At 40.2% G+C, this 71,879-nt stretch overlaps 2 protein-coding genes across 4 annotated transcripts; one reads left to right on the top strand and one right to left on the bottom strand.

The window, feature by feature from the left end:
- The first annotated feature begins 33,923 nt into the window (after positions 1–33,923).
- On the top strand, positions 33,924–36,480 carry SLC25A4 (solute carrier family 25 member 4). Its single transcript, XM_027735454.2, has 4 exons — positions 33,924–34,120; positions 34,372–34,858; positions 35,155–35,295; positions 35,642–36,480. The coding sequence occupies exons 1-4, from the start codon at positions 34,010–34,012 to the stop codon at positions 35,797–35,799; spliced, it is 897 nt and encodes a 298-aa protein (XP_027591255.1). The 5' UTR covers positions 33,924–34,009; the 3' UTR covers positions 35,800–36,480.
- A 2,212-nt stretch (positions 36,481–38,692) lies between these two features.
- On the bottom strand, positions 38,693–69,789 carry CFAP97 (cilia and flagella associated protein 97). 3 transcript variants are annotated; one of them, XM_027735449.2, is made up of 6 exons: positions 69,690–69,789; positions 58,914–59,795; positions 58,754–58,825; positions 49,708–49,970; positions 41,223–41,373; positions 38,693–40,569 (listed from the first exon to the last, which is right to left on the bottom strand). In XM_027735449.2, exons 2-6 carry the CDS (start codon positions 59,773–59,775, stop codon positions 40,442–40,444), a joined length of 1,476 nt encoding a protein of 491 aa, XP_027591250.1. In that variant the 5' UTR covers positions 59,776–59,795; positions 69,690–69,789; the 3' UTR covers positions 38,693–40,441. The 3 variants fall into 3 exon arrangements, with proteins under 3 accessions (XP_027591250.1, XP_027591251.1, XP_027591249.1); XM_027735450.2 differs by lacking the exon at positions 69,690–69,789 and adding an exon at positions 69,453–69,573; XM_027735448.2 differs by lacking the exon at positions 69,690–69,789 and adding an exon at positions 69,149–69,249.
- Positions 69,790–71,879: the final 2,090 nt, after the last annotated feature.

Here is a 71,879-nt window from a genome sequence, read left to right as displayed (position 1 = left end):
AGCACACATATGATGCCAGCCACAGAGCCAAAGTCCACGGACATTGTCTGCAGCATTTAGCTACAGCTTATCCCCACCTTTGCAACCTTATCTGCGTATTCCATCACATTCCTCCACCTTCACTCGCTGTCCTCTTTAAAAAAACACAGCCTATGAAAACAAGGTTTATTATTCCCTATCACTGGTCATCAGTCTGTGCTTCACTCGCTTCCTCTACCAAGTTATGTCCTCTACTGAAAAAACACTCGCAGAGTCTGCTTGAGGAAGCTGAGGCAAATGGGGAAGTGCACAACCAAAGACAACCAGTCCTTCCTTTCTGTACACCTGTGGTCTTCAGAGGAGGGTCAGCAGGGAAGAAAAAGGGAGAATTTGATACCAAACTCAGCTCTAGTAGTATTGCTTGCAAATGGAGATAGAACAACATCCGAATCCATTGCAAGGCAGAATAGCAGCCTGTATTGAGGGTGGAAAGAGATGCACTTAAGGCAGAGAAAAAAACAGTGAGAGAATAGAAACAGAAACAGAGAAAAGAGTGGAAAGGTGGCATGGATTTCAGAGAGGGAGCAGAGACAGTCTTCAGGGGAGATGTCAAGAGGCATGAGACTCCTGAGAGAAAGGATGTGAGAGACACCATCATACAAACTAACATCTGATGGTGGAGAAAGAAGAGTGGAGTGGAAAAAGGTGGATCATGTACCATTTACTAGAAGAGAGCTTGCAGACAGGCATATGAGAAAGAGGGGAAAAAGACCATTAACAGATAAGAAAGAGTATAGGCATAGAAAAGGAGGGAATAAACGTGGGTAAAAGTAAGCAGCAGAAAAGCTAACACAGGAAAAGGACAGATAATCATCAGATGGACATGATGAGCTAGAGACAAGAAAGAACACAAAAAGAAAAACAGAAGACACTGGCACACATTGATTAATCTTATTATTTATGATCTTGCATCCTGTGGTCCTTCACAGATAGAGCACCTCAGATCTCTACTCTTACTCTTCACTCTACAGTTCAGTAGTACAGTTACTTAATTGGAGAGCACTAAGACTGCAATATCTGATATCCACTAGGATGTGCACGGCTTTCTGTAGTGTGTAGGGAATTGGCCATCAGACCCCATGCTATATTTAGAACCACCCCTAGGGGACATCTCCATCTGCTGCCAAATTATAGTCCAGGCTAGCAGAAGCTGGTTGGCAGCACTTCTCACACTAAAGAAAAGCTCTCTACCATTTAGGGATGGGCCTGGATAAGGCACGTCTGAGCTACTAGGTGGTGAGTGAGCTGCTGTTCAAACTGATGGCAATAAAGACCTGCAGATGTACATGGTTCATCCTCAAATGTCTCAGCTCTCAGGTTCTAACAAAATCTCTTCTTGGACAGTAACACAGCATTGCTCTGACCTAGTCTTTCTATCTACCTCTCTGTTCTTCTCATCACCTGTCATTTTTCTCTCCTATTCCTTCTAGTTAATCTCTCTCTCTCTCTCCTGTGAATAGGAGAGCTTCCTTGCTGTCTGGCTTTCTGCCAGACCTTTTCTGCTCTATCAAAGCTTCACAAGATTTAAATAACATCTGAAAAAAGTAGTTATTTAAATATTCCTTTTCCTTCTCCAGCTTTTATTTCCAATTTAACATTGTGACTACAGTATTTATTTTCCAAACCTGTTGGCAGCCAATTAGGGTGAAAAAAGGAGCCCTAAGTCTAGAAAATTAAGAAACAAACTGAAGCTGTATTGAGGCTAGCTGACCTACAGATCCAGCAAGGAGTGCAGGACAGCATAGCAACCCCCTGGGTACTGTGGCAGGGGGGCTGTTTCTGACAGCCAGTCAGGAATGAAAAATCTGTGTGTGAGAGAATGACTGGCAATCAGAAAATCAGAACACTCACCTCCCGCATACAGTTTGGACCTGGGGAGACAACAGGGAAAAGAAAGTTATTTTTAAAGGACGGGAGACTGAAGGGCACATAGTGGTTTAGAAGGATGGGACTACGTTTTAACTTGTAGCTGACCTCTTTTCTTAGCTTCTTATCAGAAGCAGCACTGAAAGGTGACATTCAACCTTCATCCTCCTGCCTGTTGTCACAAACTGTCTCCGAAATAAAGCACAAGCTATAGCTATCAGTGTAACACTATAAATGATACAGCAAACTATATAGTTCTGTATATATACGTGTAGCTAACACATATTTGCTCTGCAGTGCACACTATTATACCTTTGTAGGTTTGAACCAGGCCTAGCTCCCCGATGTCTATAGGTGACACTATAACTTTCCAGTCAGCACCATCAAAAACATACAGCTTGTAAAAAGGCTGTCTGCAAGGCAAAATAACTGTTCTGAAGAGTCATACGGCTGCCTGCTTTTCACCCAAGTGACTTGGTGTCAGTGATCCCTAATGAAGCTGTCAGCTGGGAGAACAGCTCACACAATATTTTAGCACTCTAATTTCTGTTTCTTATAGAATAATAATAATAAATGCATTTTCCAGGCAAATTACTTAGGATTTTCAAAAGCATTTCTTATGTAGCTGCTCAATCTGAAAAGATGAAGTTTGGAAGAGGGTTTAACCACAGTTTTTCACTGACATCAGGGCATATATTGAACACTCCTAAAACCCTACCTCACATAATTTATTCCTGCATGTACTGTACAAGGAAAGAACACAGCATAATATTCCCTCAGATACTGAAGAAGTCAGTTTCAGTTGTGCAATGCACAAGGCAAGAGTGACAACAAAGTTCCACTGTAGGAGGCAAGGGATCAAAAGCACCATTATTAAAAATAAATCAAGAAAACTGAACTATGAATATACTGTGAGGGGAAAGAGGTTGGTGGCAGAAACACTGTAAACAGTGCCTTAATTCTGCCATAACATCTCCTTTCTATGTAGTGTATGCAAACATCCTGCTACCACAATAGTCAGCAATTTGTAGATTGTGCAATAGGAGCCAAGCTACTGCTTTCTGGGTAGCTTCCTCCTCTTGGAGTCTATGTAAATGCTCATACCAAACATGGCAAATTAAAGTCTAAAGTGTCCATGATTAATATCAGATGCACATATATTACAGCATGAGGGTAACCATGACATGGTCTATGGACATGTCTCATTAGGTCAGCTGATACAGCCAGGGACAACAGGACAGCTTTAAGCACATAAGCCTGTTCTAATGTTTCAAAAGTAATGTACAAAAACTACCTTTCCTTAGAAACCTTGCCTCACTTATGGCTAATATCCTTATGATAGATTCTTAACTTTTTTCTTTATTAATCCACTTACCATCCATACTAGTATGAAATGTCACAATAGAAAAATAAGTTAGATTTTACCGTTCATGCTGCACTAAACCTCTGTATGATTTATCTATGACGGTGGGCAAAAGTTTCCATGTTAACCCTTACTGATTATATTCCCTCAGGCTCACAAATGATCTTCTGCTTCCAGTCAATGCAAGTCTTTAAGTATCATGGTTTAAGCCCAGACAGCAATTAAGTATCACGCAGCTACGTGCTCAGACACACACACACCTACAACAGTGGGAGGGGGAGGAGAATTAGAAAAAAAAGAAAACCCATGAGTTAAGAACCATTTAATAAATGAACAAAAATAATTAAACAAATCTAATAAAAATAACAGTAATAAAAAATACAATTGCAGTGAGAAGGGAGACAGCAAAAAGAGAGGGAGAGGAATAAACCCCAAGACAGACAAGCAATGCGCAATACAGTTGCTCACCACCTGCTGACCACTGCTCAGACTGACCCCGAGTAGCCATCGACAACTCCTGTCCAACTCCCCCCCAGTTCATACATTGAGCATTACATTCTGTGGTAGGGAATATCCCTTTGGCCAGTTCAGATCAGCTGTCCTGGCCAAGCTCCCTCACAGCTTCTTGTGCACTTCCTTGCTGGCAGAGCGTGGGACACTGAAAAGTCCTTGACTTGGGGTAAGCACTACTTAGCAACAACCAAACTTCAGTGTATTATCAACATTATTCTCATACTGAATCCAAAACATAACATTGTGCCAGCTACTAACAAATTAACTCTATTGCAGCCAAACCCAGGTCATAAGGTTATCCTCTGGTTAGTATCTACGAGACTGGGAATGAACACACAGCGCTGATCGTGGGGCTCATCGTGTACTTTTATGATCTATCTCAGTCCTATCTGGCTGGATAATGAGGGAGGGATGAGGGAATCAGATGACTATGGAAAAGGAGAAACCATCACAAATCATTGCAGAGCCATTTGGCACAGCTAGGTTCAGATCTTCTGGAACACTCCTTTCCAAACAAAGTAACACGTTATTTGAAGATAAAGAATACATTTAATTTATAGCAAAATGAATTCCCAGTTAAAATGTTAATTCAGTAAATGAAACCCCTTCATTGCTAATCTAATGAGAGATCTCAGATTTTCCTAAATGCTTCTTTTAACTTCCTATTCCATAGAAGTTATTTAAAGATGAACAGGTATGAAAAAAATGAAAGAAGCTTATTCCTTTCCTAAGAGAAAATGAGTGAGAAAGGTGTATCAAATTTAGAAACATTCTGAAATTATGTCTAAACTGAGACATCCAGGAGCAGCTCCAGACTTCTGGCCTTGCTGTGTATTGAGGTTACATCATACATCCATAGATCATATCAATGTATCTCCTTCCTGCACTAGGAGGAAGATCAGAAAGGAACCACAACATATTCCAGACTCATCCCTGATACAGAGCAGATTGCAGCTGTGAGTCTAGGGCAAACTGAAACTCATGCAAACTGCGTGACTTAGATGTAGTCTTAACTTATCCCAGGGGAAGTTTCTCTATTCCTCCCTGGCAAACTAGATGCCCAAAGTCTAGAAGGAGCCCTCTCTCCACATGTAGGCAGGCACAGTCAGAAGGATAGCTCTCTGCAGGAGTGTGTGGAGGCTGCCTCTGGTCAGGTCCTCTAAGCCCATAAAGCAACAAGCTGCATCAAGTAGGAAGAAAGCATTTGCACCATCTCAGAGTGTCATGAGTATAAATCAACTCAGCTACTGCAGACACATTGCACCCCTCCTACCTTCCAGAAGGCCCCCCTCCACCCTGAAACGGATAGAAGCCCATGGAAGTCCCATGACAGAACAGAAGAAAACAGAAAGATGGAAGGAACAACAGAGAGAAAACACTGCATCCTGAATATAACCCCCTCCCCACTCCACACCACTCCACTGGCTTCCTCACTAAAGGAACTGTGTGTAACTGGGAGTGGTAACAAGGAGAGGAGTCTGGAGTGAAGGAGTGAAGAAAGGTGGAGGAGAAATGTCTTTTCCCTATCTACCTTAATGTTTGCCTTTTTTCTTCCTAAATTAGTAATTTTAAATATATATATATATATATGAAAAGGCAATAAATTACATTAATTTCCCCCAAGCCAAAAGCCAAGTTTCTTTCACCCACAGTGGAAACTGGTAAGTGATCTCCCTGTCTTTAATTCAACCCATGGACTTTCTCTTTCCTATTCCTCCTACTTTCTCCTGGCATCCCACTGAGTGAATGGCTGAGTGAGGGTTTTGCTGCTGGCTGAGGCCAACTCACTACATACAGCAGAGAATCTAGGACAATGCCTGCAAGAAAGATTTGGTTTTATAGGAGGAAAGACACAGGGGAGTGGGTGATGAAAGTCAAAATTATATCTCAGTCCTACATTGCGTTCCCAGTTACACTCTAGTTTTGCACTAGAGCGAACAAAATTACCCCATGTTAATATACAAGTAATCTGAGAGAAGCATCTGGCCTCTGGTTCTCACAATAAAGCAAATAAAGAACTATTACTTAAGCTATGCTATGGGGCCTATGCACTCCCTCCCACTCAACTTGAGAAAGAATAGCCCCAACTAAGCATATGTAATTATTTGTTTGGATCACATTCAAGTACAGAATTATGGCACTGAAGATATAAAGATTTCTGTATGAACATTAATTACTTCTAAACAACAGGTGTAAGCATGATAATAAACTTTGAAATTGCAAGATTTAGTAAATTCTGAAGTTTGACTTCAGTTAAAAAAAGACTGCAGAGAAAGCATTTCATCACTGAATGATCAGGTTCTGTTCTTCCTACTGTGACAAAAGCCAGGCTGTAACTTTAGTTCCTAAAACCCCTATTCTCTTATTCTGAGTTTCTAATCTAACAGATTAATGTCTTTCTCCTGCAATTATGACACAGCACAGCTGAGTGCACAGCAAGAGGAGAGAGGTAAGGTCCAGTGTTGTGCATCTCTGCATATTTTATTTGTTATGCTTTTGGTTTCTCAATGGTTGGTCTCAAAGCTTTGCTAGGTGGTCTTTATCCTCTGTCTCCTCTATACACCCTTGCCACAGGACAACCAGAGAACACTTCTGGAGCTAAGACATGCCACAGAAATTCATGCAAGCTGTAACACAGTCAGAAGGCTATAAAAGAAAGAACTAGAGTGGAGACCTTGGCAGTAAAAGTATGCAAGGAACAGGAGCCCACCCAAATGCATTCAAGGGTTATTTAAGACATAAGGGTTTGGAGATTGCCTTGGAGATACCATTCCGGAAGGTCACACGTATCTCATGAATCCTGTGTCCAACAGCCTTGTGTACAAATGTGTAGACAAATGAATTCAGCCCCAAAGCTTCCTGAAGCAGGAAGACAAGGGCAGATGAAAAGAAAGAGTGGAAGAGCAATAAATGGAATGGGAAGGAAGAAGCAAGTGCTTCTGCAGGTTTGCAGTACTTGGTTTGCTACCCGAAGTGCAGGAAGGTACCCCATGTGGTTTCCATACAGAGCTCAGACTTCTACCTACCCCTTTTGTGAATATGCAAACTAGATATACCCCTACCTGCTCAATAACTCAAAATAGCTGTTTGAGCAGTCTAATTTATGTGTACAGACAAGTGTGTGGGGAAAATGCTGAAATTTACTTCTCTGGATATCATGGGTGGAATGGCTTTCTCCAGTCCCAGGTTCCATGAGTCTTTCATTCACCTCAGCAATGACACTGGCTTCTGCCCTGCTACTGGCATGACAGTTTTGGGGATCAAGTCCTAATTTTTTGAAAATAATAGAATATCCCTACCTAGTCCTAATTTTTTGAAAATAAAAGAACATCTCTATCTGTCCCAGTGCTTCTTTCTTTTAATCAAACTAATTTACAGCTAGGCTTTGGAGGCTATGTAGAGCTTCTATTAACCAGTATCACCATCTCAAAAGTACTTCAGACTACATATAGGGCCTATAAATGCTTCAAGTTCTCAGAAAGATACTAAGTACATTTACTACCATTTTCTGGAAATAACTAGCTTTTATTTAAAGGTCTGACATATTTCTCAGCCTGCAGAAAGCATGAAGGTTTGTTATATATCTTTGAAGTAAACAGCATATAAAGAGCAACCAAATTACAAACAGCATACACCCACAACATCTTTCTCTGTGAAAGAAATAAGTCATAAAGGAGCACAGTTAAGAAATGAGAATTAGTCTGGAAATGTTATATATGCCTTTTAGATTAAAAATAATTCTACTCACAAATGAGAAATAAAATGCATACGCTGCATACCAGAAATCAAACCTGGACATGAACTGGGGGTATCTGACATTTCCATCTTCATCAAGGGGGATTCTGTCAAGTAGCAGCTCAAACTCTTCATCAGTAATCTCCACACCAAACCTGAAACAAACAGGAGTTAGCAGCACTCACTTGCGGAGTTCACATTTGGGTCAACAGTACCCACAATACCCTGAGCATATGGCTGCCATTAACTCTTTGTTACTGCTTCGGTCCTCAAGATCAAGAGCACCACGTGAATATCAGAGGTTAATCAGGGTTTTGATCGCTTCAGCTTTCTCAAAGAAAGAAATTCTACCCAAGAATCCCGGCATTGGTGGGGCACAGAAATAGAAATACCAGGATATTGAACCGTGTGCAATTGTCCTCTATAAAAAGTTATTCATTACACTAAAACACTGGTATTGCTTTAACTAGTTAACTCTGAAAGCCTTTTCATTTGGACTGTTTAGCATGAAAGAAAACGTAGAGAAAAACTGTCTTTTTGGGAAAAACAGATTCTTAGTGCTTTTGGAAAGCATTTCATAATGGCTTTAGAGACATTTTGCATACAAATATTTAAAAGTGGCAGCGATTATTCATCAGCAAGAAAGTGTTTTCACCTCTGCAGAACAATCAAAACATAATCCTTGAAATATTGGCATAAACAGGAATGACTTAAGCAGTAATAAAGAACAAGGCGTTCATTCATCATTTTGCAAAGCTGATAAAACTCAGCTGACTTCTGGGGGGATATACTTTTTTTTGACAATGCAATTAAAGTGCATACAAAATAAAGTATTTATTTGTTGTTTTGGTTTCATCATCATGCTTTCCTATTTTACATAACGCAAGAAACCTTGCTGTTAGAGTGCCACTTGTCCTTAACTTATGTTGGGGATTTCTGACTCAGAGGTTTGGACCATGGTGAACGGCTCATTCTGTAGAATACTTTACTTTATTTCTGAGGAACTCTGCTGAGGAGGGCAGATACAGCTGCTTTTGCATTTGCCCTCAGCTGACAGCACCTTATTTTACCGGCTTTCAACTTCACTTATCTACAGTCACTTTTCATTTAGACACATGCATTTAGGGAAGCTTGAGTTCGGTCAATACACATAAACCCATACAGAAACAATTCAAACATGCAGCATTTTTTACCTATGAAGAACATAAACTCTAACTTGGCTGGGGAGTGTCAGTAAGAACAATTTTCCAGGAATCCATAACTATTCTGGGGTTCCACACTGTTGCACCGGTCATTTGAAGACTAGCTAGCTATTTGCATATGGGCAAAAATCTATTTGCTTACATGATCAGTTAAACAAAATCTCCTGATTGTTGCTTTCTCCTAATCCTTCCCTCCATCGCTTGCATCAAGGGCTGCTATTCCAGAAAGGAGTTTAAGCTATATATAAGGCATAAGCAGTGGGGAGTCTAGGTTGAAAACCAAAATGACAGGTAAACAGGCCAACTTCTAGCTCTTCAACTAAAACAGATAGATTGTTTAGTCATTATATTACTTCTCTGTGTGTAATCACAATCACAAAGAAGGCTAAACAGGTTCCATTTAAAGTAACCCATGACATCCAAGAAAGAAAAAGAACAGCACCAACTGCAATATTATGGCTTTGTATAGCAAGCATATGTATCTGAGGTAAAGAAAATGGCTTTTCATATTCATCATCACAGTCTTCAAATAGCCAGGGGAGCAACAAAGCCATAAACTGTTCAAAAAGCAAAATGAGCTTTGGAGCAGTGTTCTGGATCTAAAGACAGAGAATTGCTGTGATCTAAAAAGTAGGAATAAAGAGAGGAAAATAGGCTCTTGGGATTGGAAGTTATGTCTTCATGTTTATTATCTGTTTATTTAATGTTTATTATCTGTTTTTTCCTCTCTTAGAGTAAGACTAAATAATTACCAAAGGGAGGCCCTACTTCTCTGGCAACTTCATTTGCTTCAGTACAAGAATTTTTGTAAAGCCTAAAAGGAGACAGAAATTCACACACAGATGACTCCAGCACCTTCAGTTGCAAAGAAATCTTTCAATCACTAATTAGGCAGATTTCTCTGCAGGCTCTGACTTATATTATTTTTTCCTCTCCACAGAAAAAGATAGGCACTCCAATATAAATGTATAAAAAACCCATAGACATTATAATTTTTTGTGTTGACCAAGAATAAATTTTGATGCAAAACGAGTGAGAAAAATCTTCCCTTCTGGTAATCAAATGGATAAAAAAACCTCAACAAAAGGCCTTAATAGGCAAATGACTAAGGATTTTCTTGCTACTTAGCCCAATCTGACCAAGCCACTGCAGCAACAACGAGGGCTTCTGATCATACTTCTTTTGTAAGACGAATGTCTCAAACTGCTCTCCATGTCCAGCTACATTAAGAGACTACAAAATGAAAAAAGGGTTTGTCTAAGTTTAACGTTCAAGGAAGTTACTGCCAAGATGGACATATTTATATTCACATGGAAAAATTCTGCTGTATCATTTCCCATTCCCAGCATTAGCCTATAACTGTGATCTGGGATACCTGATGAGGACAGCTGATCTCTGACATATACTTGACCACGTACAAATATATTTTATGAGCTAAATAATGTCATTCTACAAGGAGGGTGGGTCAGAATCAAGTTCCCTTCAACACTTTGCTGTTCCCCAGCCTTCCAGCTGTTATGACCAAAGCATTGCCAGTGACACACAATGCATTCCTAAATGTGGCTGGGGAAAACCAGCATCCTGGAAGGAACTCAGTGATCTCTGGGTGCCACAATCCCTCATAAGAGATGTTAAAAGTCTTTTCAGTGTTGAAGGTCTCCAAGCTTCCCAAACGCATCCAGGGAGGCAAGAGCTGATCCTGAAGGGCTGGTCTGAAAGCACACCTGCATACATTTAGTCTGTAGGGTGGTCAATCCTGGAATAAGAGGGAAATCGATGGAAGGTCCTTGGGGGTTTCCTCTCCTCACTTTATATCATATCTGCGAGGTCAGAAAACACATAGGCTGGTCTAAAGGAGGCAAATTGGGGGAAGGGAGGAACAAGGCTGCACCAGCTTTGCATACTGACATTTTCTCCATTATTAAAATTCCAAAGACCTATTTTACGTTACTGATCTCAGGATTTATGGAAACATGCTGTGACTACATTACATCCATCGCGCTCACTGGTGTGGAAACAGAAAAAGCATTGAATGAAGAGAGTGTACGGCCTATACCATTTGTTATCCCAAACACTGATATTGTACCTTTCATTCTGAACTTCCCCCCAAGCTTTACAAACACTTCCACAACGTACAAAAGAAGTAAACAGGAGAATCAAGTGCTCCAGCACACAAATGCAGCCACCTGAAACTAAGCAATGATTTAATCAAACAGCAACAGCACACAACAGATGAATCACTGGGTTCTCCAGGGGACATTTTCAAAAGCAGGTGCAGTGGGCAGGGCTTGAGAAAAAGATATCTGTTAACTGGAGGGCTAAGCCTATTGAGGCAGAAGCTGATGCAAAATGCAAGGGACTGGTTAACAGCGAGGCTGAGAGAAAATGCTTTGGCAAGAAGCCCAGAACCCTGGCAAAGGGAACACCTCCAAAAAATCACATGTGGTTTATCGGACCAATACCTACACTTGCACATGCAAACCGAGAAATTGTTATTTCCATTTTATCCTATGTTTAATGTTTGCAATATCCCCAAATAGAATACGTTCTTACATCTCAGATCTTACATCAAAGAGACAGAGAGGAAGATAAGGTACATTGGGAAATTCAGCAACTCTTTCAGTCAGTTACTGAAGTGTCTTTTAATCACCTATAAAGACACCACTCCTGGGTACCAACTTAACAGTGTGTTTTTATAAGTGGAAAAGAGAAGATGCAAAAACGTATCCTCTGAAGAAAGCACAAGAAGCACAGAAAGCAGAGGCAAAGAACTTAACATGTCAAGACGAGCATGCTACAGGAGCAGACATGGCAAGGCAAATAAGACAGCAGACCATGTCAGAGGGATAAGCAAGTCTAAAATTCTGATGGGCATTTGAAGTAAGAATGAGACGTTTATAGTGATGCGATTGTAAGAAGTAGTAAGTGGGAGGAATTTTCAAACAGGGCATGATATAGCCAGAAAGATAAGCTAAGGGGATTATTCCAGCAGTGTGACCTCAGATCTGTCCCAGGAACAAGGTCAAGGCAGAGATACTTGTAGTTGTTGAGAAGCAGCAGGCAGTTGTGGAGTGTACAATCATACAGTTCCTATGTGCAAATGTGTGTAGAAATCATGGTTTCTGCTGGCAGGCAGAGCATGAATTAACTACATGCTGCATTTGCTTACGAAAAACATGGCCTCTCCTCAGCACCTCTTGTGCATTTTATAAGAGATCACCAGGTATCTTGCCTGTGAAAGCAACTCTAACGAATCAATGTCACAAAGGAATCAGAAGCAATCTCTCTCATTTTGTATTTTTTAAGGAATCAGCAACAACAAGCTTGGCAAGTATTTAAATATTTGTAAAAAGAGAATTTAAAAATGGACTTCAAGGAACGTGAAATTATATTTTATTGGCATAAATCACCAGTTCTGATTCCCTCCAGAACACCTTCCTTTTTCCACCTCTCATGATACAAATACTAAAGGTATCTGCATGTCCTTATCTATGCTGTTGGTGTCTATCTGGCTCTTTGATCCTCTCATCACTGTCAAGGAAAACCCCACATGTATCTCACCAGTCTTCGCATGGCAGGCAACTTTCTTGAAGGAGAGACCTAATATATAAAAATGAGGCTTAGAAAGCTGAACCACTGCAATCTCTGTGTAAAACACTACCTGGGAAAACTAACCTGCAAGATTTAGAGGCAGGGAAAGGAAAATTAACCAGCTTGTCTCCTACTCATTCTTTCCTTATATGCTGCTGCCCCTCTGGTTTGTAATGCTGTAAATAACCTATGTACTGCAATTCAACTCCAAGTCATCATTAATTCATAATATTGCCATAACATCTTTCTTACAGAACATTTTTCCAATTAATCCCCAACATCTCACATTAACCAAGCCCCCCCATTCTTGGCATTTCAATTTACAAACCAGAATGCTGTTTCAGAGCATGCTTAATTCAAAAGCCAGATCCTTTAGTTACTTAGGCAAGCAGTAGCACAACACAAATATTTTCCCATTTCATCACAATTTCTCCATCAAAGCATCAGCCAGGATGATATATACTTCAGCAGTAAACTAGGGCTTAACCTAGTGCTCCAGGGCTCCTACAGGTCTCCTACAGCCACAAATTCTTCCAGCTCTTAATTTTATCCTGCCATTCAGACCTTGCTGGTAGGCAAAAAACCCACCAGGTTTATTGGATCACACCTATTGTGCTATTCAGAGCACAACCTCCTCCCAATGGGAGGCCCTCCAAAATTTGGCCCAAAAGTCTCTCGTAATTTAAATACAATGAAGTAAGAAAAATTCATTCCATGGGACCAGTATGAAGAGGAAAGGCAGCACCTTTTTGTTTCTCTATAAAGAGAAAGAGGTCCAACATTTAGGTAAGCAAACAACAGCACCAGGGTGGTCAGGGGAGGGAATGGAGTTTGCAAGGGGGTTTGCACAGATCACCGTGTTTTAGGCTCTGGATCACTTGCAAGCCAAGATCCCTACAGTCTCACAACTCTCCTACCCACCCTCTCTGTAACACCTTGAGGAAAAGGCTCTGACTGTTAATGTAAAAAACCAAGAAGCAAAGAGCAAATACTCCTCTGTTATTATTCCCCATATATATTGTGAGAAGGTGTAAGCAAGTCCCTACCATGTAAAAAATGTCTGTTATTAAGAGCTAGCAATGTTGTATGTGGTTTAAATACAGTATTTTGTTGAATTGTCCAGTTCACTGTGTGTCTTTCCCTCAAGTATCCTATTCTATTCCTTATACGCATAAACCATGTTGTTCAGCATGTCTAGATAGTTGTACAACTTTCTGTCATCCTCTAGCACCTTTGCGCTTCACAAAACTGATGGATTTTACAGTTACTGGCCTCTGCCTGCCACAGAAAGGAGAAGGGATGCATTGTCCATAGTCAAATAACAGTAGGAAATAAAACCAGGTCTCCTGAACTCTCATGCCATGCCTCTTAAACCACCCCTTAATCCAATACCTTTCTACCCTTTCCAAAGGAACCTCCCAGATTCCAGTTCTGTGCATCTTCCCCTCAGGCAAAGCTATTTCACTGATACCATGTTTTTTGTAGCACTGTAAAACTCACGTTTAGTGGAGGCTTAAGCAACGTAGTGGTTAAAATGCTGCAAGCTGCCACCACCTGTCTGTACTAAATGTGCCACAGCAGCAGTCTCCCTTGCCACTGAGTAAGTAGCAGAAACAACAGGAACTGGTAGAAAGTTAAAATGGAAAAAGTAATTGTGCTTGACTACTAAATAGCTTTCCATAGTAAAACAGACCTACAGCAGTACTGTAAGGATCAGCTGCAGCAAGAATGTCTCTTCAATTATGGGAAGTACAAGACCTTCATTCCGTGTCTTTACCACTGCTTCAACAGCAGGTAACAAGTAAAAAACCATCTTGAGAGGCCTCGTGGGGATTCTGCCAGAATATCTTATTGAGCATTATCGGAGTTATCTTCCTCTGGATGCTAAGCTCAGAGAGGATGTCATAAGCAGGCACCCCATGCAGGACTATTGCTACATCCTCCACAAACACCTTCAGGGCTTCCTTACCCTATGCCCAGGTCTAGCTTTCATGACACTGGGGCCTGAGAACACCTGTTATCCAAGAGTTTCCCAGCAGCTTTCCATCACCTCTGTGAGATATATGAAGGAGGATGATGTAAACCCCAGCTCTTCTTCTGAACTGTTGACATTACATGCAGTGGAGGGTGTGAACTGCTTTGGCTGATCCTAGGAACAACATCAACCTGTAAAGCATGGGTGTAAAATCCGGGCTGGGTAAAAGGCTATCAAACAAAATAATGGATTATTTCTCACTGAAAAGGACTTCTTTCAGAAGCAGCTTCCTGATCCAAAACCTGCAGTGTTTGGTACCTGGAGAGTACTAAAGTTGCCATTTCCCAACCCTGAAAAGATGTTGGAAATGTCACAGCAGATTTCTGAAGTTAGATGTAGACATGGCAAAAGGAAGACATTCAGAGAGTGCAGGTGGCAAAAGAGAGTCTTTATTATGAAATAAAACAAATAAAGAGTGATATTTAAAAGAAGAGCTTTTCATCCACACAGGATGTTTTCTCTGAAAAAGAACTTTAGAACTGTCCCAACTGACTTGGAGGCGTTTTTGCTACAGCGAGTCAGAAATATTACAGTATATGTAATAAAGCAGTTGTTACTCCATTCATTTTGTCTGAGGCTGTCTGGGCAATTCCACAAGGCGCCTCTCAGCAAGAAGCAGTGTACCAGCTGCAGCTTTGCCAGCACTGCCTGCTCGCTTCACAGCTGGGATCTGCACACTGCAGCTGCTCCCTCATGCCCACAAGGATGCTAAAAATATAGCATCTCCCACTGAAGCACAAGAGATACCTCATGCCAGATACCTTGGAAAAACACACATTCATGTGATTGGAAGCCCACCAGTTAGATCACCCTGCTCTAAAATCTGCCCTTGCACGCAGATGAGTTGGACAGATAAAAAGGCTGAGTGCACACCAAGTAGTGCATGAGTAGTGTCTGTGCGATGCAGGCAGACACTCGTGTAACACTCTAAGAAAGCTGATACCTTTTTCCTGTGAAAGCAGATGTAGATCGTTCCCAAAGTGAGTGTGGCCAAAATTTGGCAAAAACATTCCTATATTTCACTATAGCCAAAGGATCCAAGTCATAATCCAACAGGCTTAAGTAGTGTCATTTGTAACAAAGCTTAGCCAGTGGCAAATACTATGAGGAGCTTCTGAAAATAGGATTAAAAAATTGCAAAAGATGTCTCACCATACACCATCTGAAAATGTCTTTTGCACAAGTTAATGTCGAACAACATCCTCTCTGAAACAGCTTTTCACAAAGTATGTGGTTCACTGAACTTACACTTTTCATTTTGTCAACCACATTCCTTTTATAAATGAGCAAATTTAAAATATTTTTCAGTCAATTTTTTTGAACGAAGTATAAAAAATTATTCCAGAAAAAGAGAAATTAATCAATTTCAAACACCACAACATATAAACTTGAAAATGCTGTGATTTTTGTTAGCTTGTTGTGTTTTGAGCAATTGCATTAAGACGATCACATACCCTGATAAAGTCAATGTTAACTTATACTTATCAAATGAGTCAACTAATTTAAGAAATAGCTTTCTATCAACTAAAAAAATAAAAGTTAAAAATTCTGAGAATTTCACAGCAAGTTTTCTAGATGAGTTTGTAAAGAAGTGTAGTGTTACAAAAACCCTGACAAAGCACGCAATTTGGTACATCTTTTACCCTTATCCCTCATTAGCTCACAGACTCAGTGACATGGACCTGATCTTAGTGTGGTCATTTCCATTTGCCAATGCTTAATGCTTCATTTGAGAATAGAGGGATGTTACACCCACCTTCCCCAGATGCAGACTTATATTTGGGATAGCAAGTGTGCAAAAATTCCTCCTCTTAATATTATGAATACTATAATAACTGCAGTCTAAACATAAGCATCCTTATGGTTTCTTAGCACCATTACACAAGTTTCATTCAGTTGAATTTATTAGGATTACACCAAGATCAAATTGGTATGAAAGAGTGAAATTAGAGCTCTTAACTCTTCTAAATGCTAACTGGATCTTTTAACTGCAACAAACTGTCAGTCTAAACTATTTAAAGCCAGATTCCAAGGTCACAACTTGGGCCTGTCACCACTTTTCAATTCACTTCAAGGACTGAGTACTTCAGAACTTGGCACAACAAATGCAGCACGTGCACAAGACGCAGAGATTTCTCCAACATATTCACTAACTTATGGTTTAATTGTGGTTAAAAAACACAGCTTTTCTTTCTTATTATGTCAAGCTCTGCTGAATTCAATTAAAGTATCTATTGTACTGGAGAAAATTTAAAACTGCATGTCAGTGCTGTCAAAGGGTCATAATATAATTAGAGTTCTCTCCAGCACTGCACACGCTCCTCACTCCAGCAGATCTCTCAATAAGCTCAATGAGAAGTTTGCCAAACTGAGAGCAAATTAGTGTTGAACACAGGCTAGCGCTTTCTTTATCCAAAGGGCACCCTGCCATCTAGTGGCAAGGACATTCCAAAAATACCACTCTGCTTTTTCTACAGGAGAACTTCATGTGGAAACCCTCCCACATTGTCGTACGTTTCAGATTTAACAAAAATACCATGTAATAGCAATTATGTGGAAGGAAGCAAGTGGAGGTGGAGGAGATTAACTAGGAGTATACAACAAAGAAGAAGTACAACCACAGTATAACAACCCTCCAGCTATGTCACCAACAGACACGTATCTATTCCAGAAAGGTCACTTCTGTCTTTTTCCCCAGCCAGCCATTCCCAGCCCCCTGCCTATATAATAGCTTTGAGTCACTATTGAGGATGTGCTGAAAACTCAGTTTTTTAAGACTACGTGATTGCTAGTGCTGACATGAGAGGAAATGGGGAACACGTGATGGGAAGGGAGAAGAACTTGAGCTGCCACTGAGTCATGCCACTGAGCTGCCACTTATGCCATCTATGAAACTACCCTCAATTTCTGATCTATTATGAATTAGTGTAAAGAAGCTCTGTTGTACCAGGTCTGGTTGGAATTGAGTTAACTTCATGGAAGCCCATATGTTGCTGTGTTTTGGATTTGTGACTAAAATAGTGTTGTTGATAACACACCAGTCTTTTGGTTATTGCTGAACAGTGTTTGCACAGCATCAAGGCTTTCTCTTTTCCTCACACTGACCAGTGAGTAGGCTGGCGAGGGTGGGCACAAAATCATAGAATGGTTTGGATTGGAAGGGGCTCAAAGATCATTTAGTTCCAACCCCTCTGCCATGGGCAGGGACACCTTCTATTAGTCAAGGTGGCTTGAAGATGCATACAACTTGGCCTTGAACAATTCCAGGCATGGGCATCCACAACTTCTCTGGGCAACTTGTTCCAGTGACTCATCGCACTCACAGTAAAGAATTTCTTCCTAATATCTATTATGAACATACCCTCTTTCAGTTTAAAGCAATTACCCCTTGTCCTATCACGAAGGTGGGAGGGGACAGTGCCAAAACAGCTGAATCAAACTGGCCAAAGGGTTATTCCACACCATATAATATCATGCTCAGCAATAAAAATTGGGAGTGAGGTTGTCTTCCAAGGCAGTCATTGTAGCTGTTGCTCGGAGACAGGCTGGGTATTAGTCTGCTTGTGGGTGATTGCATCACTTTACACTTTTTCCTTCACTTATTAAGCATCCTTACTTCACCTCAAGTGTTTTCTAACTTTTGCTCTTTCTATTCTCTCCCCTGCCCTGCCTTGGGGTGACTGAGTGAGTGGCTGTGTGGGTACTTAGCCAACCCATCACATCCATCCAACTAGCTTATCATAGCAGATACCACAGTCAGGCATTTCAGAACAGACAGTCCAACACCACTCTTTTGCTCCATTGATAATGCAACAATGTACTGAAAAGGCATCTCCAGGACAAGGAGGTCTTTAAATATACCCAAAGGAAAAGTGAGGTAGAAAGAAGTGAAGAATTACAGCTACCAAGCTATATAACAAAGACAGCTCTTATTTCCTTGTTGAAAGGGGACTGTAGCAGGTGTAGCAGAGCCTCATGTCCCCAGCCTGGAATAAGCAATGCAAAAAAGGAATCTGTTTGCAGAGGTGAACACAGAAGAAAGCACTCTGTGAACACCAGTTTCTAAGCTATTTGCCAAGACACCTTCACATCCCCCATAATCGTGAAGAAACTTCAGTTATATCTGTGGGAGCAGGAAGTGGGATGTCTTCCAATCATTATCTATTACTTTCCAGCTCAGAGTGACTCCCCTCTATCCAGGACAACACTCAGAAATGCCCACTAGTGAAATGGGTGAAATGCCTGAAGAATCCCAGATACCTAGTGCAAGCCATCCACAGGCATACCATGGCCAGAAAAAAAACAGAAGCAGGGTGCAGCTGGGCTTCCAACTGAAAGGATTAAGAGCACTCTGATGTAAAGGTATCTGTTGCTGACAGCAATAAAAAAACCTCCATATCTGAAATAAATCTGGCACAGAAAAGTGCTGAAGAAGAAGAAAATTTGTGCTGAAATAATGTCAGTTGGTGACTAATAACCACCATGAAGCTGATGCTTCTGTGCATTCAGAGAGACTGCAATCAAAGCACTATCAGGAGCTGTCAAACACATTCCTGGAGTGTTGAGATCTCCCTCTTAGAGACAGGTGGCCGGAACTGCTCTCTGTAACTATTCAGAATAAAGTACAAATAAAACCTGGTAATGCAATATTCCCCTTAAAGATATAGGATATTTTAAGCTACAGCTATGACACACCCCTGGACAAAAGACAAGAATCTCTGTCCATGAACCTCTGAAACATAACTGACCTAAGAATAATGAAAAACTTTTCAGATTTTTAGTCTTCAGATCATCAGTATTTTGGGCACACTGAGGATGGCAGAGGATTGTCCAGTTGTGGCTTGAAAATGAAAAATCAACTGAAAAATCCATTATTTCCCTGCCTCCTAAATAATCCAGTTACTTCACATAGCTTCCCTTATACAGAAACACAAGTGGCCTGAATGTACTCAGCTGTAGGCACTGCAAAAAAAGGTCCTTAAGGAAACAATCCCAGAAAGTTAAAATTCTATCTCCCCACAGAGAGATGGTTCTGGATAAAGAAAATTATTCTTACCTGCATTCAATTGATTTCTGAAATTCTTGATTATTAATCACCTTTCCCTTAAGTTTGTCCACTTTTTCGCAAGAAAAAATGTAAAAAAGACAAAACAATAAGAAGAAAGCATGATTTCATACACATTGAAAACAAATGAGGCCTAGGTTAGTGAAAAGATTGAACTACTTTAACCGGAGATTCCATCACTTGGAGAAAGTGTCTAATTCCATTTCAAGTACACTGCCCACCCTATATGGTAAGTGAAAAATTGTCTCCCTTCCCCCTCCCAGCATACAGCTCCAGCCCACACTGTTCAGAAACGGCATAAGACTCCATGGAGTTTACAAAAATACTACCTTATATAAACAGCACATCAGAGATCTCAAACAACCAACTAAGCACAGTAATGAATCATTCAGAACAGTCTGCTGGCATGGTTCAAACTAAACATTTAATTCCAAACTGGTCCTCTGTGACCAGAACTCCTCCAGAATAAAGGCTACTGCACTGAGAAACACCTCCAGTCTCCAGTTAAGAAGCACTGACAAAAAAAATATAGCCTAAGATTCATACTCAATTTTTGCTAACACTGCCAAACCCCAACTGCAGGGTGGACACAGCATTCTGCAAAGATGAGAGCAGGTATCATTCTGGGGTCCAGGGGCCAGCACTTCTGGTGAATGAGGGGCAGTAGTGAATGGAATGTGCCAGACAGCCACCAGCTGACAGTCAGATGCAAAGTTTCTAAGCTACCTTAAACCATTTATCCATCAGCTTCAGGAGGAATGCAAAGGTGATAAAGACTGAGGATTTCTCCACTGATCACTGCTTGTGGTTTGTCTGCCTCTGTAAGGGGCTGAGAGCACACTGATGGAAGAGACACTGCACAGCTACTGAAAGTAACAATAAAAAAAGATCCATCCTAGTATCCAAATACCTAGGATCTTTAAAAGCCACCTAATGAAAGGAGAATGATTGTCTTTGCAAGTGTGTGCAAATGTTCCTTCCTGAAATGAACGTGGTGATGCTGCCACTTTCCACACAATGGAGCCCACAAATTCTCAGCAACTATTTCACACTGCAGGATTGGTGCAGGCAGGAAATGGGTGTGCAATTGACCTGTCCCAATGCAGACATTCACAGAGAATTTATCTACAGGTCAACTAGCTAACTGTAAAGGAAAGATACAGACATTTCTAATGCATGATTTCTTGACAAATCTCAGAAGGTGCCCATGTGGTAGCATCAAATTGTGGATCCCTCTCTTCTATCACAGGTGATTTTTCAGTCTTTCAAATTTCACAGACTTCTGTGACTTCTGCAGTTTACACTCACAAAGAGCTCACAAATTAACCAAAATAAATGTGACAAGGACAGATGCTTACGAGAACGTGGCCAAGTGTGAAATGAAACCAGACTGAACTAAGTTTGTCAGCTTTGCTTCAATTGAAGTCACACCAGATGCTGGACTGATTCTCCCTTCTCCCATTTCTCTGTGAAATCTATGAAAGAAAAGACACAATCAGATTTTACCCATTCCCACTTTTTTCAGCCCATATCCTCAAGTTCTGAGACTGAAGCAAAACTGATCTGCTTTTATTTTCCATTAGGATTGTTGTCTGCTGTAAATGCTGACGTGGTAGAATCAAATACTAGCCAACCAAACACCTGGGCTCTGTAGAGAGCAATATGATCACTTCTAGTCAACCAGGTCCTCTTGCCACCTTGGCTAAGTTGTGAATATTGCTTGTATAAATCAGCATCTCAGCCAAACAGTGGTATAGTCTCTCTCTTCTGCTATCAAGAGCCTGGGAAATCAAGCCAAATGATCCCAAAACTGAAGAGTAAACCAAGTGGAAAAGAAGGTACTTATATTGCTTCCCTGTTTTCCCCCAAACAGACACGGAGTTATGGCCTGATTATTGTTTACAACACAAGCAGAAAAGTCTTCACCTTTAAAGTTCAGTTTGAGGTTGCAGGCCTGAATGTTAGAAAAGGTTTTCTCTAAGAGAATTAAAAAGTATTCACTTCTGAAGGCAGGGGAAACTAATAAACAGCCTCACAGCTCCCCTGTTACAGCCACATTGATAGCTAACTCAAAACCCCACACAGTTGGGACAGGATGCTTGTGACAAAGAAATTGAAGGCAAGGATTTTAAAATCAGTATCAAAAAGTGAAACATGCTGTAGTGGGTTTCTGTGGCTGGGTTTTGGTAGCAGGGGGGGCTACAGGGGTGGTTTCTGTTAGAAGCTGCTAGAAGCTTCCCCTGTCCCATGGAGCCAATGCCAGCTGGCTCCAGGACAGGCTTCCTGCTGCTGGCCAAGGCCGAGCCAATCAGATGTAATAGTAACGCCTCTGTGATAACATATTTAAGAACAGAAGACTGTTGCGTAGAAAAAATTCCAGCCAGGGAAGAGCAGAGTGAGAACATGGGAATAACAACGTAGACACCGAGGTCAGTGCAGAAGGAGGGGCAGAAGGTGCTCCAGGCGCCAGAGCTGAGGCCTCTGCAGCCCGTGGTGCAGACCATGGGGGAGCAGGTGGATGCATGAAGGAGGCTGTGACTCTGTGGGAGGCCCAGGTTGGAGCAGGGTCCTGCTGGAGATCTGCGGCCCGTGGAGAGGGAAGCCCAGGCTGGGGCAGGTTTTTCCCAAGTAGGAATTGTGGCCCCTGTGGGGGACCCACATCACTACAGCTCATTCATGAAGAACTGCACCCCATGGAGGACTGACCCACGGGACAGCAGTTTGGGAAGAACTGCTGCCTGAGGGATGGACTCATGCCGGAGAGGTCCATCAAGGACTCTCTCCCATGGGAGGGACCCCACGGGAGCAGGGGAAGGACTCCTCTCCCTGAGCAGAGGCAGAAACAACTGACAGCAACCCCTATTCCCCATCCCCCTGCACTGCTGGGGGGGAGGAGGGAGAACATGGAAGGAAAGAGGAGTAAGGGGAAGGTGTTTTTAAGACTGTTTTATTTCTCACTCTTTGGCTCTTATCCTATTAGTAATAAATATAAGTACTATCCCCACTTTGAGTCTGTTTTGCCTGTGAAGGTAATCAATAAGCAACTTCTCCCAGCTCTTACCTCTACCCATGAATTCTTAGCTGTTTTTTTCTCTCTCCTCTGTGCAGTTGCAGAGGGAGAGTGAGAAAGCGGCTTTAGTGGGTACCTGGTATCTGGCCAGGGTCAACCCACTACACATGCATATCACATTAAAGATATAAACATTAAGATGAGAATCAAGCCTTAACATTAAAACCTGTTTTGCGAAGGGAAGCAGCGAGTTCCCTCAATCATATACCATCACCTACCATTCAGTAGGGCTATGAAATCAGCCCAGATACAGCTGTTATGTTCCAGAACAGAACCCTAAACACAGTTCTTACAGCTGCTGGGATATCCACAGATGTTCAAGTGTTCAGGGCTACACAAGTAGCTGCAAGTCTAGCAGGGCTAGGAAATACCACTCGATGGCACTTCCCTCTAGTTCTGATAGAAATATTAGATTATTTCCATTATGCTTCCACACTGGCTCACAAATTAGCTACGGGAAAAGAGGTCCTACACCCCTCCAGACATCATGTGCTTATACAAGATGGCTGTAGCTTTCTACACAACTTTGTATCAAATACTTTTAAGTAGGGAATTTAATAAGTCTACATAAGAAGAAGAAATATGAAAAAAGGTTTTAAAATCTGAATTACTGATGGAAATTCCTTCCTCTGCATCTCCTGTGCACACTGAAACACAAACAAGCATGTCAGAAAGCATGATTTCTGGGTCACAAGTTGCTTTGCAGAGCCACAAGAACTCTACCACTGCTAAAACCCAAGGAAACTATTAGCTATGTTCTGTTGCTACGAATGGAACCGCTCGTGAAGATGGGGGCACATTTCAGCTAGCTGAAGCACTGTATGAAATGAGAGTTTGACAGCACGTATTCACCTACTACTGCTTTCCTGGTTATACTTCGTTACCGTTTTCCTGGATTTTGTCACTGACTTTTACGTTTTTCCCGAATCCCAACAGCAGAGGGCAGCCCTACAGCCTGGTTCAGCCTGGCACCAGCCTTTGGAAAAAGACCCCATACGGACTCTTCTGCTGTTTATCAGAAAGGTTATTCCAGGATACTTCTCTTGCACAGGGCACAGGCCCAGCAGTTAGAGGCCTTGTCTACTTAGTAGGTATCTCTGGCTTCCTGAGTCACCCAAGCTATGAAAGGCCATGGATCCTGGCTCTGTCCCAGCCTGACCTATTCGGGGGAAAATTAATCCTGCTTCAGAAGGCCAATGCTAAAATAAACCCATGCTTGCTGGAGAGTGGAGAGGTGGCAGGGAAAAAGAGCCTATGTAAATGCATGCTTCTCATCCCTTGCTATAATCAATCTCCTCCCATCCACATCACTGCTGCTCAAGACTGAGAACAACCTCCCCTGCTGAGCAGTGCCCAGTAGGAGAAAGTGCACAGCTCCAGGGTAGTTTTCCCAAAAGCTATGTCAATGGGATCTCTTCTCTCAAACTGAGGATGTTTCAGAAGTGGAGGAAAAAGAGGAAGAGGAGTACTCTGCTTAAGGTGGCTTTTTAAAAATCTTATTCTGCAGAGGTGAGCTGCTGAACAGAAGACAAAAGTGTATAATAGTAAGCTGCTGCATACCAGCAACACTGCTGTCTCAATTTTTCATTCTTTTAGGTCTTCCTGTTGGTGGATTATTACCAGTGAACAAGAAAATCTGCAACTTAAAAAATGCCTTGCAAAAATGAAGCATGGCATTGATAGAAATGCATGGAAGACACAGAGACTATTTTAAATTACATAAAGATCTATCTGTTTTATTTGAACTGTTACTTCTGACCTGAACTAGTTCTACGCAGAAAAAAAAAGTATGTAGGTCCAGTTCTATGTAGAAAAAAAGGATGCCAGCCTACAACACTGTGACATCTGAAAGGGAAGGCAAATCATAAACAAGCAGCAGACTCACACAGCTTGTGGATGACCTATCACTATGATCCTGGAAGTAACTTAAGAGGTCCAGATAATTTATCCCTGGCTGATCATTTCAAGACTGTTTCATGTCTGGATGATTGTTCCTACGATCTCAGTTTTCCCCACTATATGTACTCAGAATATCCCCTCTCTTTTTCTCCCATTATAGCTGTCTGGAAAATAGAAAATAGCTCAATTTCTTCTATTACTATATCCTATTATAAAGGAGAAGAAATTAAATGGAGCAAAAGGACAATTCCTTTTACTGTGTTAACGTGCAAGACACTTTTACAGTATATATTAATTCATACCTACCTGTAACACAACTCTACATACATATATAGCAATTTCAAATAATACAGCAACTTTTAAGAATGTATATCAGTACAGTATCTTAATTTATTTCTTATGATTTATAGGAAAGTATTAAACTGAATTCCCATTGAAGCAGAAACCAGCAGTTATTCCCTAGGAATGAATGGAAGACAAATTGTGTTTTGTCATCAAGCTGAGGTAACATACCACATAATCTTATTATTTCCTGTCTTCTGCTTCTGTCCCCATAACTTGTCCCTTTTAATATCCTATATATCAGCTCAGCTGGGAAAATTCAAATCCAAAGGAATTTTTGGACCTGGGACTCAAACTGGGTCTTTTCTACACTGAGTTCTGAAGCATAAAATACTCCATCAAGGGACACAAGTTTTGATGCCATAAAAACCATAAACTCTCACATCTAAAAACTTTCTCACACAGTTTTCTCACTCTTCAGCAGTATGGTTATCATCTTCAACATTGGTATCCCAGTTGCTGAGATTTTGGCTGTTCTGCAGACCTTTTCTCCCTTCATGCATTTTAATAATGTGTGGTATGGAGCTGGTCTCAAATTGCCATTTTCTTGCAATATATAGAAAGATTAATACCTCAATTTATTATAAAAACATCTCTGGCATTATAGTTATTACATTTTGAATTGTGGCAACAATGTATTTGTGGCCTTTTCAATCAGCATATATGGTGATAAAAAATTGATGATTCAGTCACTGAGTAATATAATTTGTTCATTTCTCACTTTATTGAAAATAAGCTTGAATTTCTATTAGAATTGTAGTGGTAATAGCTGTTGGAAGTACGTGTAACCGTGACATCTACACTTAATGCATGAAATTGTTTCTGTATTGTAAAAACATGATTACCTTGTTTTGCTACTGCAGTGCGGGTTATCTGAGTACAAAGCTGTGATTCAGTTAAATATACTGTTGTCAGAAAGAATTTCAGTTTGTCCTACAATATATGAAAATAAAATTATTGTCAGCAAGAAAATTATGAACTATTTCACAGAAGAAAGACTAGTCTAAAGTAAAATTGCAGAATGAGAAACTCTACAGAATATCTGAAGGCAAGGAGAGGTAGCAATTTGAGCAGGAACAAACAATATCGACACTGTTATTAAAAAGAAAATTATATTATAACCAGATGTATTGTCAGAAATAGCAGATGGAAACCAAATAAATCACTGAAATAATTTAACTTAATTCAAATCTGTCTGCTTGAAACAACTGATTTTTAAAATATCTAGAGCAGTAAAACCACACAGAGAAGCAACTTAGCAACTAGAAACCAGAAGATTAACCTGAAAACATAAACATAACATAAAAAGATCAACTTAAATAATTTTTTTATACTCAAAAATTACTGCAACACAAAGAACAATAAAAAAATGAATTCAACAAAGACCAAGTACTTGCATTATCCCATTAAGATTGATATTAAAATAATATTTAGAAGGGTAAGCTTGAGCAAAGAACAAGTCCTTTCAACTCTAAGAAGAGGCAGGCAATTGAAAAATATGCAAGGGTCCCCAGAGCTATGGAAAGCTGAACACGACAGTCATTATACGATGATGCACGAATTGCACGAACGATGAAAAGAATGCTGCACTATGAAAAGAGGGCTACGTGACCTACTAGACATTCTTCCAACGCAAAAGGTTTTCTGAAGAAGGGCATGTTGCAAACATTGTCAGAAAAGTCTACATTAATACTTTCAGTTTTTAATAGCTTTGCTTTGCTAAACTTTCAAAACAAATCAGACCTATTTTCTTGGTCATGGAACTCAGGCAGGTGCATCTGAATTCTGCATTTACCAACCCGGCGTTTCTCCAGTTTGGAAATAAACAAACATTAACAGAACCCCATTAAGTAAGTAGGAGAACTCAGTGAAGAACTGAATTTCTTAATCAGGACGTAATACACATTCAGAATGCCACTGTGAAGAAGTGTTACTTCTAGCTGCAGGAGAAAATTTTATTGTATATTATGGAAAATACAGAGGGCTTCAGCCCATAACTGAGTTTTGCTCTGACCACACACCTGCCCAGACGTTGTTGATTCTGTTTGCAGCTGTCACACCTTCCAAGAAATCTGGTCAACACCATGACAAGCATATCTCTGGGAATAAACCAGAACATGCAGAAAAGCAAGGTACATGTTAAATATCTCTTAGCACAATCCCTTAGGAAGAATAAGACAAAAAATGATAGAAAATAGAATATTTTAAGATAGTAAATAGGAAAATGAAGCTTTGAGTATCGATGAAACATACCAGTTAGGACCATGGAAATATAAGCTTTTCTTGAGAGGCAAACCTTGACCTTCCCTTTGCCCTGAAGGTCATAGTTTTTGCATAGCTGTTAGAGAACACAACAATCTCCAGATCTCATTTTTTTCCATGCAAAATAAGTTTCAACTAGAATTATAAAACCCCCATATATATATCTATATACATATTTTTATATAAACATCAGAGATCCTCTCAGCATGTATTTTTTCCCTGGAAACACAAAACTTGAAAATCACTGAATCCAAGAAGGGATATATGCTCCACCACATAATGATGTGTGTTTGCCAATGACTAAAGAAATTATTTTCTGTAGAGATCTACACCAAAAGAAAAAGTACAATATTCCTTGCTAAGAAGGTTTTCAAGTTTTACTTTATGGTTTTTCTGAATAAGCTTTACTGGTATTACAGGAGTAAACATAATCTGGACTTTTCATATTATTGCAGTAATTTATGTTGCCATCTTACAATTTTGAGAAAGCCAATCAACCATTAGCCCAATGCTGACACCCTTACTTATTTTCTTTTCAGACCCTTTTCTATTGTCTTCAGCAGTCTTGCCCATGAATAAGGACTGAGTGAAGGCACAGTTCAGTGTGGATAAATTAATTTTGTAATAACAGTGAAGTAGAGTTGTGTAACATTACGCAGTTGTGCACTTATAGTTGTGTAGAACGGTACTTGGCAGCTGAATTCTACAACTTTATGCCAAATCTTTTCTGTTGGATTGAGATCATCACAAACAACCACACATCAAACCATACAGGAAACAACTTATAAAGCAATGAAAACTATAGTTCAGTTACACCTTTTTACAGCACTTATATAAAAAACCTGATTTCGGTATATGTATCTACCTTCCTATATGCATTTGAGCAGATTCCTACTTCATCCACTTCAGCTCTGAGAGGTGTTCCAGACTAGGACAACAAGCTGACCCTATTGCTGATAGAACTCCCTCTGCTTCTGGCTCGATTTCCAACTTTAGTTGGTTGTCCTGAGCCATAGAGGTGGAGAGGGAAAGGAATTTAAATTATATATACAAATGTCTTGTACAAGAGAGATGTGGCAAAACTTGGAAACCTGCATTCATGCCTTGCTCTGACACATGCTGACAGAATGACCTTGAGCGAGTCACTTTTATGCTTGATATCAAAAATATATTTACCAAAGAAGAGTTAGTAAATAGTAAATTAACTATTATGGAGTCTAACAGGTCATTAATTTGCTTATATCCATGGTCTGGAAACTGTCTACAATACCTCTGCTTTATGAGTTTACCAGAATCTGTAATGTATACTATTATGTTTGTGGCATGTATGCATTAATAATCAAACAATTAACAGATATTCTAGAGTAGTCTACATGTTTATGACAGCCTGTAGCATCCATTAATTATTTACTGTAATGCACAGCTGTGACATAAAAGTTGTTTTTTTATTCTCAAGGTATGTTGAGATCTATGAGGAAAAATCACTAAAGTTCTAAATCTTAGCAACACTATTATTCTGCCTAAAGCATACCGAGGATTTACTGTACAGTCCTAAAGAGAAGTTAAATTAATTTCAGAGTAACAACTGTGATTTCAGCTTTTCAAACTAGTGTAGCAGAAATTAGTACTTGACTTATTTGAGTCAAAGCAGTCTTGCCATACCTGATACTGCGACAGAATCGAACAAGAAACTGAGGTTCTGAAAACTGTGTGAAATAAATAAATCTCTGATGAGGAACCAAATCTTGCAGGATTGGTGTTTGATTTGTTTCCTCTCTCCCTGGCTCTCCACATCCCACTCTTTTCAGGGATCTTTGCCTTCTCCACCAGTACCTCAGAACAGCCACAAGTGAAGTCAATGAAGCATTGAAAATTGAAACAACATATTAACCTTAGGTTAGTTGCCTTCACCGGGGCAATTAATGTGGCGGAAGACATTCAGTCAACACATATACTTTCATTACTGGTTCAGTCAAGAGGGAATGCCAGAAGTATAACATGCCTGGCCACATACCTGCACAAGAGGAACCCAGTCACTGCAGACTAGAGAGACTGTCTGATTTGGTTAACCTTGTTTGTGGGCTACTCCTCCACATCTCTTATATGAACTTTTACTGCAACTTATTTCTGTACTTCTCTAGTTTTCCCTCCCCATCTAGCTTGGTTTCCTCTCTCTTTCTATTCCTTCAACTGCTGCTTCTTATCTCTTAAACAATCTACCTCAGGCAACAAACCCTACCTCTTACTCTGCCTCCTTTTTGCCCTTAATGACATTTGCCACACCTATATCTCTCTATCCCACTCTCAAGTCTTTACCATTGCTCAATCAGCCCTTCTTGCATTCCTACTCTGTCCTTCTGACCAGTCCACTCCCCTTTCTTCTCTTCACTTGCTGCAGCTGGAAGATACACTTTAAATGTTTCCCACAGGCCTATTAAATCTCAGTGTCAACACACCCTGGATGCCCTTGTCTGACTCTCCCTCTGCAGCTTCAGCCTCCTAGAGAGACCTTAGTTTCTCATCACATCCCACCCCTTACCCTCTCATGGAGGCTACTCTCACCATCCCTGTCACTTTTTCTCTGCTTTTGAGCCATATCTTATCACTATGAAGAACTGTCAACCAGCCAGTCCACTCCTCCTGATCAGCCCTCCTCTGTGATTTCAGCTGACTCTCTTCCTTTCATCACACTTTCTCACACTCATCCTCAGGAAGCTTCCAAGCTTCACGCTGATGTCCTTGCTGACCCTATAGCAGACAGCTGTATGCCTCCTTGCCCTGGTTCGTTCATTTCCCCTGCACCCCTTACTCAGTGTCCTACACCCTGGAAGAGCTATTCCTTTGATGGTGTCTGCAGCAACCATTGCTTTCCCCCGACCTCTGTTGTCCCACCCGTTCTCTCTGATCTTTTTTGTCTCTTGCCATGTCCTTCCTCATGTCCTCTCATTTGCTCTTTCCATTACTTTAATCTCATCATATTGATAAAATCCCATCTAATCTCAGCCCTCTTCCTCCTGCTTTACCTTTCTTCTCTAGCACAGATTGATTGTAGGTTCTCTGTTTCTTACTCTCCACTCCTATCTCATGAAGTCTGGTTGCCAAACACATACCTCACTCTGCCTTCAGCTTCAATTTCCTGGCTGACCTGTGATCAGGTTTACTTCATCCACAACCATTTGATTGTCTCCCCTTCCAGTTATGACATCCTTCTAATTTTTCCTCCTACCTTTCCAAGTTAAATGAAGACCTGGCTGCCTTTCACCATTTTTAATGCACTTTTCAAATGCTCTTTTCCTGAATATCTTCTGCACAAATCCTTGCCAAAGGAAATCTTAATATGCTCTCTTCCTACAAGTTTATTCCTTGTCACATGATGAGTGTTTTTTCCTTCCTACTTTTACATCCTATGCTTGTCCTGTTACAACATAACTTCTGATCTGTTTCATACTAATTTTCATTCACTGCCTCAGTTTTCTTCTGAAGTTTTGACCTTCCTCCAACTCCTTGTCCTCACATTACAGACATGCTCTAATAAACAAACACATCCTATGCTGAATCCCATTGCTATTTCCAGCACTATCACTTCCCTTCTCAATATGCTGCTTACACTTACTGTCTAGTTTTTGCCCTCTCCGGATCAATGTTGGCCCCTAAGACAGATAACACCAACACCCAACTAAAATTACCCACACTAATATCTGCCCAAAACAAAACTCAGAGCCCACATGATTTTATTCTTCTTGATTATCTTTGTCACCGGCAACCTTGTTATTTCTCTCAACTCTTATCCTCATTTAGTCCATTTGGGCTCTCTTACTCTCCTCCTCCTGACCATAAACCTAAATCAATCTTGCACAAGAAGTTACTATAATCCTACAAATCTTTCCTGAAAATACTCACATACTTTTTCTTGGCATCTTGTCAATATACCCATCACTGTCTATGCTGGGAGTCAGGATGGTGTGACTGATTCCTTGTACTCCCTGTTGTACCTGCTGTCAGGCTTTGACTGCTGACTTTTGAGGAAAAGCTTTTTTATTTTGTGTCTGGTCTAGCCTCAATGCTAGAGTTCCCACTGTCTTGAAAATGTAATTAAACAAGGGTATGCACTACTTTGGAAAAGTTGATCTCCTGTAGCTGCCTATTCAGACACCAAAGCACAATGCAGTCAGTCACTAATCTCTCTTGAAAATGTAGATCTAGGTTATTATTTTTAGCTCAGAATTTTTAACAACAAATTCCAGTGTCTTTATGCTATGCCAGCAGTGCAAAGCACCCACAAACTCAGCCTAGAAAGCCAGATAATTCATCCAAAGATGCAAAGATCTAAGGAAGATGAGGCTTAAAATCCAGCTTTCAATATTTCAAAAAGCTTGCACTTCAGAAAGCTTGCAGAACTTTTTCAACCATTTCTCTACAAAAGTATCAGTAACTATTCTGATTATTGAATAACAAACACCAACTAACTGTATGAAAAGCCAAAGGTCCTTTAGCTTTTTTTTTAATGACATTTCCAGCTAGTGGAAATGTTTATGCTCATGCTCAAGCTGGTGTTACTGGTGGAGTTAGCAGTAAGTTCCTCACAGGATATATATGAACTTCTACAAGAGGTAGCATAAAAGCCCTCATTATCATATATAGGAAAGATCCAAAACAGGCATTTGGAACAAAAATCAAACAAATGAAGAATAAGCCTCAACGTAGTCAACACAAGTCCTGGGTCCAGCCCTGCTTTTGTTAAAACTGTTTGGAAGCCATGTCTCTCCTGGAAATAGGCATCTGGGTTCAGAAAAGTGAAAGCAAAAGGAGAAAAAGTGGCAACTCACTTGCTATGCACTACTTTCTATAAGTACTGGCAGTCATGGGTAAATAGTACAGAAATATCTATTAAATCAAAGAACCTCTATGGATTGTGATGATGATACACAACAATAACTTCAAAACATAACTGGAATTCTTATGATAAAGACCTCATTAAAATGTCATTTAAAAAAAGCAATTTAATGATATAAAATAATAATTTAAAAAAATATTAGAATGCACTAAACCAAAGATAATGGAGGAGAGGCAGGCAAATGATCCTTTCAGCACAGACCCCCACTCCAGTCTCATTCCAGGCCCCCCACTCCCCTCCCTCCCCAGCACCTTCCCACTGCCACTCTCCCACCTCTCACTCACCATACACCAGTAGTGGGGCACTGGCTGACACCTGAGTGCACACACTGAGGAGACCCTATCAGTCTGGATAGTCAGGCAGCAGCTGCGAGCATCACTATCCCATGGGTCCATGTGGGTGTGAAACCAGCAGCAGAAACCCCAAGATGTTAAAGGGATATTTACTTTCCTGTGGAAAGAGGAGACATGGCGAGTGAAGTATGAGGAAGAGAAAGGAAAGGTCAAAGGTAGGAGACAGCCACATGTGTTAAACAAAACTCCCCTCAACTCACAGTCTAATTCTAGGGATCCCCTATGTCGGACCTTGTTTGGGGAAACGTCTCTTCAGGGGGGCTCTCTTCTCCTTTCTTGGAAGCTGGGACAGGCTCCATCTTCTCAGGATGGCCAAGGTACAAAGGAAGTTATAGCTGTTATCTACTTCTCAGAGCTGTGGTTCATGAGGAGACCTCTACCTCAACAAACATAAGAGTGGCAGAGGGCGAGAGAGATAAGGGATCAAATTTACTGTCTCATTGACTTATGCTAACAAACACATCAGTGAGAAGACATCTGCTGTCCTGGAGAGAATGTCACCTAGTGGGACAGCCAATCTTTTCGTACCTACATTAAGATGAATCCTGTCTTCATTATTGATACCATATTACCAAATCAAAGCTGACCCATTACTTTATGAATTCCTCAGTGTAACATTATCCTGGGGGCACATCTTAATGGCTTTTTAAGGCAAAGTTCTAGGTATGCATCTACAGCTTGCTGCATTGCCTTTCATGTAATTATTCCACACAACCAAGTCACCCAACCAGTCATAAGCTCTTTGCTTTCTTATGGGGGTCAGCCAGAAAGAATAGATGAGAGATGCTGGGTTGATGGTTGGACTTGATCATCTCAAAGGTCTCTTCCAACCTTGATGACTCTGTGAAACAGTGAAACTAATGAATAAGCCATGTAATCTTCATTTGAGACTCAATTGTTTCCTTAAGAACCAGACTGTGCATGAAGGCAGCATTTTGCTAGAGCCTTTATTCTTCTTTCACACGTGGTGTGAGTCAAGCAACTTAAGCACGTTTGTGCTTCCCAGAGTCCTTTCCCCTCCTTCCCTCCTTCAGAGGGGACTGACTGAGACTTTTGTGTGGGTCTGACCTTGCAGGGTTGAAATGGGGGTACAGTGCAGGAGGGCAGGTTGTCTCCTCCTTGGGAAAGCCATCCTGGACCATGTTGGGTATTTAAAAACCTCGATGCCTGCAACTTCACATAGTGCATAAAACACGAAGTCGCTCTCTGGCCTTGACTTGAGAGGCCCAAGCCCATTCCTGGTCACTGATGCTCACGAACACGGCACCACCTTCCAAGCTGACAGTGCAACCCTGGTGAGCCTTGCTGTAGGGCACGACATCCGTGTGCCCCTCACCCCTCTCTGTGTGACTCCACGCACACGAGCCAAGGCTTAAAGCCCCTTTGCTCTCACCAGCCCCCAGCCACTGCCTTCTGCCTGCACGGAACGGTTAACTCGGCCTGGAGCGCTCCTGCCAGCTGCCCGTGTCCCCTCCTGTGCTATTAATACAGCGGGCACATGCTCCGACGCCGCGTTCCCCGGCAGCCCCAGATAACTTTAATTTGCCCTTTAAATGTCCCGGGCCGCGCGCCCCTCACGGCCCCGGCCCGCGGGGACGCGGCGGGGGCGGGTCCAGGGGGCTCAGCCAATGCCTGCGCCCCGGGGGGTGCCTCCTCCTATCGCGAGAGGCCGCGGGGTATAAGAGCGGCGGCGCGGGGTGGGGGACCATTTGGCCGGCCGGGTGGGGAAGTGCGCGGTCGTTGCCTCTCTCCGGGTGGGGGTGTCGGACCGGCTCGCGGAATGGGAGACCAAGCACTCAGCTTCGTCAAGGACTTTCTGGCCGGCGGGATTGCCGCCGCCGTCTCCAAGACGGCTGTCGCCCCCATCGAGAGAGTGAAGTTGCTGCTGCAGGTGAGGGGCAGTGGGGGGCGGGCGGTGGGGCCGCGCCACAGGTGGTGCCGGCGCGGCGGGCACTGCCCGGCGTGACTAAATATGGGAAGGAGCTCGGCCGGCTCTGGTTACGCGGGAACTGCCCGGGACCTTCAGCACCGCCTCGGGGTGGCGGGAGCTGGGCCGGCCCCGTCCGTGCCCTTCAGCGTGCGGGGTCACTCCTGCCGTGCCCTCTTTCTACCGTCCCGTCCTCCTCCTTCTCCCCCGTGCAGGTCCAGCATGCCAGCAAACAGATCACGGCCGATAAGCAGTACAAGGGCATCATGGACTGCATAGTCCGCATCCCCAAGGAGCAAGGCATCGCTTCCTTCTGGAGAGGCAACCTGGCCAATGTCATCCGGTACTTCCCCACCCAGGCCCTCAACTTCGCCTTCAAGGACAAGTACAAGCAGATTTTCCTGGGCGGAGTGGACAGGCACAAGCAGTTCTGGCGCTACTTCGCAGGGAACCTCGCGTCTGGGGGTGCCGCGGGAGCCACCTCGCTCTGCTTCGTCTACCCACTGGATTTCGCCAGGACCCGGCTGGCGGCTGATGTGGGCAAAGGAGCTACAGAGAGGGAGTTCTCTGGGCTGGGCGACTGCATTATGAAGATCTTTAAGTCTGATGGCTTGAGGGGCCTGTATCAAGGATTTAGCGTGTCTGTCCAGGGCATCATCATCTACAGAGCAGCCTATTTTGGGGTGTACGACACAGCCAAGGGTAAGAAGTGCATGGAGGAGTGACTGCAAGGGAAGATCCATCCAGTAAAGGCATCTAGAGCACTTGGCACTACAAGGACAGGCAGGGCTTGGCTCAGTACCAGTTCAGAGTGCAGTGCTAGAACACACACAGGTGTTTCTGACATGCATTCCTGCCTCCCTCAAGTTGCTGTTCTGAGCAGACACCTTGGTTTTGGATTGACTCCTGGGGTTGGTGGGTGATTGTTCCTTCCACAGCCATCTTTCCCACAACCCTTTCCCTCTGTTCTGACTCTGCTCATTTGTTCTTGATGACAGGTATGTTGCCTGATCCAAAGAATGTGCATATCGTAGTGAGCTGGATGATTGCCCAGAGTGTCACTGCAGTGGCAGGGCTGGTTTCTTACCCTTTTGATACTGTGAGACGTAGGATGATGATGCAGTCTGGCCGAAAGGGAGGTAAGAATAAATGCTCCTATGGTATTCTGGCAGCAGAAAGTATCTCTTCATTGAGATAAGATGGGAGATACTGGGTATTTTTTTTCTCTTATGGAAAACTAATGACCTTCTTAATGGAATCCTTTAAAAACAACCTACGGGAAACACATTGTTGGTTATTTCTGTCATGTTCACTTAAAGGACTGAGAAATTACTTGATTTCCACGTGGGGAATTACTTTTCCTTAATTGATTACTTAAATTCTGGGCTATACTTTGCTTATTCCTTGTTGGTTTAAAGATGGGGAAGTTGCAACATATTTGCTGTATAACTTCAAGCCTTATGACCTTTATGTTTGTTTCCACAGCTGATATTATGTATAAGGGCACAATTGATTGCTGGAAGAAGATAGCTAAAGATGAAGGATCCAAAGCGTTCTTCAAAGGTGCCTGGTCGAATGTGTTGAGAGGCATGGGTGGAGCTTTTGTATTAGTACTTTATGATGAAATCAAGAAGTATGTCTAAAACCGAACATCATAATGTAGTAGTTCAATTGTTCTCAATCAACTTTTTTTTAAAATGTGCTCTTGTGATGTAATGGACAACAAAATATTTCCTAGGGAAACAGAATAAAATTTGAGTAACGTATCTGGCAGAGATGAGGATGCAATTATTTAAAAATTGTCCACTACATCACAGCTACATTTTGTATGACAATTCCTCCAGCATTTGTATTGGAACCTGTGTATATATTATACTTCAAATTGCAGGTAATAGATTTTGTCTAGAGACAAGACTTGGGTGGTCTATATCTAGTCTGAAATCTAATAATGTGAATTCTTAATAGATTGTCATAAATATTTATGGTATTAAGCAATGTCTCTAGGTACCCAACCGTGTGATGATATAACATGAATTAAAATCATGTTTTCTTCTAAAGCTCTATTTTTTAATGATAATAAGTGAAAATGTCTGGAACTATAAACTATATTGAAGCACCAGGCTGAGTTCCTAACTGCAGCCTCTTCACTGACAAATTACACAGTTATATGGTTGAGACCATAATCTGATTTTTCAACCATTCTTTGTAGAATATGGAAATAAAGTGTTTCAAAAGTTCCCTGTATTGTGACAAAGCAAAAAGTTGTCTGCTCTGAGGTTCAATTGAACTAAAACTGAAATGAAATAAATTAATATATTAATGAACTTTTTTCTGTTGTTTTCAGTACACTGAACACATTACAAGCATGTGTCTTCTAAGGTGATATGCTAATCAGCACACTGTTAGTGACTGTCTCTTCAAAGTTTTTTCAACAGAGCTTTAGGAGTAGGTGAAGTGGTTATTGATAATTCTACAATTGCAAAACCAAGTGGATTGAGTTTGAGGGTACTGCAGCCAATTATCTTAGAGATAAGCTTCCATATAGTCTTAGCTGCTTTGATAATTTATGTTATTCTTAACTTTGAGGTGTATCCTCGTTGAATAGTGAAGTCACTGCTGCTTATTTTACTTGAAAAAGTATTCTAGACTGGGATACTCCCGAGTTATTAAAATAACTACACTTTCAACTACACCATTATGAACACACTGAGCTATTAATTACCAGTGAGATCAGAACATGCTCAATACAGATTTTACACTTCAGATGCTGCAGGGTTGTGAACTCACTGAAGAATAGGCTGTTCAATCAGGCAAAGAAGAGAAAGTGAGTTGTGGCTATTTCAGTTGTTAAGTTTGGCTATATATAAACAAAAATTTGGTATGTATCCACCTAGGAAAAGAATCATAGAATTGAGAGCATGGTTTGGGTTGGATGAGACCTTAAAGATGACCTAGTTCCAACCCCCTGCCACAGGCAGGGACACCTTCCACTAGATCAGGTTGCTCGGGGCCCCATCCAACCTGGCCTCGAACACTTCCAGGGTTGGGGCATCCACAGCTTCTCTGGACAACCTGGCCAAAGGGTAAGACTAAGCAAGTAATCATCAAATAAATTTTTATTTCTCTTTCATCTTTTACTACTTCATATGTATGCCTCCCAGTTATCCCTCTTCTATATTTGAAACATTTATTGTCAGATGCAGGTGGTTCTGGCTCTCTGTCCCTTGGCATGATAGGCCCTGCATGTCTGCCACAGGTTTCAACCAGCAGTTCTGTTCTCCCTGAAGGCAGGTACAGACCACTAAACAGTGTCTGGAAACTATCTATCCACCTGAAGAACTCAAGCATTTGGGGAAAAAATTGGTCCAAAAAAAAAAAAAAGATAGACTGTTTTTAAATTAACCAAATTTAAATTATTTGTCCCAAGACAAAACCTGGCCTGATTGTTACCTCTCCCTTTTTTCATGGTCACTATCTTGAACACCTGCTTTTCTAGCTGTCTGGTCTGTTTTCTTTCCCATTGTAAATAACCATGGTCACAATCTATCAAACTATAAATTTGTGAAGAAAATATTTCTACTAGTTTTCAAAGTGCATTAGTCTTCCCTAAAAGCTTTAGCTGCCAGTTTCACTTCTCTTCCTTTTCTTCTTCCTCTACACATTCCTAATGGTTCCTTATGAGAAGCCTGCTAACACACTGCAACTCTCCATTTTACATTTAGCTCACTGATGAGGTTGCAAATGGCATTTGGATGTGTTAGAGAAGATCGAAGTTGGCTACAAAGATGGCAGAGACAATGATGGACTGTACTAGGCAGAGGTACCAAACAATGGGGGGAAAGTGTATTTATGAATGAATAAGACAAATAAGAGGACACAAAGAAACTTACTTGGAAGTATAAATGAAAGAAGTTGCATTCCAGAAAAGAAAAAGGAAAAAAACCCAAACGTAGAGGGAGGAATAAAGACTATTAAAAAGGAATATGAGGAGTATCAATGCAGGAAAATTCCACTGGGGTAAGAGGCCGTACATGAAAGAAAACACAGAAAGCACTTAAAGGTAAATGGCTGTTTATTTCTGCTTGAATGCCAATGCGCAGGCTGTGGCAGATAGCAGCAGCAGTCTCCATAAAGACACTTGTGATCAGAGTTTAAAACTGTCGAGGAATTAACCATTCCCCTGAAAGCAGCTCTGCTCTGAGTCTGTGGCACTCAGTGTAACACTTGCTGGAAGTATAACCTAAAATGCAGCTCTAAGCTCTGAAAGCCTGGAAATTAAAAGACTTTGCAGATGGTCTCTAATTTCTACTTGAACTCACAGTCAATTGATACTACTCCTTTCACACTTTTGCAATACCTGGTCACAGGCAAACAATGCAGGCTAAAGCCTGTGACAAAACCATTATTCCCTTACATCTAATATTTGAACACTGGGAAACCTGTGTTTTTCGTGGGTTTCTATGTGCCAAGCTATTCAACATCCTTTGCATCTTAATACCATTTATAAAATTCTTAAAGAAGCCACTGCAACGGCAGTTCATGTTAAATATTTTATTTCTTATGATTTACAAACAACATACAAAATTGAGAGTTTTTCATACCAAAGTTAAATAAGATGAAGCGATTGAAAGTAATCAAAAAAACTATCATATTCAGAAGTATTTAAGCTGTGACTGATACTCAGATTCAAGGACAAAAACCTTAAAGTATGAGTAATTTTAATTAGCACAATAATAAAAATAAATACAGCAGTACTATACAAAACCTTACAGTTCCTATCCATGAAAAATAATTGCAATACAAATCTGTTTGCCTCGATGTTGCTTAAAGTTAGAAGTTCAAATATAGTCAAACAGCTAAATTTGATCTGCAGGTCACCAAGTGCAGCAGCTCTGCCAAACTATCACACAGGACCAAGTAAAAAGTGTGTTACAATGCAGAATACCCAAAAGCCTAAGCCCTCATGCAAGCACTAGCAAAGAATAATAAACTTTTCTTGTCATAGGGCTAAGACCCAGCATTACCAAATATTCTTTATTCACAATATAGAGATTTCTTGTATCTCTCCTGGGAAGAAGCTGGGAAAGCAAGCAAGGTTTCAGCACTATCCACAGACAGCGGCATCACAATTTATGCTCCTATTATATGGCTACATTCCTACAAAACAAGCTCACTGAAAGTTTGCCTTTATGTATAAACCACACCACCTACTATTTGTGATTACCAAGTCCATTAGATTTTACTCCCCTTGTAAATGGATGTTGCTACTGGAGCTTATCTGACATTACTACAAATATTTGGTATGAAAGTGACATTTAAAAACAGGTTAAGAAGCATAACAAGACTGCTTTCTACTGGTTTTTTGTTTCTAAATCCTGGTTAGTAGTCACTCTCAAAATCAAATATTGAAGATGTTTCCTGCAGTTCAAGTTTGCATCTTCCCACTGAGAAGAGCAAGCATCTGCAAAAGCAGGGCCATGAAGTATTTCCCTTGCTTAATATTATTCTTTAGGTTGAGAACTAGAACTTATTCTTGTTTACACTGAATCTGAAACTGCTGTTCACTTCAGTCTTCACCCTTGTTCAAGTAATATCAGATGCTTCTTTCCTACACAAATGTCCCAATACATCTTCCGAGATCCAATACAACTTCCCAAATCCTTTTAATTCTGGAAGAGACACAGCCTTGCGTACAAAACATACTCCAGGTGTCGAATGTTTAAGAGTGGCAAAACATCATCTTCTGCAGCCTCAGTATTCTAGCTCACCATGCAGAAATACACAATCTGCTTTGCACCCCTTCACACTGCTGTGAAAGATTCTTTCAGTCACAAGAACATGACCCACAAATTTCAGAAGGCTTACATAAAGCCAGGATGAAAAGCAAGGACAATCCAGGAATGAAGCATATACTTATGAATTTAATGCAGTATTTAAAGTATTATTAACATTTTAAAGATTTTATTTACATCTTGCACCTATAGTGCAGTAATTCTGTCCTTCCATGTTACGGATACAAATTCCACTTCTGAGAATAAAATAATAGTTAAATTTCTATTTAATTTGTCCATTTAGATATCTTCCTCTCTTTCCTAAGTTCTTCCTCTCATGGAAAACACTGAATAAGGGAAAGTGTTCACTTAGAAACATTTTATAAGCAATTATATTAAATGCAATGCATTGTAATCACTGAACAATGCAGAAATATTTTTGCACATAGAATTTACAAAAGCACTAAAAATAGAAGTCTGAGGATCATATCAGAACGCGAGGCAAAGAACACACTTACAACCAAGCGGCACGGACATTAGTGGGTTTAGGTCTCTGTAATACCCCACTGGCTAAATCAGACATGGGCTTTTCGTTTCTCTGGCTCAGTGTATTTTGTACAGTGGATAATCTTGAAGTTCCTCCTGTTAACACACACACAAAGGGAGAATGCTTGTGCTCAGTACAACAGAAAACTTCATGCTATGTTATTACTGCAATTGTCATTACCATAGTTTACAGAAACAAATCACAGTAAATCGAATACAACCCCAAAATGTTATGAGCTGTTTGTAAATGACCAGGACAAAGAATTCAGGCCTGTGGTTCTTTAACCCAACATACATGGGTCTATAGGGACACATTACCTACTTCCAAATCTTACACAATTTCTGAGAAAAACAAGGCTACTATCAGTAAATCTACATTTTCTGAATGAGAATTTGAATCTTCATTGAGGTTTTTGTGGGTGTTTTGGTTGGGTTTTTTCCCCCCCTCTATTCTCCTTTCAATATTGGCAAAATTAGGAACACACTACAACAGGGATTTTTTCTTCTTGGACAAGATAATTTATTAGAAATCTAGGAGGGCAACAAAACAATGCATATAGTCATCATATATTTGGTATGATTAAAAAAAAATCACTTTAACGATTTCTGTGTGATAAATGATCAATCTAAAGACAACAGAAAAAGGAACATATTTGCTATTCTTAACAGTAAGTGCTTCACAATTCTGAATTAAAAGAAGATAAACTCATGCATAGAAATGCAATAATCTGCAACTTCAAAGTACTTACTTGGAGGACTAAGCTGGGTGAAAGGAGATTTAGCCCTTCTTACAGAAGGTGAAGAACTCAGATAACTCATCTGGCGGTGATAGTCCCTCAGTTGTTCAGAACGTCTCATCCCAGCTGTTGGTTTCACCGCTTCCAGTCTTTTCAGAAAAGCCTTAATATTGAAGAAAAATATCATCAAGGAGAAAGAATGAACAAGATGCTACAAAACAAACACAAACTGATTTTTATTTGACCTGCAAAAAACCCCCAAAGTTTTAGCAGTGCATAACACGAACTCCTCCATTGGTGACCAGCATAAGCTATTCTGCTCATGTTCAATTCTTTTCTCAGTGTTATGAGATGACACAAACTGTAACTATCCCTTGCACATCATCAGTTCTACACTGAGTACATCTTTAGTACCCGAAAGTTCTTTGTACTTTATGGTAACTTGAAACAATACATCTGTTTGGTGATAGTAAAGGTAGCGAGGAAGCGGCCTGCACTCTTCTAATCTGACCTTTGGTTAGTCCTCCCTTCTAAATTTCCAGAAGGATGAGAAGTTAGGAGTTGTTTTTTTAATCTTTGCTTTGCAAAAATTACTTAGACCATTTTATATTGCCCTATATGATCCCCAGAGAGGATTACTGACCCCAACTCTGTGAAACAAATTTCAAAAGGAAAGCACAAACATCCATCCACAGGACACACTTTGTTTTATCCATAATGTAATTTTAAGAGACTCTAGTTGAAATTATTGATACAGACACCATTTCCTCTTGTTGAAATTAGCCCTGGCAATCATGCAATAAGTGATAAATTGGAATAGCTACTTACATAGTATCTGTAAAATACAGTTTCCTATTCTATAATTACTTTTACTTGAAACAGGATTTATTGGTTTAAGAAATTTCGATAATCTAAAAAAAGAATCCGATAAGAGGACAAATTGGGAAGTACCCAGCTACATGCAATATCCAATTAACAACTTCAAAATTTTAATATATTTCACCTTCAGTGGTTGCCTCACACAGATCTACAGATTTCCTCTACTAACTAATTTCTGTTCATTTCATGGCCTACAAACATTTGGCAATGACACAACCGTTGCTGTTCAGGGTTCGACATGCATCCTATGAACAACAAACAATGCAAACTGTGCTTACAGAAGTCTCCGAAGCACTAAAAATAACTCTGCTAATAGGATGTATTGTCTAGAGGCATACTTATATGGTAGAAGTCAAGAAGCTGTCTGTATCACCATTAAACTGCAGCCCCAATCACGTACTGATTTTTTTTAAAATAAGAATACAAAAAATTACAATAAGTGACTTAGGAAATATTACAGGATTCACAGGATGTCAGTTGTCATTGTCTAACTGTAAAAGGAATCTACAAACTCCTGGTAGTTTATGCATGGGCACTAGAAACCTGCACAGAGCGCACAAGAGAGAAAGGACAAGTGATTTTGGCTCAGACGTAACATGTCACAAGTGCCTGCAACAAGTGCCAGCCAGTTCACAGTCAAGTGGAAATGCCTAAGTAAGCAAAAGTCAAAGGAAGGACTTCAGCTAGAAATAGCTCTTCACTAAAGTCAGTTACAGAACATGAAATGGTAGACTTGTCTCTAAATGTTATATCCAATATTTTACTAACAACTTCATCTGCAACTCCTAGTACAGTTATATACATTTAGAGTTGCAGAGATCACCCATTTACCTTCAGTATTAAAAATGGAAGCTCTCAATACATTCAGTTCCATCACAAATGGATCAGGTAAATTGCAGAAGTGACTTTCCAATGAGTCAAGCATGTTTCAAGTCTGCACACCACTGTAACAGCATCGTAAAATTTGTATACCTTAACAGTGCACTAATTTCAAGCTTGATTCTGAACATACAATATTTACATATATTTATTCTTTATAAATAAATACAATTGTCTGCTTTTGCTTTTATACCTATATTTCAACAAGTATCAAGTTCCCATTACTAAAGCAAAAAAAAAAAAAAAAAAAAAAAGAGACCTCTCAGTACTAAAATATTACTTTTTGAACAGGTTATCACTGGGCTTGATTCAGCCCTGAGCTATGGAAAGAGCAGATGTAGATTCCATGGTGCAGAAGGGTCTGAAGGAAAGCTCTTCCAGAGAATGGGAGAACAGCTCCTGAGGTTTCCTTGCCCTCTGCTGCAGATTGTACCAAGGGCATGTTAATTTATACACTATTTGCAGACGTGAATTTTGCTGTTTGGAGAACAGCTTGCTGCATACAGAAATGAACTCATCAACACACTGAAATGGCAGCCCTGACCTACTAAATCTGTAACCCAGAACTAATCCAATTGTTATGTTTTTATTACCAACCCTATAATCTTGAGGTTCTTAAGTGAGGAACTACTTTGTGCAAGGTACAAGTACCTTGAACAGATGTTCTTTATCAGTTACACATATAAATGTACTAATTCTTTCATTATGTTCTCCTTTTGAGAAATGGACTGAAGACAGCTGCCACTTTCCTTGTTCTTTTGAAGTACTAAATCTCTGGAGCCTTAATCATGCATCACTAAAGTAAACAGAAATTTCATCACTGATCTCAATGATCAGAGAATAAGATCACAGAAAACAATCCAGGTGTTTAGAACCAAATATATGTTCCCAATCAAATTTTAAGGAATAAAAATAATGAATAACAGACACTAATGGCAGGAATGTTATTAATTGCTCTAAATCACATTGTAGCTCCTCATAGCTCTTGATTCAAGCTCAATACATATATAGTATCATACCACTGATGACCTCCCAAGCTTGGCAAAAGACTTCCCAAGCTTACATTTTCCCTGTCTTCTTTTACTTTAATACTGAGTTTATAGTAAAAGTAGAATATCAAAAAAAAAAAAAAAAAAAAAAAAAAAAAAAAAAAAAAAAAAAAAAAAAAAAAAAAAAAAAAAAAGAAAAAAATCACAGTGGGTGTTCCTGCATGATTATCTTCTAGGAATAGAACAATCCTTTATAAATCTAGACACCTGGACATAGATAAGTATCTATAAAGACACTAAAATACATATTGTCAATGACAGAAGGAAACGTCAGATTGCCAAAAAGCAGAGAACAAAGAAACCCAACAGAATTTAAAACCTGCTTCTATACAGTAGGCCAAACTAAAATTTGGTAATTCAATTTTGGACACATCAGGAGAACATTGAAGGTAATTCTAATGCTCTCTGTCAGAAAAAGGAAAAAATTTGGACAACGCTCTCAGGCACATGGTGTGACTCTTGGGGATGTCCTGTGCAGGAGTTGGACTCTATGATCTTTGTGGGTCCCTTCCAACTCAGCATATTCTGTGATTCTGTGAAATATAAAATAATCAGTACAGACTTTCCTGCATCTGTGTTGAAAAAGGAAGGAAAAAAAAGATCACTGAAAATGTAGCACTCTTAAAATGAGTTCACTGAGAAGATAAAAAATGTTACTGTTTCTTGGTTACTTAGCTTTTTAAAAGCATGAAGGTTTCAGTTTCACCTCCTCTGAATCCTAACCAGCTGACTAGTGTTCCTTGACAGCTGTTCAAATTTATTTATATTATGCCTGCTCTAATGTCACTGATGTTAGTGACCACACTGTCCCTTTGCAGAGTCCAGGTGGGGGAGGGGGAAACAGATAACTGCATTCAAGGACAGTTTTCTGTTATTATCAATACAAGTACTTGTAATTTTCTTTAATTGCAAATTGCACTAACTAGCTCTAACCTGACAAACTCTGAATGTCAAAAAACTTTTAAGAGTTCTTCAATCTACAGAAAAGTCTTTTTAAATGAGCAGCTATTATGTGTGGCTGGCATCACCACAAGGAAAGTAGGCTAAGAGTACAGAAAAAAAACCCCACAAATTCAAGCAGTTTGCAAAATATTCAAAGCTTTTCCTGAACATGCCACTAAGTCAGTCTTTATTATAATTACCATAGCAGTATTCAGGAATCTTAAGTCTGGGTCAGGAATCTAAAGACCATAAGAAATTTGACCACAAAGAGCCTACAGTCTAAATACTATCATCACAGAACTACACTATATTTGTACTGTATTGTAGTATATTTTAGCCAGGCACATCTGTGTCACATCCTGACAGCTCCCCCAGATTAGAGGGCTGTGGAAATTTTTTTTTTGCACTGCACTTTGTAATCTCAGGAAATACCAATGTTTTGTCTTTAGTCTCGGCATACAGTGCCTTTGAACCTACTAAGTGAAAATACCATATACAACCCTGTGTGCTTGTGTTTTTGAGGAGCCACCAACTCGAGTACTTCTGAGTTCCTAAGACCTCAGCTGCATTCTCTACAGCTTTCTTCTCCAGAGGGAGACCAGTAAGGCCAACAACCTTGGTATTCTTTCTACAACCATTTAAGTGTGCAGCATCCAAGGCCTGCTGATGCTTTCTGACTCCAGGGATGGTTCCTGGAGACAGGACAAAGGGAAGGCAGAGAAAAAGCAGTGTGGAATACTTTTAGGGAGGGAAGTACATGATGCTCAGGTGCAACCCTGATGGACCAGTGCCCTCCCCCTCCCATTTCTTTCCATGCCTCTAAGTTTGCCCTGTTTGCAGCACAACACAGATGGCAGGACAGGTGCTGTGCAGCACAGGATCAAAGGTATATTTTGTGTATGTGGTAGCAGCCAGGTAGGGGCATGGCCAGAAGCACTATCCCTCCTTTGCCCTTTATTTCCCACCCATTACCATGCACATCTACACCATTAAATGGAGACAAATGAATACACATTTATTTACCTTCACAGCAATGCAATAAATGTATTTCGAAAGGAGGTTCAGGATTTCCAGCAGGACTAAGCCAGCTCAGACTGCAAAAGAAGGGAAATAGCCTCCCTGAAGGATCTTCGTGCTGGTAGGGGCCACTGACTACAGCAAGTACTGGGGAGAAGCATTAATGAATCTGCAGCAGAGAGGACTTGGGGAACCAAGCAGGTGAAAAGAGAAAGACTGCCCTTGCAGAGGAACACAATAAGTGATTTAATTTGTGTAGAAGAGTGACTATACTGGAACTGAGAGCAAAGTTTGATCTGTTGGGGCTTAGGGTTCATTTTGTGGGAATATGAGGTGGGGGAAAGAAGAACATGGAATGTTATGTACAGTGAGCCATAAAAGCATGGGGCACAAAGAATGCAACAGGGATGTATAGAAAGACCAAATATATACAAAAAAGAACACCCTTATCTCCCTTAAGCTAAGGTTTGAGAACTGCTGTGCCAGAGCTGCTGAGATCTTCCAGTGAAATTCCAGTGTGAACTGAAAAGGTCACTTGTCCCCTAGGAACCTGCCTGAACACAGCAGCTTAGCTCACCAAGGTCATCTAACACCTAAATCCCAGTTGGAATTTATAAAAATGATAAAAAAAAGGCAAGATAAAACAATAGAGAGATATTAATTACTTCTAAGTTCTAATGAAGTGACTGAAGAATGGTGTGATGGCTGCAAATCTGTATTTCAAGGACCCCAAACACTTACCCATATATGCCAGTATACATTTTTGCATTACACAATAAACCATTAAATATTTCAATGGCGTATAGTGTCCAGTCCATGAAGTTGAGTATCTTATTTATACTGGCAAAAATAATGATTAATATGTCAATACAGATAGACACACTACATGCAGACACGGGAAAAAAGCAATACATCAGTCACATTTAAGTCCCTTTCCACTGAAGCAGAGATGGAGTTGAGAATATCTTCAAACACAGCAGTAGAATGTTTTCTGAATCAGCAGCATCCTCTATTGGCAAGCACGGCACCCTGGTCTTGCTAGCTGAGATAAGCCACCAAAAGTAGGTTCCATTTATGAAAGCATACAGTCAAAAGCAGCAAGTACAAAATTCTGGCATTAATTTTAGCAGCAATCTATTTTGCTAATTGTGCTTTTTCCATAAATTGCTAATCAGTACTTTAAAACTACTGTTCTTCAGAGTAATGCATCTTTTTATTCCACCTAAGCTCTTTCTAACAGAGTCTATGGGAACATATATTCCCTGTACTTCCTGGCACCCTTTCACAAACCTAGAGAGCACTAAACCATTCAGATTCCCCTGTAATTTCCTAAAATTTTACTTACTCTCCCTGCATCACCTCTGATGCCAAACTCCAGCACCAGAAATCAAGCTTTTGGATAACAGTAAGTACAGACATTACTCCAAGAACGTTCTAGTGGAAAAAGTGAAAGTTTTCCCTAGACAAGTTGTTAACCTCAGGGCAAGAAATTATGAAAGCTGTACATCAACAGGGGAAAAAAAAAGATCTCTGCATCAAAACTCTTTAACTCCCTGCAGAGACTACTGTTGTAGATTTCTGTTCTTGAATTATTTACAAAACTCTTTATCCTTCTCCAACAAACATTTCACTAAGGTGTATCAAGCAGCATATCCAGTATGAAGTATCCTCAGGCCTTGTATAAAAGAACTCTTGAGAAGTAACAGAAGATTAATAAGGAAGTTCCATGGAATTCCACCTCTTCAAATCTACAAAGGTGAAGAAAGCTGCTGACCAGAAGAAAACAACTTCATAAAGGACATACTTTTGTCTATATAGAGCAAAAAAAAAAGTCATCAATGGGCAGGGTAGAGATGTTCTTTTATTTACAATCTCAGAGAAAAGCATGTCATACCTGTAATCCCAAAAAGTAGTGCTAGAAAAATTAATATGTTACAACTATGATACTCTCGGTGCGCTACACTTCAAGAAGAATAAAAAAGTAAAATACATTGCTGAGAAACAATAGCAGTGTTAAACAAAACGTGAGAGCTGTACTGATGAATCGCTGTTCCAAAGAGAGGAGCAAAATATATTATCCTGAGTTTGGGGAAAAGAATAAACCAAATTTTATAGTCTAAACTAGCACGATGTCCTAATATAAATTCTAGGAATTATTCTTGTATCAAACATGTCTGCCCACGTTGATGACGACAACAACTAAAGTATAAATGGACAAGTAAATGAAGAATATTATTTCCTGGACTACACACAACCACCATAAATATCTACTGTGTACTAAAACAGCAATGTGTGAAATGACTATATGTGTTTAGGTTTGCTGCATTTTTTGATTCAAAGGGTGAAAAGGCAAGACAGTCTTGAACGAATACTGCAATATATCGTTAAGAGAAAAGGTTTGTGTCTTTGTGTAAACAAAAAGTGTATTGTAAAACATCCTACACATTAATTTACTGGAATAATTTGTTGTTATGCAGTACAGCATATTACTGTTACATCTTATGTGACTGTGACACAGCACTTCCTTCCCACAGGCTAAGAATACACTCCTAATTATCAAGGTTCTTGTGTTACAGCAAGTCCTGTTTTCAAAGTTTTAAATAAACATCTCCACTACCCCCAACACACGAAGAAAGCCCTCCTACCAGCCTAAACACACCAATCAAAATACTCACTTCTAGCCCAGCCACTGAGAAGTATCACACAACTGTAACAAATTCTTGTGCTAAATTCTTTTAGGCTGTCAAGTATAATAATGTGAAGTATAATGTCAACTGCAGTGCAGTGGAGCTAGGGAGAAAGTTTCCTACTTCAAAGTCTTAACAATCCAGATGTCTGAAAACTGGAAGAATTAAAACGTAACAGATTCCCCTCAATAGGGCAATCAGACTTTCTCCATGTTGAATTGTATCTCAGTCTATATGTATATAAAAGGAAATGCAACCTACACTTACACAGAAGGGAAAAAAGTAATAAATTATTTCCAGTATACATTTTACAATTATTTTAATTATATTTTATCTCATTTTCAAGCACACTAATAAGTAGGAGATATGAAAATGTCATTACATGTATCTATTACAATTCATCTACTAAAAGTATCTTATTCAAACCAGTGTTACTTTTGTAATTTGAGTACTCTGTCAATATCCTTACAAATGAGTCTGAATTTTTGTTTTCCACTAAAGTAAGCTATTGTGATTGCCATCACAAACCCTGTGACAAGCAGAGCACTAAAAATATTCAGAGACAGACCCATGAGACAAAAACCAAAACTGACACTGACTTTGTATCCTCTGCATTTAAAATATAATGGGTTTGATGCTATCATATTGATTGTTTTATCTTCAGCAAGCCTGTTCTTGAGAGACTAGTAATCCTGATGCATGAAGCAGGATGAACAGTCAGACTGCTATCCAATGTTTTGAGTGTTTTACCAATAACAGTTATTCCTCTTAAATTACATTATATCAAAGTAGAGCAAACTCATATAAACTAAAATCTATTTTCATCTGAAAAAAGCATCACAGCCCCTACCTTCCCCCCAGAAAAATCCCACTTGTCCATATGAACAATTATGCAAACAGAATAGTAATGGAAATTCATTGAAGACTTACTGCAGTAAAGGTCCAAGTACTGGTTCATCAATTTTCTAAATATTTAGCAATAGCTCATCTGGCATGAGATAGTCCTTCCCAATTTACTGATCCACATCCATACTCAAAACTTACCAGGTTTTCTCTTTCAATTCTTTGCTGCTCTTTTTGCCTGTTGAGGGCACTGTGGTACAACCTAGGAGACGGTACAGATGTTTTCTTCAACGTGGTACTTCTTCTTGGCTTTGCAGACTGTCTGGACAGTTCTTTCAGCAACCTTTGGTTTTCCCGATCGATCTGTCTTACTTCTTCATTTGTGAAAGAATAATTTTTCCTTATTCCTTTAGGTGGCTGATCGATGGTTAGTTTTTGTTCTTTTTTCTCCAGCTGTAAGAAAGCTTTAAAATAGCAAACAGTGAAAAAAATATGTAGATTAGAAAACACAGCTTCAGTATTGAAATAAATTACAGAACCAAGAGTTAAACCATAAATTAATATTTAGATGCTTGCACATAGAAAAAGATTTAAACTTGGTTCCAAAGTTAATCTAAAGTATCTGTCTCAGATGAGAGGCAGAATAGAAATGATGTTTCAGACACAAAACCGACACTGGGGAAGCAGAACTCAGAGGCACAAAGTGCACCCCTTGAAGTGATTTTGTTGATCCTTTGCTCCTGAAGCAATCCTACATCACGCTGGTGCAGGAAATGGAAAGGGAATTATAAAAATTAAATGCAATGGGTGGAAATGAGCGAGAACATAGAACAAAAATTATTTGGGCCTGGCAATTTAAAACAGCAAACAAATAAAAATTAAACCATGCTATAAGGTTTCAAGGCAAAGAACGCACACTTAAAAATACACAGCAAGTCAGACTTGCACAACTGCAAGATAAGATAACTGGAAAACTTCACTCTTAGCCAAAGACAGCTATATTTACTACAGTTTCACTGAAGCTTTGCTGTTGACCTACTTCTAAGCCTTTGCTTTCTAAAGCTCTGCAGTACATCTTCTGGCAACTGCTTTAAGAGCTATGCTGTCAGGTATTACCCTATCAACCACTGCATTATCCATGGTACAAGAATGGCAGTACCACATTAGGTTAAACAGATTTTTGGAGCTGAGACACAGACAAGGAAGCCTTATTCAAGCCATTCCCCACATTCCTCCAATATCACAGTGCCTCCAGAAGACACCCCTCACTTATACCCCTAGAAGCTCCACACAAGCAAAACAAGCATCCAAAGCAGAAAGAAAAAAAAACAACCAGGCATGCAGTAATATTTCCCCAGCAAACACTTCCACATTAGCAACCTGTTGGCAAGGGATGTCTGAGTCAGCCTAAAACAGCTTAAAAACTTCAAAGAATCATGAGTGTTTTCTTACTTCAAAACAAAATTAAATCTTTCTTGCAGTATCTCAACTGAGTTTATTTCAGAACTGATGCAAGTAAATATTGCTACTGTCTTTGAGAAATTTAGGAACAGTATCCAAAAAGCAAAATCCAAACACTTCATGAATTTCAACATTCCTCTGGAAATTAGTAAGCTTGCTCCATCAGTATGCTAGTGAATATAGGCAAGAACTGCCCCTAGGCAGCTCTAACTGTGAGGTTCCCCACATTAGCAAATACCGCTTTTATTTGTCAAGAGAAGATGCAAATCACCTCAAAACCAAGACACAATGCAAACTAGCACAGACCGAGTGTGCCAACCAACAGGTTAATAAAGTATAAATGTCTTGAAAAACATCTTTACAGTTTAGTAAGTTATTCCCAAGGGAAAACTAGTATACCCATTGACGCCATTGCAGGAAACAGACCTGGAATAAGACTCATCTGGATAAGCCTACAAGGTACAAAGAGAAATGCAAAGAAAATAGCTAGAACCACACAATTCATCAAACTGCAGCATACCTCTCAGTAGAAAATAATTTAATATTTTTTTATGGGAACATGCAAAACCAGCACTGCAGAACACAAGTGGAAGAAAGTAATTTGAACAACCATCTGAAGAAGATAAAATATTACATAATGGATAATTGTATTATTATGGAGCTATGAAAGGTAATTTTACCTTTTGCCTTAAATCCATAGCATCTCATGGGTTAAAGACTGCACATCATATGCAAGAGTGGAAATCAGGTTGTGGCACAGAACAGCTGCTGAACTCAAGCCTTGACCTAGCTTTGTGACACTGATGCTATTGGTGATGAAGTCACTTACAAGAGACACTTAAGCTTCTGAATAACTGTCAGTGAAAATTTACAGCAACTCTCTTGTTTCTGTGAAAGATGTGAACTAGTCAAATTCAATTTAAAGCAATGGTATTCTGGATGAAGACATTTTCAATTAGAAATACAGTTTTCATGTCTTCAGTGGTATGTGACTTTAATTCTCTGTAAGATACAAGCTGGCTATACTTTGGCAGAGACTCTATATGCCTATGATGCAGCTGTGAACTATAACCAGTTAAGAGATGAAAAATGCTTCAAGGTAATTACTTATTTTCTGACTTTCTCAGTTTCTGGTAAACCCCTGTCAGGTGTGATGAAAAAAATAAAACCAGAGCAGGAACATGGAACAAACACCTTTTCCCTTCTCCCCATTACTGCTGGTCAGTAAATGCTTTTAGAAATGATGATTTAAGGTACCCTGCAGCGATTGCTACATACAGGGCTCAACAAGCACTGCATTACTTTGTCCCTCAGATCCCCAGGGGGTAGTGGTCTCCAACTTCAGTAGCATTAAACACCACAGTATTTTACCAGAAAGAAGCTCTCAGGCAATTAGTGTGACTACAAATCTACGTACGTATCCATGCACTGCTCTACTGGGTACTTCTTATATATATGTGAATAAAGCATGACAAAATTTTACTAATTTACTCTCACCTGCTAGTCACATTGACCTCCCTCAGTCACATCCCCCCCAAATACACACACTTTTCTTTTTTCATTCTTCTTCTTTTCCTTAGCCTCTCATAAGTCTTTTCAATATATTACACTTCTTCAGTGCCTCATCCACACCTTTTTTCACCTCACCACAAAGACTGCCTTTCCCACTTGTGTCAGGTAGAAAGAGACTCCAGCTCACTTTCTTCAGTATGTTGTTCATTCTTAGACTCATAAATATTTATTATTTATTTTTAGTGTAGACACTGACTTTATTATGGCCAACAGCTTTCTGACAACTCTTAAGGTTAAGAGCTTGCTAACAGTCATAACTGAACTTATCACAACTCAAAAGCAATAAATAATACAGTGAAAGAATTAAGATAACTGCAAAGGTTTTGCTGTGAAGTTATTCAGTGAGGCCTGATCAGAGGACTGACAAAAGCAAGTAATCCATTGATAACGCTGTTGAATTATAGGAGACTCATTAATTTTGCACCAGAAGTTCAGAACCAACACGACACACGCAGCAGCAAGTTTTTTCAGGGGGATGGAGTAAAAAGATCAGTCTAAAACTTTTTAGTTCCTCGCTAATTTCTTTGGTACCTCAAACGATGTTATTATCAGCATTCCCTATGACCCAAGAACAACATTTGAAATTTCACAACTAGCTCTCTGCAGAACAAGTGCTGCAATACACCAAGGCATTGGATCAGGTAACATAGTAAAACTAATTGGTTTGCTGGTCTTCAAGTTGGTAAATTAATAAATTAAAGTTGTGTTTTACTTAGTTAAGATTTATGTTAAGGAAGAATTTAAGCTGTAAACGCTACTCCAAAGCAAACCATAACTTACTAAAGCCTATCTATAGATGATCTTTCCTAAACCACACAAATGCAACATTGATTTTCTTAGGAACTGTGTGACAGGAGAGTTTAAACTTCAATAGAAAAAAAAGACTAACAGTAGAAGAAAACGACTACTAGTAGAAAAAAAATGCATGCTGTGTCATTTTACTGAAAGAGTATCATTAATACTACAGCATAACTGCTCGTTCCTAACAAAACAAGCAAAAGGCAAGGGACATCCCTGCAATCATTACGCATCAAATGATACTCAAATATATCATAGAAGCAATCTAGAAGGCAGTGAGCAAAAACTTCCACAGGTCTTTCTGAAGCAGAGGTGACACTTTTTTCATAGTTCAGAAAGAGGCTTCTGATCCCCAAACCTCAATCAGCAGTAATAGCTGCTACTACTTCCAAAGTTACCTGGCTGAAAATCTGTCCAACCTGCCCCTGCAAAGCACCACTTTGATGATACAGCATCATACTCCTATTCTCCACACACTAACTATGACAGAAAATTAGGTAATCTACACTAGAAATTTATGTCCAATATGCACTGAATGCACTTCACCATTCAACACCTGGCAAGAACACCGCTTCCATGGCAAGGACAGTAGGTGCCTAAGAAAGGTCAGCACACGCCCATAAAACCAGGGAGAATTCACCACCAATAACCAAAACCCACACTAGTCTTTAATCACAATGCGTAAGGGTTTGAATGGTTTACCTGGCTATTTTTGCAGCGGCCACTGACAATGTCAGATAACACAACAGTTTAAGGTTACAATTTAAGGTTCTAAAGAGTTTGTGTGTCTTGAAAAAATTCAATATTCTTTACCTATTGTATCCATACTCTATCAGTGGATAATAAGTAATTTAACTAAACCCCTACTTACTTTCATTTTCAGACCATAAATACAATTTGGGGGAGGTGATAAATAAGCAGCAGCATTTGCATAATGACTTCACAGTGTGAAGTCTACTTCTCATTTACTGGTAAGCAGGAGAAGAAAATTCCCTGGTGTTCACAGGATTTCTATGAAAGCTGGTTTCCATGGAGAGATACCTGACTTTTTTTTTAAGCAATAAACAAGCTGTTTATTGCTTTCAATTTCTAAGCATTGAAATGACCTTACAGAATGAGAAAGGCCAAACCTTATAAAAAATACAAAGTATAATTAGCAAGTCAAATGCATTAGGATGGGATGATAGAGCTGTGCTAATGGCATTAAGGCTAAAATCAAAAGCATGCATGTTTCAGTACATCTGTTGCAATTCCAGTACAAATTTCTTCAGTGTTTACATTTGCCTGATGTTTTGTTTTATACTGCTCCACTACCACAACTGTAACACATCTGAAAAATACTAAAGGATTAAATCAATCACAGTTCTTCACCAATGTCGAGTAGTTTCAATTTTAAACTAGTTCCCTGTGGTATCTCTAAACAAATACTCCTTAGAACATCCATTATTTCATGCCACAGAGCTCTTTAAAAGGGATTTTGAAGAATTCATGATTCAGTGTTTTTTTAAGAAAAGGAGTGTAGGGAAAGAAGGGTAAACACGTAAGATTTATTCAAGGAGGAAAAAAGAGTTTCGCTGAAGGAGGTTTTGCTGCTAAGAAAACTAGACCTAGGAAAAACCCAGTGTGGGAGAAAATTCTTTCCCATGAACGGTACTACCTATTTTTTGCTGTTTTGAGAAGTTAACTCCCCTTTTGCAAGAAGCAGTGACCGTTCTCACACTTGTCGAAGGCCTCTGGGGAGAGAAAGAAACCATAAAGCACAGAGGAGATTATTACTTTGAAGTCATGTGCATGCAAAAGGTGTTGTCATAAAGACACCTGAATGGGCCTCCCAGGGCTGCTTTTTTTGCCTGCTCCACGATTTTTAGCAGTGTATTTAGGGTTTTGGACTTCAGAATAAACTTGGCCTTAATACCTTAGCCATAGTTTGGTCATCTGGGTTTACCTGTGTGCATATTGCTTGTTACAAGGAGGATGTCCTTTCAGGTGTAAATTTTCCCTATTTAAATACGCTTAAATAGGGCTCCTAGTTATCTTGATGTCATGAGAAAGACAACAGATATTTTGCAGGTGCTGAACTGTTTTTTCTCCCATAATATACACATTTTCTCATGGATGTTGGAAAAGTCTAAATCTCTTCATAACCTTACAGATTTTCAATCCGTTTTCAAATTCTAAATATAAGAATAAGCTGAAAATTGCTCTTCTACCTCAACACGAGTTTCTAGATCTGTGAGAACAAAGCATATGCAAACACATGCACACACAGAGTTAGTTCAAACTCTGAAAATGCAAACTAAATGAAACTCCATGGAAAAGCTATATATGTTTAGTTCAATTCTACAGTTTGGGTACATATATATTTCAGTGTCTACTTTAAATTTAGATACTGCTTAACAGTTATTCTACAAATATACTAGTTCAGCATGAATGAGCACACAGAAAATATACCCCTAGGAGGACAAAGTTTCAATTATCAAAAACTTTTTCTATTTCCTGAGTGACAAATCATAGCAAAAAAAAAAAAAGTGAAAGCAATTGCTACATGTTCAGTTGAAGCTGCTGTTTAACTTTCTACAATAGATTTTATTCAGAAACACAGAGCTTTTACTTTCATAATAACGATATTTATATCACAGTGCTTTTCACATGGGGAGCTCTGACTATTTTAAAAATCTAAGGCACAGAAGAGGCAAAAAGATTTATTATCACAGACGTCAGTGCGAGCTTCAAGGACAGAACTGGTCTTCAGCCTGTGGCCAATTGCCCTACTTACCCCATCATACCACCTCCTCAAGTTAATAATAGCTAATACCATGGATTTACAGACTAATTCTCACAGACACTTCAGTAAAATAAGCAGGTATCAACCCCATTTTACAGAGGAGAAAACGTGAAGTGCTAAATTCTTTAGCACTGTATATACCTCAGGCAATCCCACTGTATTGATACCAAACAAATTCAAACAGAGATACACAGCAATTTTAGCAGACAACTCTATTCTGAACTACAGAAATTGAGAGACTTGTCTAAAGACAGAGAGCAAGCACAGCTACAGTTGTGTTATTTGTGAGATTTTACCTTCTCAGAATAGCATAACTGAAAATTTGGCTTCTATCAAAGACAGGCATAGCTTTAGGAGTTGTAAAGGCATGATAATTATTTTTTTATCTACACATAATTTTTTAAAACTCCTTAAAAATGAATATTTTTCAATATGAACAAAAATATGTATTAAGGGAACATAACCACAACATTTTATAAATGCTTCAAATTAATTTTGCTTTAAGGTACGTAAACTACCTTGCTGCCTAATAACCAGACTCTTGTTCTAGTCCAAAGCTTGTTCTTTGAACAGATTTCTTTCCTTACTTTGTTCTTGCAATTCTTTTTTTTTTTTGATACAAGAGATTCTAGTCTTCCCAAAAGTACGCACTGCTAATGTGAATAACTGTACAAAATAAATTACTGAATGGCCCCTAGAAACAACACAGTAACAGATCACAGGGAAATTTTGCAAGTTTCTGGAGACCTTGGGAAATTAAACTTGCATAACTGCTGCAAATGCTTATGTCCTGCTATACTACAAGAATATTTGACAAAAATTTTAAACAAAATGCTTCATAAGTATAGATTACTGGAAAAATGTTATACTTTAAAACCAAATCATCATCATTTAAATATTCTTTCATGCACTCAGGTCTGGGCTTCCAGTGTTCTCACTTCAAGCAATGTCTATGCAGTTCTGACAATGCAGATTGTGGGGTGGGGGGAGAATGATTTGCGCTTTTTTTATTTCCTAGTAAGTACAAAAAAATCTGGAAGCAATAACTCAGAACAAGATTAGCTCATATTTCCCAGACCAGTTACTTTGCACCATTAATAATCCTGCTCCATTTAAACTCCAAAATGCCCAAACTAATTAAACTTTGTTGTGCTTGCTGATTTAGAGAGGCGCTTGGGAGTAATATGCATGTTAATCAGCTGCCAGACTATATGAATTCTACTTCTCATTACTCTATCTTTATTATTGTTATTTGGAATCGGTTTTCAGTTTTGAGGAAAAACTTCCTCCCCTCAACAGACATTCATGTCTGAGAACACCTACTCTGAGCTATAATACCCATTTGTTTTAGGGATGAGATGAGTCCTTCTATAATCACCAGTTATTAAAAAGCTTCTTGCTAACAGGGAACAAATAAAGATGTGGGACATCATAATTTCAATTGCTTAGCAACAACTCTTCGACATCATGTTCTGACAACTAGTTGGAGTATTTCCTAGTAGGAAAGAGTGGCTGAAGCACGAGGACTTTCAGAAATGAGAACAAGCTCTTCCTTTATTGATGGCTAGTGTTGCTTTTCTTAGCATCAGAAGAGTTTCCATACAAGTAAAATCCTCATTTTTACTCATAAGAAAGTTAAATCCTGGACACAATACATTTTGAATCCTTATTCACTAGAAGCTCAGTTTGGCAAGGTCCAAAGTGAAGAAAAAAAACAAATGCAGTTTTAGCCACCCAGGCTTACTTCAATACAGCAAAGCTGGCTTGAAATGTACCAGACTCAAACTGTAAGAGGCTTTCCTCATCTAAGATCAGCAGATTTCTTGAGCCAAGCCTCTTTTATTCTACAGATTTTACTACTGAAAACTCTGGGTCATAAGAAGAAATGCAAAAGGACTGTGTAGACCTTAAAATATGCACGTGAGGTGATCCAATGCATTCTCGCCTCATACAAAGAAGGTTTGCAAGGAACGCAGGGAAAGAGCTTCGAAGTTCTCTCTTAGACTTCATGACTAAGATTTATTAAGTCTGTTGGCCAAGAGCAACCTCTCTGGTTTCAGTACAGACTATCTGCTATTTTTCTTTTAAAATACCTTTACTCAACCTATGGTATTTTAGAAAGCACACACTTAGCTCAGAAAAGGAATTTCAAATACTTCTGTTTCATTATCAGAGAGGTACTAGAAGTTTAAATATATGAATACTATTTATCGTGCACCAAAATTTTGGACTCTCTTTCAGTTTTGGAGGTTGATAATCCAGCATTTCAACAGAAAGGTTGATGTTTTAATTTAGACAGTAAACTGTGGCATGGTCCAGTACAGCTTGAAATGCATGTGCAGTTTTATTATTCAATTTGTTAGTATATTAAATTTTTTTTAGAAATTCACTCCATTTGTATATCTTACTTCTAGGTATATGCAAACCAACACATGCTCATACACATGCTTCTTTTTACTACTGTACAATTAGTACTATTACATAGAGAAGAATTCAAAGAATTATATCAACACCACTCAAACACCAACCCGTTTTAAAAACATGTGGCACATTAAAACCTCATTCTCTTCTACTAGAACTCAACTGTTCTCAACAATGTCATACTTTGTAAAAAGAAAATTTAAAAGTCACCTTTCAAAAGCTGATTCAGATCCATGGCATCATGCAAGACTTTTCGACTATATCTACGATCAAACTCGGAATCTAGTGAAAAAAACAGAGATATAAGATTGGATTTCCCAGCCCCCTATGTTTTGCAAATTTTGTGTTGTACTTAAATTCTCAAAATTACCATATAATTCTTGGTTCACATTTTCCTGTCTCTTTACTTTTAGTTTCTTATCATTTGATGCTACAAGTTCAAAAGACTGGATAGGACTGATGTCTGGAGTTGACAAAGGTGTTACGTCAGTCACTGTGTCTTCAGACTCCTCCAGCTCCTCACCAAGCTTTGGTTTTCCTTCTGCTAATTTCATTGCTGACTTGAATTTTTGTTTTGGAGACAAAAGAGCATTTCTACAAACACTCTTCTTTGGGGAAGAATGAGATGAATCTGATAAACAGCTATCAGAATCTGTATCAGAACAATCTGTATCTGAGCTTGAGGATGATGATGAGGAGGACGAGGAGGAGGAAGAAGAAGAGGAGGAGCTAATATTAGTATATTTTTTGCTAGCCTTTTTTATGTTGTTTGGTTGCTTAGTTGACTTTGGTCTGACCCTCTGTTTTTTGCCATCATCGCTACTATCTTCTTCATCTGTATAGTAGTCTTCTTCACCTTCTTTAACTATTTTGGGGACTCCAGCAGGAACATTCTCCTGTGTTCCTTTATTTGCTGCAGGTGTCGCTCCAGATGCACCTGCATTCTCTGCAACTGGAGAAACTGACAGAGATGAAGCACGTCCAAGACGATCTGTGCTATTTTCTGGGGATTGAGGCTTTTGCAAATCTATTTGCTTTTCTTCACTTTCCTCCTTACCACACTTTGCATCCTTTGAATTAGAAACTAAATCAATGCCTGCAAGAGCTGCCTTTGTACTTTCTTTCTCTATACATTCACCATCGTCTTCAGCTTTCTTTTTCTCTTCTTCAAAATCACTGTCAAAGAAAGCATGATCCACTTCACCATCTGATATGTCTTCAAAATGGTCCATACTGAAATACGAAGTGCTACCTGCAATCATCAGAAAACATTTCCAAAGATTAGTGTAAAAACAGATTCAAGGACACTTCTAGTATAATAGTTTTGTTCTTTACTCTTTTAGCTGTAGTAATTTATAATTCTGCAATTAATTGTTATTTTGCTACAGACAATTCCATAATGAATTCAGTAAAGAAATTTAGTGCCACCTTATTGCACACAGCTTATGTTAGACCAAAAAGTTTCGGTTTAAGCCAACAAAACCCATCACAATATCAAAACTATTACTCCTAAGCAAATTAGTCAAACATGGTTAGAGGCTAAAAGGTCTTAACTATTAAAAACAAGAAATTGAAGTGTCTTATTTTGTCCCTTTAAGCTAGAGCCATTTTAAGCTAGAGCCACTAATGAGCTACCATTACTTTGAATTTTATATTAAAAACCTTGTTAGTATATGGTGGTCACCATCTTGGCTGACACAGCCATTCAAACTGCAGACTTTCAGCAGTTAAAAGTAGGAACAATTACAATTTACATCAAAAGATCAATGGCTCTGTAGGTTAAATTGTGATAGATGTATGGTGTGTCCGTGTTCATGTTTTAGTTTGGATACGGAGCCTGCTTTTCTTTACAGTCCTCTGTAACTCACACTCCGCACTACAGTAACAAAACTTGTTCTTTCAGATGAATCTAGGCTTTAAAAAGTGTGCTCCAGGCATGAAACCAATGCATTTAAACCAGCAGTCACTCTTCAGTCCATGGGACCAGGTTGCGGCTAGCCCAAATACATATTATTGCGGATATCAGGACCTCAGTGCTAACCACTACGCTCCACAATTCTGCTCCTATTGTGTCATATTTGTTGCAGAATTATATGGTGCTCGATCCTATGCATGGGGCAGGCAGATAAGAAAATTTCCACTTATTAGTAGTATATATACAGAGTCAAAATAAAGTCTAAACACCCCACAACCAAACAAAATTAGCCAGTATCAAAGACTAAGGGTCCCATCTTGCCAGCAGCACTATCCTCCTACTCTTTACAATAGATTTTACATACATTTTGTAAGCTGCAATCAATAAATATGTAACATTCTTTAGGCCCAAGGAAACCAAACACAAAGACAGTGGAAGCAACTATACAAGGCTGGAGAACCAGCATATTTTACAAGAGGAATGGTCTCCTTTAAACCACACATAATTTGTTGCCATGGCAAACAAAGGTGAAAAAAGAAATTTCCAAGAAAGGTTCGGGCTAAAAATTACTTCAAAATACAGAATTTTTAAAAGTCTATGTCACTCAGACATCTTGCCCCTTCTCAAATAATACTGTTTTAGAGGAACTAGAAACATGCACCCCAAATACAAAAAGCACAATATAAACCTTAAAAACAGGTGGTCTAGATCATCCTGTGGTTTTAAGATCCATAAAGCCAAAGGACTGAAAAGAGACTTAATATGGTTAGATGTTGTATATGCTGAAAACACTATTAAGCAATAGAAGCAGAGGTCAAATTTTGGTACCACGAAGCTAACTCTCCAAAGGACTGAGCTCTTCAAAGAGCAACAGAACAAAAGAGTAAAACAGACATCCAGCAAGTTAAAGTCTCCCACAAAAACAAGGGCTAGTGATCGTGAAATGTCACCCTGCTGCTTATAGAATACTTCATCTGTCTCTTCATGCTGGCTGGGTGGTCTGTAACAGACTCCCACCAGAATGTTGGCCTTGTTAGCCTTTCCCCCAATTCTTACCCAGAGGCACTCAACCTTTTCATCATTATCCTTGATCTTTATACAGTCAAAACACTCCCTTAATGTAGAGGGCTACACCACCACTACTCCTTCCTCACATATCCCCTCTGAAGAACTTATAACCATCCATTGCAGTACTCCGATCATGCAAGTCATCCCGCCATGTTTCCATGACAGCGACTTCCTCATAGCTTTCCTGCTGCACAGTGGCTTTCAACTCCTCCTGTTTGTTACCCATTCTGTGTGCTTTGGTGTACATGCACTTCAGCTGGGCTATTGATTTCACCCTCCATGTCACTTCTTGTGACACCTGGCTTCAGGCAGCTAGAATAGTCTGCAATGCACACCTATCATGTGAATGCCTGAAAGTTTTCCTAGAGTAGCTTCCTAAAAGGATAATGCATTTTAATATATAAAAAGAAGCACAATAGAAAAAAAGAAGAAAGACAGTTTAGCAGGCTGGCCATGCCCAAGGAGCAGCAGCAGTCTCACCAGTCATTTCACTGTTACATGCATCTTCCACTCTTCTGGCACTAGTCCTAAGGACTTCAGCCTTCATCTTAATGGGAAACATACATGCCATGGTGGGCAGTTTCTCTCACTGACAATCATTCACAAACTAAAGTTTCATCAATTCTGTTGTTTCCATTAAAAATAAACAAGAGGAAATAAACAAAGAGAATGTATTTTTGGATCCTATTCCACTCATGCATCTAGAGTGTCTGTAACAGAGCTGGAATTTGCTAAAACACAATACGGAAGAAGCAACTTTGCTGATAAACCATCCTAAATTAATAAATTGGTTCCCTGTACACTCTCACACCCATTTATATACAACAGAGAGTGTAATTTTATTTCTGTGGGAAGTACAGAGTTCTGTTACACTGTCAATTTTTAAAATACAGAATCAACAAGCGATACTCTAAAATCCCAAAAGCTTTCATTACAGTCAAATACTTACCATTAACTGCTAATTCGAATGACCACTGTATTTATTTACAAAACAATACAAAACGATTTCGTGTCCTTCTAACACAAAACCCTCTAACACAAGTATAATCAACTCAAATGAGCAGGCTCAACATTCAAGTACAAGCAGTGATCAACCTTCTTTTCTTTTAACCATTTCACTTTCATAGTTGAGGAAGAGGATGGTTCATACAGAGTGGAAAGTTGTTTCTTTTTCTGATCTCATAACATGCAAATTCCTAGCATGCAGAACAGCACACTCTGAGTTTGTACACTGTGCATCCTCTAAAGGCCCTTATGTTTTCAGGACATTGTAACATTCTCGTATTTAATAAAAGTGGAAAACAAGCCCTTTAACATGCTAGGGCCTGAATCAGAAATGTCTAATGTTACCATGTACATACAGTGCATCACCACAAAGGCCATAATACAGCACAGCTATAGTACACACAAGATACGTCAACAGTATGTTTCCAGCAACAAAAAGGAACAGATATCACCTTAGGATGTATTAACAAACATATATGTAAAGTATCAGGAGCAATGTAATATTGTATTTAGCTCTAATAGGGCACTTTCTGGTTTAGGATTACTAATTTTGCTTTGTAAGTATAATTGATAATGAAAGACGTAACCAGGCAGGCAACCTTCTCCCAGCCCAAACAATTAGTGCTTCTGGAGCTGGTATCTATCCTTTCAGCTGGAAAGTTCTACCTCCTCAGAACAGTGACCCAACCTCCTGATCTGAGAGCAGAAACAAGCGTCTGAGAGCTAAGGGGTTGGAAGGGTTAAAGTGTTTTAATTAAAAGATTTGTACTACCAATGGTACATGTTCTATATGACACTCCCAAATCCTCTAATTCTACATACTCATTATTTCCCCTCTGGGGATTCTGCCCTCTTAAACCTGCTGACCACTAAATCGCCTCTTTGTAGGGTGAACTCGGGAGAGGCTGAAAATGCTGGATGAACCACACTCCCCCTCCTTCTCCCTCCCTTCCTCATTCTTGGCTGAGGCTTAAAAAAACCCCAGCAAACAAACAAAAAAGACAAATTTGAAAATGTCTAGAAGAGAGCAATAAAAATGTTAAGATGAGAAAAGCCCTACTTCTCGGGGTTTGTGTAGTTTAAAAGAGCGGAAACAAGGGAAAACACGAGGCTTAAAACCTGTACAGCAGACTAACCAAAAACTTGGTTTGTTCTTAGATACACTTAACACTCATCAAGATCAGCTAGTGCAGATGCTTCCAGCCATGTGACAAACCACTCATATCCAGCCCTACCTACCTCCTCTTTAAATAAAGTTTTCATATTTGCTAGTAAGAAACAACAAAGCATGCAAAGGAGGAAATACAAATCTTGGGAAACTATATCCTTTGAGGGAAACCCCCCGTGAATGAAACAACCAGCCTCTTCAGTAGTTATTCAGATTTTCCAAGCTGAGAGCACAATATCTGCTACAGCTGTCCTGCACACCATAAGTTCTCCAAACTTCCCCCAATTTCCTCCAATCCAAACCATGATTAGTTCATAACCAATCTACAGAACACAGTCTTGTATATTTTTAACATAAAACCCCTTTGATGAGCTCATGAGAAGAACGTGGAATCTTACAATGTCACATCTTCCAACTATTATTAGCTTCTATTCTTTCATGGTTCACCTACAAGAAAAATCTGACTCTGCCCAATTACAGGTAGCCATGTTGCTGCTGATTAACCACGCAGACATAACTATGTGGAGGTGAATCCCTTTGCTCAGATTACAACCTACATATAAGTATTTACTGATTAATGACAAATCTCTTGTTGCTGGCTCATGAGACAGTAGCAGACTTGTGCCTAAGTAATCTGAACAGACCACAGAACGTTTGTCCCTCACAGATCTGATCTCACAGGCCCTAATTCAAGCTCAGATCAGAACTACCATTGTTTCTAATGCACCTGAAACCACTCATCTGGCTGATTCGCAGCTCACTTTCTAACACCTTTCACTGTCTTTTCCTCTCTCCTAGCTAGAGAAGAGGAAGGAGGGAAGACCTGCTACTTCAACTCTATGGGGTCAGTATAAACAGCCATTGCTGCCCTTTATTCCTCTGCTTTGCTTGGAGGGAGTGTGGGGGAGAGGATCCCATTGTTTGTTTTAGTTTACTTTCAGTCCTGGTTCTCTCTGCTGGACACAATAGAAGAATTTTCCCCTGTATGCTCTGAGATACAGTTTAGTAACTCCCAAACCTATGACAGATTAGCCCTCAGAACAGCAGTTCTGTCTCAAACAGGTAGGCTTCCTGAAGATGCTCCAAACTACTCTTGAGTCCTTTCAAAAGAATTGCAACACAAAGTTCTGAGTATCCTGGTTATTTCAAGTAAGAGTTCAATTCAGTCAATGGGCACTAGAGGATCCTGGAACACAGTCAATTGACATCACTGGTTAGAGCAAATAAAAGCACAAGACCACCAAAGAGCCCTAGATGACTGCAGGGCAAAGGCTTTTAAGTGAATGTATGGAGTGGGGGAGGAGGGGAGGGAGAACAGAGGAAAAAAAAAAGGGGGGGGGAAAGGAAAAAGAAAAAAAGTTCCTCTTGAGCCAAAAATAAGCCATTCCCCTACTGTGAAAAGCTGAAACACATTCACTGAGAGGCATGTATCTGTAGTTCCAGAACTTCAGTCATACAAACACACTAAATATTTGTTCTTCAGGTTCTTCAGCAAAGGTCACCTTGTGACCTCTTGAGTAGAAAGGCTGGGCCGGAGAATACCGAGGTTAAATGATGGGAGTGATGATGCCCATCAGACCTGTCTAAACAGACCATAGCTACTCACTCATCGCTGAGAATCCCCAAGAATGACTGGCAAAGCCTCTAAACCCAGGGGGAAAAGAAGTAGCATACGATCAAAACCAAAAATAAAGACAATGAGTCTATTTGTTGACAAGAGTATCAGCAGCTTCTGGAGGATTTCTTTCATAAGGTCCTCCATCTCTACAAGCATAAGTGACACTACCCACATCAAAGTCTCACGGGCCTGCTGCCATACACAGTTTCTCACCACCTGGAACAGTCCCACCTCTAGCTACCTCAGACACTAAGAGGCAAGATGCTAAGGGGAAACCAGTCACTGGCATTCACCTTTCCCAAAAGTGACCCATAGCCACAGTTTTCCGACAACATAGAACAGGTATGAAAAGCCGAGAAAAGGACAGACTGTACTACCAGATATTGAGGGTGAAGAGCAAAGTAAAAGGCAGCTTAGTTTTCCCGCTCCTGCTATACTTGCACATATCTACGAGGAGTATTTTTGCCCAATATCAAGATTTAAATCTTGGGACAACATGTACCCAACCAGACTATCCACAGTCTGGCAGAGTAGTCCACAACTGCATGCAAGAAAAAGGAAAACAATTCCTCTTATTAAAGCAAAACTTCAACATATCTGCCACATAAAGGCTGGAGTTACATTTGCCACCATCCCAGCGCATCACTCATGGGACTACCTGCAAGTGCTTTCCTTAAGACCCAAGCATACCACTCAAACATCAGATCCCTCAGGACTCACTAAGGCTGTTGTTGCAGTTGTTGGGAGTCAGGTATTTGAAACTACACGGAGCCATAAAACCTCTCTTTCACCACAGTTCAAAAGTAAATGAGAAACAACAACTCTTTCACCAATATCTGTATGGTAACTTTCTCCCAGTCTCACCTCGTAAGTACTAGTTGTGACCAGTCTGTGCTTCCGCCTCATTCACTGCAGGCAGTAGAGGTACGGCCCAGAAACGTTTAGAATCTACGGATGTCTATCTGCTACTATTGGGAAGCCAGACCTCAAAAATAAACCCGTAATACAGTTCAAGAGCACTGAAACTTTTATCCAAGAGCTGACTATCTACACTGTTCACGTGTCACCTACTTTAGGATTTTTCTGGATTTGTCTCTGAGCCAGCCCTGAAATAGACGGCAGGACCACAAAGGAAGCAAGTACACCACTTTGCAAACTATTGATGGAGTCCAGCAGCAGATAAATCAAAGATAATTCAGAATATCAGGCCATCCCTACCAAGTGACACAACACCTGACCTGTCTCCCACAACAGAGATGCTCACCGAACCAGAAGTGTTTTCATGCTTCTAATACTACAGATTTAGTATGCTTAGTGACCTGACTACACAAATAGGCGTCATCAGCATTTCCTTCAATGTTTTGCACAGATGTGCTTCCACACACATCAAACAGACCTGAGTTTCTGGAAGGATTTCCTTCATAAGGCCCTCCATCACAAGATGTGTCTATTATCACAGTTTTAAACACACAGTTTTACAGACGTAACAATTACATTCTCCTCAGCCACTGAAAAATAAGATGCAATTCTCAATTTTCAGTGGGAGGAACAAGCACTGTCTGGTACAGATGGGCAGGGGGAAGTATAGAAATTCAGTCACTAAATCAGTATACAAAGAGCAGCTTCAACAAATATCACTTAGGAAGAGTCTAAATATATTTGTTTCCTCAAAATGTGTGTATGGGGCAAATGAGGTAAAAGGCTCTTGAGATAATCTCTTGCATTATATTTTTGTGACTTAATTGTTTCTTCAGATGAGAAGATATCAAGTATGGAAAAGCAGATAAGATGCTCAAACACAGGGCTCTACTCAATTCAACATAATAAAAGTTTCCTGGAGTTCCAGTGTTATTACGATGCAACACTTTAAGAATGACAAATACTCACAGCTGAATTGTGACTTAAACATCCTTTGACATTGTTGAGTGGAAAAAAACTTAGTCAAAGAACATAGGTTATGTTTTAGACCATTACTGTCACCAGTCTTAGCCAAACATAACACCAAGAAGCAAAGAATGAAACAGCTTTAAGAAACAGCTATGGTGAAATCAATAAGGTACAGCCATCACAGTAAGTTTACCAATCTCCCAAGAATTTAGGGAGATACTTAGGTTCATCTAGGATCCAGCTCACTTTCAGACTCTTACATCAAAGCTTCAGGTACAATATTATGTCATTCAAAAGGACAGATTTCAAAAAGCTTGTAGATGCTCCTGTCCCCTACGCCACACACAACCATACGCCACCTACCCTACAAATTTTGCACTTTTATGTGTTCCTGGGTTGAGTCTTTAAAGGTATTGGCCAATTGCACTTTCCAAGCCTCAACAGGCTCTGCAGTCCTGACGGCCCTCTAAGCCCATGTAAGTCTTAGGAAGAAACACAGGATCCTCTGAATGCCCTACTGAACATGGGCAAGCATGAAACCAAAACAAAAATCCCAGTAGGTCACAAAAGTTTTAAGTTCCAAGAAAAAGAATAGAACGTCCCTAAATTACTTGTCCTTTCCTTTGGTTTCTATTCTAAACCATTACAAGTATTATCTAGGTTGAGAAAAATCAAAGGAACAACATATGCACTGCAGGGAAAAAAACAAACAAACAAAAAACAACAACAACAACAAAAAAAAACAAACCAGGAAAAAGTGGTGGGAAAGCTTGAGGCATTTCAAAAGCAGAGTCCAAAGTTCTGACAACTATATTTCTAAATACCAGTTATTTCACAAACCCATTCCTACGCCTACTTATTTTCTAGCAATAACGACTTCATTTTAGTCTTCAAGTAACTTCTCTGAAGAATTTAACTTTGTGGAACTTTGTTGTCTCTTCACTGACAACTCCAGCAATCACTTTCTATCTGACAAAGATAGATTAACTATTTTTTCACAGAGGCAAAAATGTGCATAACGCACTCTATGCTCTATATTGAGCACCTCACCACAGACAAAAGCAGGGATACAAAATAAATTTAGCACTGCTATGTCTGTTACATTCATTCCATCTCACATTGTTGTCCTGGTGTTTTTATGAATGGTGTATAAGATTTTAACCACACAATTTTTAAATATATACATGTCCAAATGCAAACACTAGACACTTTTTTAATATATGTTTTATAGTAAGAATGAACAAGCATAAGTGTTTGCATACTATAATTATACTAGTTTCTGAAAAATTGTTCAGCACAATTGTAAAGGAAAAACTTCAGCCAAGCATAAAGGTTACATGATTTTAAATTACATTGTGCCGTAAGACATGCTGAACTATATTTTAAAATGCCAGTTTCCATAACATGCCGTGGAAACTGCAGAAAAAACCCCGGAGTTTGACAAACACAACATAGACTCCACTGTGTTGTACCATCTCGCTGAGTCGCTTTCAAATGTATTCTGTACTCTGCTCTGCTGCAGCGGCCCAGGTTTCACAGTTATCTCTTTAGTGATTTCCATACAAATCCACACAAATCCACAGGGGCCGAGAGATTTGGTGGCTGGTTATTTTTCCAAACTACAGACTCACGTGGAGAACTGTTAGTGCAGAACTCTGCAGGGCAGGGGGAGTTTAAAAGACCTTCGTCCTGAGCAAAGCGTGGAGAAGTGACTCTTGCGATAAATTAACATGCTCGAGGCAAGCTGTTTACGATGACCATTTCAGCTGACTTAAACACCACTAATTAAACCCAACCAAAGCACTCTACTATTTCAGCATCACTGCAACGTGTTCCTTCCAGTTCGGTAACTTTAAGGATGGCGCGCACGACACTGTAACTCACTGTCAAAGCCGACGGCTACGACACCAAGGAGGGCCGGTGCCTCACAAGAGAATCTCTCACCTCTTTTCCAATTCCCTCCGAGGAGCAAAGAGGGCAGGCATGGCATTGATGTGGGGCGTACCACACGTCTCAGGGCAGCATGACCAACTCTGGCAGACCAACGCCAGCCCCAGCTCCGCAAAGACAGAGCGCACGACGCGCTCGGGGACACCTACGTGCGCATCACTCAGGTAGGGGCCCGAGGGGAAAGACGGCAAGTTAAAAGGAAAAGCATATATATATATATATATATATATACACACACACACATATATACTGGTTTAAAATAATATATATGTACATACGAACAAAACATGTCTCCCACCTTGTTTCGGGAAAAAATTGCCGCAGACGGGGGAGGAACACGCCCGTCGTCCCCAACCGCCCCCAACCGCCCTCCCGGCACCTTCCGTGGGGAGGAGGCACCAGAGGCCCCACCGCCGGGCCGGCAGCTCCCGGCAAGAAACAGCAGCAGTAGCAGCCCCTGCCGTCTCCCCCCTCGCCCTCCCCTTCCCCCGGCTTTGTTGTGGTAACCGCGCAGGCAGCCGGGGCGGATACTCACAGGCACGGGAGGAGAAACAGAGGGGAGGAGGAAAGCCGGAGCTGCGCAGCTCTGCCACCGCCGCCTCGCTCCCGCTCGGCTCCTGCGCAGCCCCTCCCGCCGGGCGGGGACAGGCGGTGCCTGAGCGGGGCGGGGAGGGAGCGGGGCGCCGGGACCTCCTGGTGGGAGGTGCCCCTGTGGCACGGGCTGTGCCACAGAACCACAGAAACAGTTTGGTTGGAAGAGAGCTCTGAGATCATCGAGTCCAACCTGTGACTGAGCACCACCTTGTCAACTAGCCCATGGCACTAAGTGCCACGTGCAGTCTTTTCTTAAACTCCTTCAGGGACGGTGACTCCACCACCTCCCTGGGCAGCCCATTTCAATGTCTAATCACCCTTTCTGTGAAGAAATTCTTCCTAATGTCCAACCTAAACCTCCCGTGGCACAACTTAAGACTACGCCCTCTCATCTTGTCACTGGTTGCCTGTGAGAAGAGGCCAATCCCCGCTTGGCTACAACCTCCCTTCAGGTAGTTACAGAGAGCGATAAGGTCTCCCCGAGCCTCCTTCTCTCCAGGCTAAACAACTCCAGCTCCTTCAGCTGCTCCTCATAACACTTGTGCTCCAGATCCTTCATCAGCTTTGTTTCCCTGGACTTGCTTTGTTTCTCTGGACTTTCTCCAGCACCTCCATCTCCTTCCTGAATTAAGAGGTCCAGAAATGGACGCAGTACTTGAGGCGTGGCTTCACCAGTGTCAAATACAGAAGAATCACTTCCCTAGTCCCTCTGGCCACACTATTTCTGATACAGACATCAGTCCCTTCCCGCCCTTCTCAGCTTCGTGGGAATGGGGCAGAGAGCTGGGACTCTTGCTGAGGTCATGGGGCCCCCAAGCTGAGGTGATTGTGCTCCAAATTGAGGTGATGGTCCCTGGGTTGTGGTGGTGTGGCTTCAGGCCGAAGTGATGGGTCCACAGGTTGAGGTAACAGTGCCTCAGGTTGACATGGTTGAGGTGATGGATCTTCTTGCTGAGGTGATTGTGCCTCAAGCTGAGGCCATGGGGCTCTGCACTGAGACAATGGTATGCTGGGCAGAAGCAATGGGGTCCCGAGGTGATAGTGCTCCTTGTTGAGGTGATTGCCCCCATACTGAGGCAATGGGGCCAGCCCCAAGCAGAGCTGATAATGTCCCTAGTTGAGATGACTGCCCACAGAGTGTGGTAATGGGGCTGCAGGTTGAGGTGACAGAATCACAGTCTGAGATATGGTGCCCAACGTTAAGGCAATGAGGCCCCATGCTGAGATGACAGTTTTCCATATTGGGGTGACAGTGCCCCATATTGAGGTGATGCTGCTCCAGATTGGATGATGGTGCCCCAGGTTGGGATGATGGCACTCCTGGTTGATATGCTGGCAGCCTGTATGGAGGGGATGGTGACCCAGGCTGACGGGGTGGTTCCCCAGGTTAAGGTGAGCCACCCTAAGGTGATGGTGCCCCATGTTAAGACAACAGGACCACAGGTTGAGGTGATGGGGCCCTACATTATAGTGCCAGGGCTGCAGCACCGGGCAATGTATCCTGAGGAAATGGAGAGGGGAAACTAATCTGAAGGGCTTCTAGGGACATCTGATCCAAATATTTGTGGTTGGATCTGGACCTTTCCCCAAGTGAACCTGATCTCAGCATCCTTGAATTTCAGTATAATTGCTGTAGAAACATGGATAGAACCTTCAGGCAGTTTCTTTTCTTCTGCCGCTGACTAGGTAAGTGGTGGGTACCTACTAGTGATCTCCCACTGGGAAGGAGAAGCATCCTATGTAAGGATGGGAATGGTTCCAGCTCTTTCAAAGGGTTCAGTTGCAATAGCAGACCTTGGCATTTCTTTAATGACAGCAATGTTACTTTTTAACAAAGTGGGAGAGAATTCTGTGAAAAGAAAGATTTCCAGATTATTGATCCACATATTCAAAACTCAAAATTCAACTTTACTTTGGCCCCGTTGTTCATCATGAAATAGATTTAATGACACAATCACGTTTTTTGCTGAGCATACTAAATTTTGAGCTAAATCAGGGCTGTGCAGGCAAGTCAACTGTTATGTATATTGCCCTATTTCACTTGGCACATGAACACACACACACACAGAGGCACATATGTATGTACGTATATACACACACATATTTTTAAATATATATATGTACCAAATGT

This window comes from Pipra filicauda, unplaced genomic scaffold (genome assembly GCF_003945595.2).
Source record: "Pipra filicauda isolate LSUMZ 115617 unplaced genomic scaffold, ASM394559v2 scaffold67_size6003252_pilon, whole genome shotgun sequence".
NCBI lineage: Eukaryota > Metazoa > Chordata > Aves > Passeriformes > Pipridae > Pipra > Pipra filicauda.
Note: the sequence above shows the minus strand (reverse complement) of the source record. Positions and strands in the feature narration are given on the sequence as shown.

Excerpts from the sequence above, each read along its gene's own strand:
- SLC25A4 (XM_027735454.2), top strand. The coding sequence starts at position 34,010 with ATGGGAGACCAAGCACTCAGCTTCGTCAAGGACTTTCTGGCCGGCGGG. Across the intron at positions 34,121-34,371 it reads GAGTGAAGTTGCTGCTGCAG|GTCCAGCATGCCAGCAAACA; the intron begins GTGAGGGGCAGT and ends TCCCCCGTGCAG. Across the intron at positions 35,296-35,641 it reads GCAGTCTGGCCGAAAGGGAG|CTGATATTATGTATAAGGGC; the intron begins GTAAGAATAAAT and ends TTGTTTCCACAG.
- CFAP97 (XM_027735448.2), bottom strand. The coding sequence starts at position 69,194 with ATGCCATGCCTGCCCTCTTTGCTCCTCGGAGGGAATTGGAAAAGAG. Across the intron at positions 59,796-69,148 it reads CGGAGGGAATTGGAAAAGAG|GTAGCACTTCGTATTTCAGT; the intron begins GTGAGAGATTCT and ends TGATGATTGCAG. Across the intron at positions 41,374-49,707 it reads GAATTGAAAGAGAAAACCTG|GCTTTTCTGAAAAGACTGGA; the intron begins GTAAGTTTTGAG and ends TTCAATATTAAG.